This window comes from Paramormyrops kingsleyae, chromosome 1 (genome assembly GCF_048594095.1).
Source record: "Paramormyrops kingsleyae isolate MSU_618 chromosome 1, PKINGS_0.4, whole genome shotgun sequence".
Lineage (NCBI taxonomy): Eukaryota > Metazoa > Chordata > Actinopteri > Osteoglossiformes > Mormyridae > Paramormyrops > Paramormyrops kingsleyae.
The window spans coordinates 37,749,273-37,821,361 of NC_132797.1; the positions used below are offsets into that span (position 1 = coordinate 37,749,273).

Below are 72,089 nucleotides of genomic sequence, written 5' to 3' on the forward strand. Positions count from 1 at the left end.
CTTTAGCTTCAAGTTTGATCCATACAGCTTCTGAATTTTTATTTTTATCAGTGAGATCCCTTGCCTGCAAGTTTTCTTTTACGTATACTGCAACACCACCTCCCTTCTTGCCTATCCGGTCTCTACGGAACAACGTATAACCATCCATATTATATTCATCACCATCATTGTCACTCATCCATGTGTGGTGGGTGTGGCAACGCACTGTAATCAATGCATGCTCCTTACCTCTTGGTGAACATAATACATAGTTCATATTGTGTATCAGGTGACTTACATAACTTTTACCCTTTTCCCACATACACAAGTCGGTATATACTTGGGTTAAGTGAAAGAAACAACACAAGATAATTCATTTCAACCTACCAGCTAGAAAATTAAAATTGCGAACATCTTCTGTGGCCTCACGCCTCCATGGTTTGGGGTTTGAATCTTACCCCTGGCTCTATGTGTGCATTTTTGTCCAGCTACTTTAGTTTCTTCCAGCAGTCCAGTGACACATAGTTAGGTAGCTGCTGTTGAGTGTGTGCCCTATAATAGGCTGGCATCTCCTGTCTTATGCTTAAGGCCTTATGCCTTATGCCTACCCCTGTGCTAACTACGGGATGATGGGTTTCCTTTGGACATTGTGAAACTGCAAATCAAACCTGGACAATTCATAAAGAAATTAAGCTTTATTTTCTAGTAGCACAGGTGCAGGTACATTGGAATGCTTTTTTTGTGCATCCCATCTTGCTCTCTTTTGGGACATACACAGAACTATACAGCCGCAGAAAACATTAAGAGACCACAGCACGGCACTGTTCTTTTAATGGACAAAAAAATGTTCTTTTTTCATGAGCAAGGAAATTTGTACGTGACCCCAAACTTTTGAACGGTGGTGTATACAGTTGAGAGCAAAGCTTTGGGTCCAAGCACACAATCAACCATTTATCTGGTGCCCCTGGAGCATTTTAGGGGGTTAAGAGGCTTACTCTACAGACACATAACTATTCTGCTGATGACAGGATTTGAACCGGCAACCTTCCGATCACAGGCACAGAGGCCTGAAGATGTACAAAGTGGAAAACTGCAGCACTTAAAAATGTATGAATTTAAGAAATTAAATACATTCATTTTGGGAAACATTTTAATGGGCTACCACATTTATTTGATAAATGTTCCCTGTTTTGGAGTAAACAGATTCTCCAGCAAGTCAGAAGTTTTTTTACTGTCAGGATTACCTGCAGATGGCGCTGGAGGTGATGGAGGATTTCATTGTTTCCTCTAATACCGTATGAAAAGCCATACATCATGCAAATTATTGCGATGTCCTAATCAATTAAAATCTTTGTTAGCTGATATGAGATATAAAGAGTTTTTTGCCTGAAGCAATATTTTCTGCTAACTGGATAATTGTTTTTGCTGTACAAAATGCCAATATCAGTAATATGTACCTGAACATATATATAATCGATTTACAAGCAGTTCTTGAATCATTTATCATGTTAATAATAAAGAATTGTTAATAATTAATAATTGTCAATAAGTGCAATAAAGGCAAAAAAACATAACTTTCAACAATTTTACAACATAGGTGTCAGTCACAGACAATGAACATCTTTAATGAAATTATGCTCAGTTTATTGACCTAGTACAAGCAAACAGACCTATGAGACAGGCTTTGGGAGAGCCAATGTGAAGTTTTTTCTTCTAGCCATTGCCCTCCCCCCATTTAAAATAAAAGCTTTATGCTGCATCACAAGCCCAACTTTGGCCTTTTCCTTCGCCTCCCATTTACCTTTCACTGATGAAACCTTCGCTTGCATTCATGCAATACATTTTAATAAGGGTTGAAGCCCTGTTAGGTGCACAGTGACAGATTTTTAGAGGCTCACTGGCATGCATATTAAATGAAGATAACCCAGCAAGTTACAATTAATAAGCCAATGAATATAATTTTTCATGCTTTAAATCTTAGTGACACACATTCAAGTTTATACATGTATACAGACACACACATGCATAAAATGACAGATTCATTCTAACATGTATTAAAACCTTCATGGAGAGTAGCATTAAAGGGAAGCTCCCTCCAGTGTAGAAACCCTAAAAGTTCACTGGATCATAATGAAATTAATGCCTGTACAACTACTCACTTCCCATTAATGTACTGCTCCTAATCTAGTGAACGTTTAATTGACGAATGAACTATTTTACCAAACATGCCCCAGGGTTCCTCCATCATTGGTTTATACTGAAATTTAAATTTTCTCTCTGGCTTCATATATACTAATATCTTTGAACTGCTTATCCACTCCAGGGTTGTGATGATAAAAATACCAAGAACATGTAGTTAGATGAAGTAGTAACTTTTTTTCCATTTTTCCTTTCCTTTGATGGACTGGAATATTGTTGTTGGCGTCCCCAATCAGGGGCATCTGAAATAGGGGGGATAGGGGACATGCATTCCCCTTCTTTCCCAATAAACAAACAAACAAAGGAAAAACAAACAAACACATAAATAATTAAAGTACATATATCTATTATTTTCTTGATTTATGTAAATAATAAAATACTCCAACAATAACAACGCTATATTAGAGATTTTCTGGTTAATTATGCTTGATCAGATTAAGTGTCAAAGCATCATGCAATGTGCTTCCTTCTTGCAGAATCCTTGTATCACTCACGTCTCCCATCATTCCACACATTAACATGTTAAATCATGGACAGTCCTCCCATTAAGAATTCCATGCATTACTGAGGCCAAATCCCTTCACATTCAGAATGTTAGGATGAAACATACCTAATGACGGTTGTAGTCCTGTATTAGACAAAATCATTTTATCATACAGATCAGTTTTTTACGATGCAGTTTTAGGGCCACTATTAATAAAAATAAAAATATAAAACCTCGAGAATAAAGTTGGAACTTTCAAGACTAAAGTTGTAATTTGCCAGAATAAAGTCATAATAATTTGAGAATAAAGTGAAAATAAGGTCAAAGTTACGAGAAAAAAGTCATACCTTTCGAGAATAAAGTCGTAATTTGCTAAAATAAAGTCATAAAGTTGAGAAAAAAACATGCAATGTTTCAAGAATAAAGTCATTCAAAACTATGCGAGGGGGTCTTAAACCGCTGTTAAGTTAGCCTCATATTCGATATTCAGTTTTCTGGCTTTAATAACTTTTAACAGAAGTAAGGTGGGCGTTTTTAATGATAGAATTGTGATGTCCAGTGCAGAGACAATGATGCACACCGATTATTTTTGTGCTTCAAACCATTTAGTGACTTGTGCAAAATTGTGTTGGCATGTAATATGGATACAGTTTTTCTTTAGTTAAGTTATGTCTAGTTGTGAAACTGCACCCTGAACCATGTTAGTCGTATCTTTAATGATGAAATCTTTATTATTACTTTAAAACACATCACATCCTTTCGCAATGTGACTATTACCTGTGTGCCCATCACAAAGTCAGAAAATACAGCACCCACCCCCCACACTATCGCTGGGGCAAATTCAGCACCCTCCTTCTTTTTAAACAGAAGTGTCCAGTGTATTTTTGTGTTAATAGAGCAGTAACAGTTATGTACCTGTACAGAATTTTTGTGGGAAATTCTTACATTTAAAGTGATGTTTAGGGAAACGGAAGTTAAGACAGATACCAAAAATTCATGAATGGTTCACGACCCCACGAGAAATGCTGAGTTTGCATTAGTCTGCACTTTCAATTTTATGCATGATGTTGTAAACAAATTAAGTTCTTGAGGATAATTTGTTCTTACTCAAGTGTTTTAGAAGGCAATTGTTGCAAATTATGTTTAAATGTTTTTGGAGTTTCTATGGAATGATGAGTTTGATTAGTTTTTCAGGAAGAAGATTTACATCTTGATGTGAATCTTAAATTTACATCAGGCCATCGAACTCATTTCTATGGGAAATTTCTATCTTGTGACATTATAGTGAAATGCTGACAATGTTCAATGGATTTAGGAAGACAATACCACATAAGAGGAAAGAACTCGGCTAAATAAACACTTTTCAACAGAATAGCTAGTTTCTGCTTTTGGTAATATTATGTTCTTTCACAGGATATTGCACTAATTTGTAACACATGACTAAAATTCCTTACATTTTACTCACCATCTAGGCGTCTGTGGACATCTGTGAATGTGTAAATAATAGTATAATTCTCAAAATGTCTTATTTTTTCATTTCTCCCACAGTCCCTTTTCATCCACTCTGAAAATAGATTTGTCTACTGCATTTCTGGAATCTATTAAAATCTATTGTTTGTGACGTTATCCCTTGTCACACACTGAACAGGATTTACAAAGGTATTTTTTTCATTGACATGTTTTCTCAAACATTGTTTATACATTGCATGCATTGCTCAAGTTTCAGAGTACTGTCTGAATGATCAGTCTGGAAGAATGTGCTTCATTTCTTGGAAAACAATTTCTGTACTTATTGAAATGTTTTAGACCCAACTTGTAGGGGTGCAATAGTATACCGTGATACAAAAAAAAAACTGAAATAGTTATATAATTACTGTTGTTCTATATTGTGGTTTAAATGATGGTGTCATGACAGGTTCATATGCAGGACATACACAAATGCACTAGTAATGTAAATGTATTATTATTACACAGGGATCGCCAACCTGTACATTAGATCTTTGTGGCAAGAGATTTCTGTGTCCATGGCAAAATGTTTTGATTAAAGGAAAAAAACTATGTAGGCTACATTAGTAGTCTGTGATAAAAACTGCATTGTAACCAAATGCTCCACATCCTTTGGTTAACTGACTAGCTAACTAAACAGTCTAAAGGTATCAATGTGTTCTGAGGAAATGGAGGGTGCAAGAGTAAATTAATAGAGAAGTAACAATTGCCTGTGGTTGACACAACCACATCTATGTTGAACTGATTTACATACACACATTTTTGGATAAGAACAAGTTTAAGATATGAAAATGGGTCAACAATAAGGTAGAATTTACAGGAAAAAATATTATTTTCCCCAAGTTCTGAGAAAATAAGATATCGTTTGCTAAAATATTCTTCAAACTTTGATATTTTAGCAGATATGTCAGGAAGCACAATGAGGGAGAATAGGGCAGTGCATATGGGGATTTGCCAACAATTCTGTCTCTTTGTTAAAGGACATTCAAATATTCCACCACAGCACAGCAAACAGGACACCTTAAATGTAATTTTAGTGAAAGCAAAGGCCTAATATTGTCTCTGACATTTTCTGCCCTTCAAAGTCAGCTCTTGTAAGTTTTACGACTATTGTGGATGTGGTCGCCAGAGTATTTGGTATCTCTTACATTCTCTATGGTATTTCTAATGGTGCTTTAATATGTAGAGGGCCATTGCTTTAGATATCACTGGGGACTCTTCTGAATTCGTTATCCTGCACCGATTTCAGGATCATAGCATCTTCGTGAGAATTTAAATGCAGATTACTGTTGCACCGTGGATGTCCACCTTGTCCATTTTCTGTTTGAGGGGCTTCAAAGAATGTGACACTGAAGACTGTAATACAATCGAATCAAAAGAAACACAGAGATTTTCAAAAAATTAGTAGTTTAATTCCTTAGCATTCGCTAACTGACTGAATGTAAAGACTGAATGCATTAGTGTCAAACTTATCTATTACGTACTTTGTGACAAAGATTTTAGTATGTCATTGTGAATGTTAGCTTTTTCTGTTGTGTCAGGAGTAGAATACTTTCAGATACTTTTCAGAAACAATAGTGAATATAAGAATTAAACTTGCCTCTTAAGGAATTCTACAACAATTAATATTCCTTGGTCATTCTATGCAGTGGTCTAAAGTGAACTGAATAGGTCAAACATGACTTAATTTGAGGGTAACTGAAATAAAAATAGCAAACAAGTAGCTCCACCTTGCAATTTTGACAGAGCAAAAAGAACTTTTTCCCACGATTTGCTTATAATGCAATACATAGGCAGCCAGAAATTATTAATGTTATATTTTGCTTGACCCTTCATCACTAAATCACTCATATAGCATGTCCTTGACAATGACAGGGTTTTGTTGAGGCAGTGCTTTGTTGATTTTATGTAATCTCAAGCAAATATTTTATACAAAAAACGCTCACATTTGCATAAAAACATACTTTGTCCTTTTTGTGTGACCGCAAGTAAATGTTTTTGTCTAAAGGCATTGACTTCTAGGATTATTCATATATGCGGAAAGAACACACTGTAACCTCTGTGCTAAATTTTGTAAGATTGTTGTCTAGTTAAGCACAATCAAGAGAAATGACTTCCAAGCAGAAGATTCTGTTACAGTAAAGAATTCTTTTGTATATGATTTAATACATATATATGTCATGCCCTGCTTGTCCGATCCTCCTGTGTGCCACGCCCCTCGTTAACCTCCACATCAGAGTATGTTTCCCTAGGTCTGTCATTGAAGTCTGATTGTGAAGTCTGGTGAAGTATTGCGTGTTCTCTGCTTGTTCCATATCCCTGCTCCAATTCCCCATTAAATCCCGTGTTCCCCAATCCTACGTGTTCCTCTCCTGCTTCCCCGGTCCATGCTCACCACTGTGTCAGGAAAATATACACACACACATTAATTAAAAATTAAAAATTGAAACATTACATTGATATAAGTACTTAGACAATTTAGCTGAGGTCCATCCCATGTCTGTTGATCATCTTTAAGATGCTTCTGCTTTTTTAGAGCTCACGTATGGTTAAATCAATTGATTGGACATGATCGGAAAAGGCACACAATATTTTGTATATGTTAACTGTCACTTGAGAACTGCACCAAAGCAGGCGAGAAAACTTCTAAACAGCTCACTTTGAATATTTTACTAAATTTGGGGACATTGAAAAAAAAAAGTGGCTAACGTTGAAGTTGAAGGAACACTGGCAAGGTTTGCCATAAGGAGATGGGCTCTGTCTATGTGTGCGTGTGTGTGTGTGTGTGTGTGTGGATTATGTTCATGTCACGTTGTGGGGATCAAATGGCCCTCACGATGTTAGAAAAACCTGTTATTTTGACGTTGTGGGGACCATTTGTCATGTCCCCACAAAGATCTGTTAATGCAATCAAAACAGAAAAAAGTCAAAAGTCTCATATTTTGTTTGGATACTTATGGTTAAGGATGCTTATACATATATCAATCCAATCCACCACCTCACATTTTTATTTAAATTTCATATGCAAAGCACTGCCATGTGCCATAGACCTTTGTCTGGGACTAGTGGCTCTTTTCAGTCAAGCTCATTAAATTATGCCTTTCTTATGGTGGGATCAGCATTAAAATTCTGGGACACATTAGCATTTTGGCCTACAATGAGAGCATTCATCAATGCACACAAGCCCACTCTGGCCATCTTAGGATATAATGTCCCCACTGTGTCCAGCCCTGTACTGCTCATCTTCTGGTTGACTTATGTTTCTATTTCTCCATATTTAAATTTGATTTAAAATGATGATCTTAAAATTCATAGGCCTGAAGGGAACTACATTACATACCCAAATGTCAGAAGTATATTATTTGTCTTTTTGTGGAACATGTATTGAAATTAGCCTATTCATAAAGCACTGATACTCAATTTTAATATTTTTTAGATAGAGAAGACCTTATTTTCTTCCTGCAGTTTAACCAAAGAGACCTCAATAGATAGTTGACATGAGTGTTTATTTTTTGAAAAAATTTAAATGAGTATGTGAATTGTGATTTGGCGAAGCCCATCTCTTGGTCATAGGTTCCATAGACTCTGAAGCTGACCGATCTGGCTGGACAACCAGGTAGGAGGCGAAGGGGCCAACCCAGGACCAGGACGGGGAGCCGAAGGTGGTGGAGGGGAGGAGGTGGGAGAACCGAATAGCTTAACGGCAAAGAAGTGGGTTAGACTTACTCTTTATATAAAACCTGAACCGCTGTGATTGGACATGCTGGCGTTCATTAGGTTTCCTTGTTTGAACTTTCGTATTCACTTTCATTTTCACATCCTCCTTTACTACTTTTCACAAACTGAGACAGTGAAATTTTATGCTCATTCTACAATATCAATCAGTATACATAAGCATTGAGAGTTTAATGTTGTGGCACTGACCCTTGAGCTTTCATTTTTTGTACATATCCATATTCCATGTTCATGTATCTCACAGTTTCTGAATTTAAGAAACTAAACAGACAAAAAATGGAACAACTGGAACAAGAAAAAACTATGACTGTGTTGAGAAAAACATTCTAGGTAATGAAGAACCAGGACTAGAAAAGCATACTGTTTATCCACATGCTTGCTGCATCCCTAACTATACTGTATACTTTGTATTCTCAGTCTTATATAACCTTTCAAATAATCGTTTATTAGTCTGGACTCCTTTACCCTTGCATGTTAATTGTAGAGAGCGTAAGCAATGGAAGGCTAACTTTAGTGGTATGAGAATGAAACTAGAAACTGTAAAATGGATGTAATTAAATAACAAAATTGTTGAAGAGGCAAGGGAATTTCTTAAAAGTACATCATTGCAAGTGCAAGAGGACTTCATACCTGCTTCCAGCAAAACTAAATCTAGGACACTGTAACCAAGGTGGTTTACTACTGAAATTAAGGATAAAGTTACAAGGAATAGGGTTCTGTTCTACAAAAATAACTAATGATGTCAGAATAAAGCAAGGGTATCTAAGTCTTTGGGTTTGAGTGAGAATAATATTAGACTCGCTAACAGGAATGATGAAAGGAAGACGGCATTCGATTCTAACGATAACATTAAAAGTTTCTTCCAATATTTTAACTCCAAAAGAGCTCTAAAGCTGAAATCACTAATCTGCAGAATAAAATCGAAAATGAAATAGTTGAAATAGTGTGATATATAGTTAGTAATAATGATAGTTATATGATATAGTTAATGCGTGATATAGTTAATGAGTTTAATGATTGTTTTGCATGGCTATTCACTGTAGAGGAACACGAGTAACATACCGACTTTTATTCCTAATCCAGCTTTGTCTTTGACCAATATACGTATAACTAAAGCTGATGTGCTACAAAGCCTAGCTAAGCTCAAAATACATAATCCGCACAATGTCTCAGTGGGCCCACATTCATAGTGGGGTACCCCAGGGTTCAGTTTTAGGAGCACCGTTTTTCTCATTTTACATTAATGAAATGGACACCAATATACAGTATACTGTAAATTGGGTACATTTACATATAACCCCAAGGTGGGTGGTGTAGTATATACTGTATTAGCAGCACAGAGGTTACAGCAGGATCTTTATTTAATTAGTGACTGGGCTGATACTAGTCAGATGAAATTTAATGTAGACAAATATAAGGTACTCCATTCAGGGAACAGAAGTATAATATTTCAGATATTTCATGGGTTCCACTGAAATAAATAAAGCTCATTATGAGAACGACTTTGGTGTGTATGTTGATGCTTCCATGACCCACTCTCGCCAATTTGGGGAAGCAATAAAATAGGCCAGTAGGATGTTGGGTTATTTCCAGTGTGCGAAATAGGGGGGGTTCGGGGGGGGGGGGGTGTCTGACACCCACGATTAACCCATGAGACCCCCTGAAAGCCTCAAAAGCAAAATTTTAAGGGGGTCTCAAGATTGGTATTGCGCAACAATAGGGAGATGGGGTCCCCCCCCCAAATATTGATGGGTATTTTGCACACTGGTTATATCTCTAAGTGTGTGGAGTTTAGGTCAAGGGAGGTGATGCTACAATTATATAATTCCTTGGTAAGACCCCACCTAGAATATTGTGTTTACCACCCAAATCGCTCCACTGATGATGCCATAGCAACTGCACTCCATCTGATTTTGGCTCATCTGGAAAATACGAACAGTCATGTGAGGATGCTTTTTATTGACTTCAGCTCCGCCTTCAATACGGTCATCCCACAGCACCTGGTAAAAAAACTGGAGTCACTAGGCATCAGCACCTCTCTATGTAACTGGTTGTTAGACTTTCTCATGAACAGACCCCAGACAGTACGTCTTGGAAAAAACACCTCTGAGGCTATCATCATGAACACTGGAGTTCCCCAGGGCTGTGTTCTAAGCCCCCTACTGTTCACCCTGTTGACTCACGACTGCTGTGCCAATCACAACTTGAATCACATCATAAAATTCGCAGATGACACAACAGTAGTGGGCCTCATCAGAAATGACGATGACTCCGCATACAGACAGGAAGTTGATCAACTCATTTCCTGGTGTGGTAAAAACAACCTGGCGCTGAATGTCAACAAGACAAAGGAGATCGTTGTCGACTTCAGAAGAAAGCACATCCCACACCGGCCACTTACCATACATGGAAACAGTGTGGAGACAGTGAAAAGCACCAAGTTTCTGGGAGTGCATATCACAAATGACCTGTCATGGTCCACGAATACCTCTTCTGTGGTCAAGAAGGCACAACAGCGACTTCATTTTCTCCGAAGGTTGAAAAGAGCAAACCTCACCTCCCCTGTCCTCACAACTTTCTATAGAGGCACTATAGAAAGTATACTGACCAGCAGTACTGTATCTCAATTTGGTATGGTAGCTGCACTGCCACTGAACAGAAGATACTTCGTAGAGTGGTGCGGACGGCGGAGAACATCATCGGGTCGTCGCTCCCATCTGTTCAAGAACTATACCACTCACGTTGCCATAGCAAATCCATTAAGATCATAAAAGATCCTACACACCCAGCACATGGACTGTTTGAACTTCTGCCGTCTGGAAAACGCCACCGCAGCATACACTGCAGAACAGCCAGATTTAACAGGAGTTTCTACCCCCAGGCCATCAGAATACTAAACTCTGTTAAATAACCTTTTGACCTTTTATTCTCCTACCTATTGTGCACTTTATAATCACTGATAGGTCTCAAGTTTTCAATCTACTTATATAGTGCAATAACTAATTCACTGTGAAACGTAGTGCAATAATTTTTCATAGTATATATCACCCACAGAATATATTCGTGTATATATATTTATTGTTTGCACTTTGCTGCTTTTAGTTGCCATGCTGTCTTAACTACCTCTGTAAAGTGAAATGTCTGCATGTTGTATGTATGTTGTCTTGAGTGCACTTGTCCCTTATGTCCGCACATTGAGCCTTGGAGAAACGCAATTTCGTTCTGCCTGCATCTGTCTTTGTACTGTTGTATGGTGTGAATGACAATAAAGTTTCACTTCACTTCATATTGTGTGGATTAGTCACCTTACCTTAAGAAGAACATTGCTGCCTTAGAAAGGGTTCAACGTAGGGCTACAAGAATGGTTCCTGGTCTTAGAAGAATGTCTTATGAGGAGAGGTTAGCTGAGCTGAATCTGTTCAGGTTCAAGCAAAGGAGATTAAGGGGGTACATGTTCTAGGTAAAAAAAAAAGCTTCTAACAGGTCTGGATGCTGTTTAACCAAATAGTTACTTCATTATTTGTTCAAATGTAAGAACTCATGGCCATAGGTGGAAATTAGCAAGACAACATTTTAAACTGGATTTGAGAAAGCATTTCTTTCTCAAGAAGCATGTAGTTAGAGTATGGAATAGTCTTTCTGTTAGTGTAGTGTAAGCTAAAACCCTGGGTTCCTTTAAATCAGAGCTAGATAAGATTTTAACAACTTTAAGATACTAGTTAAATTTTCCCCAAGCAAGCTTGATGAGTCGAATGGCCTCCTCCCATTTGTTTCCTATGTTCTTATGTTTCTAACCATTGACCTGTTTCAGGTGTCAGATCAATAATAATTGCTTATTGTAATCATGTGTGTAAAGCAGAAAGACCTGTGTAATCTACATTGACTAAAAAAGCAAATGCCTGAGTAATCTCTTTTCATCTCTTTAGTTAGCTCAAAAAATGTTGAAGTTTCAAGTTGAATTGTATATAAATGAGTAATAATCCCACAGGACTGTACTCAAAGGTTAGTGGCACCATTGTGTCTGCAGGCTTAAATCTTTAGTGTACTAATGAGTTGAAGCTAAAGGGTAAATCAATTGAAAAGCAATTTAGATCATGGTGCAGCTCCATAATTGTGGATGCTACAGTATCTTGGTGTGACTTAAGAGTTGGTTTAAATAACAAATTCAGAGGCATAAACACAGGAGTTTATCCCCACTACAGCCTCACTCTGTTACCTTGGGAGACTGAGTATGATTCCCTATAGTAGAGAAACATAGTCTTGCCCCTTTTTTAAAAAGAGACAACCCTATTTACGTATCTAGTGGAGTTTAGCCTACCTTTGCTGCAAGATTTAAATGATACGTCAACCACATCACCCCAACAACATCCTGTGACTTCAACATTTCTGAATGGATTTAATATACCCGTGCAACCTTTCCACCAAAGAGGCATTTCAGCAACCAGATGCACTCTGAATGCTTTGCCAAATTGTATTTTGGCCCACCCAATGGGTTATTTCTATTATCTCTTTAAACATGAGGCATAAGGAAACTAAAATATATATATAATGAAACAATTTTTGTCTGTAAATGAGTTGGCCTGTTACATGTGGGCTAAGTTCAACTTACCTGCTGCCAGTCGTCCCGCGTGATCACATCCACCTCTAGATGGTTTCACTTAAGATTCATTTTTACCTGCAGTTTGGACTCATGGACTTCAAATCTGAGCAGGGTCACAGGGTGCTCTACATACGTTTTTAAATAAAATATATTTGCATTTTAAAGCCTGTGATGAACTGGCACCCCATCCACAGTACACGTCAGACTTATCCCATATTAGGATTAGATATCAGTGACTGAAAGCATTTTATCAAACGTTTACCTATACTGTATACTGTATACACAAGGTTCCAGGGATACTTTAATCATATTGGACGTTGTTAATTCAGAAAGCAAAATGAAGAAATGTTCACCTTAGCGAAATAAATTATGACCACATTTGTAGACAGTAGAAGTGACAGATTTAAAAAATGGACTATAAAGAAACATGAAATAAAACTGGCTGAGATTTCAGTATAACAAAATATTCCTGATTCACAGTTTTTTCACATCACCCTTACCTAAATAATTTATTTACATTTCTTTTCAATTATACATGGTGTGCCAAGGCTAAGGATCATTCTGGGATCACCCCGAGTTTAGCCTGTTAATAAATGCCGAAGAAAGACCTTCATGTTTTATTTCCAGGCTGTGCTAAGAACCAGGGCTCTGGAGGGAAGGAGCAGACTGTGGAATTATAATTGTCATTTTGTATTTAAATATCTCTGACTCCTTCAGCATAGTGATGTCTGCCCTTGCATTTGATGAATACAACTTCAAGTAAGGTAAAGGATGGCAGAAAGAGCAATTCAGACATTCCCTTCAGCATTGAGAAACTGGTGATGAATCAGATCTTGCATGTATCTATAAATTCACATAATACCTAGATTAGAGTATCATTACATAAAACATCTTAAGACATATTAAAGTTGCTTAGCTTCACATCTCCAGAGCTGTGGATTTGATTTCCGTGTACCTTGAGCATAGAGACTGCATGTTTTCTCTGGGTTTGTGAGGGTTTCCTGGATTTCCAGGTGGTCCTGAAATCCAAAATAAACTTTTCAAAAGTGGTTTTCCATTTTTTATTCCACTTATGGGGAAAATGAATTGGGCCAGATTTCCTTTGATTTTGAAAACTTTTAGCACTGTCACCTTATGACGCCTTATATATTATCTAACTCTCTTAAAAGAACTCATTTCCTATCCTGATTCAGAGATTGCCGAAGCCATCAGCAAAAAATGTATTTAATTGAAATCAAGTAATTTTTAATTTGAAAACACAAAAATACATGTAAAATAGTAACATTATGTATATCATTAAAGCCATAATAATGTGTAATGTTTACAAAATTTACAGCTTGCCCTAACTTTTAACAGAATAATAAATTTTGTGACTTACATGTCTTAGGCTATAGTGTTAAGTGTGAAATGAAAAATAACTTTTGTAACATTGGTAATGTAATGAGAGCGCAACAGGCTGCACCTAGCGGTACCACCAGATGACATGAAAGTTTTCTGAACGGTTTGTATTATGAACTTCTGTATCATGGTTTTGGTCTCAGTTTCAGAAGTGTTACACCCTTAATTTATACTCCAGTGTTTCCCACATAATTAATGAATGAATGAATGAATGCCTTTTATTGTCACTATACATGTATAGTGAGATTAAGAGCAACACCTTCAGTGCAAACATGTACACACGATAAAGAATACACAAGTGATAAACAAACAATAAACAAATAGTGCAAAGTTTTGTAGTGCTATATACATTAGAAATAAATAACTGAATAGAGTTTTTAAATATATGAATACCAATGTGATATGTATTGTATTACATTGTAATAATGATCATGTGGAAGATTATGTTGGAACATATTGCACAGTGTACGGTGCACAGTGTATAATTGGTGCCGGTGGCTGACAGAGGTACCAGTGTGTGCATGTTTGCATGCAAAGAGGCACACCATTGCTTTCTTAAATTGATTACCATAACGTATGAATTTCCTACTTTCCCATCTTACGGTAGGGTGCCAAACTTGCACAAACTCAAAGAAGAAACTTTTTTAGATATTTGCTGGAAAAAAAAATAGAACCTGCGACTGTGACTCGTATAATATGCATTGCAAAGTTTACCAGTCAGTTCTCCCTTTTACACAGCCTCAGTGGCTATAAAAACACCTACTTTCAGTTGATAGAAATTAATTTTGTCCATAAGGAACAAAAGTAGCTAGCCTGATTTATCGTGAATGAAGTCTTCCATATATGACAAACCACAAGACACTACTGACTGAGCATGCCTGTTGAAATTAACTAGAATGTCACTAGCAAGCTAGCAAGTTAATTTACAAGTTCTAGAGCACAGCACTGCTGTTTGCTAATTGCTCTATTTTTCTGTCCTATAATGACATTCAGTGAACAATATCTGATAGATGGATTGATGGTTTATTGTCAAGTACAATGAGATTGGAACGTGCTAGCAGACGCACAGTATATTTACAATTAAATAGATTCTGTGTCATACATAGAATCATATGTACAGGCACTATATTAAAGGAAAAAAAAAAAAAAAATATATATATATATATATACACACACACACACACAATGGGTTGGTGGGTGTGCAATTCACAGAGGGAGAGTTTATCAAGTGGTCTGAATGCACATAAATATGGATATTGCACATGTTGGGGTATTGCATCAGAATGTTCGAGATCACTGCTGTGAGTTCAGAAGTGTGATGGATGTGGGGTAAAAACTGTTCCTCAGCTGTGTTGTGCAAGCGTAGAGGGTCCTATAGCGTCTATCGGATGGCAGAGATATAAAACGTTTGTGTCCAGGGTGGGTTGGGTCCTTTATCTTTTCAGCTCTGTGGCCGCACCGGGTGCCATGGATTCCTTCCAGTGATGGAAGCTGGGTGCCAGTGATCCGCTGGGCTGTCTTATTGATGCGCTGCAGGGTCTTCCCGTTCTCCGAGGTGCATCCAGAGTACCACGCAGTGATGCAGTATGTGATCACTCACTCTATGGTGCACCTGTAGAAGTTCAACAGAAGCTGCTGTGGAAGTTGTGCTTTCTTCAGGCTCTGCAGGAAGTGAAGCCTCGGAAGTTCTTTTTTTTTTGTCTTGGCTCCAGTACTCCAGGTTCTTGACCTCTTCGCTGTAGGCTGACTCGTTGTTGTTCGAGATCAGACCTATCGCAGTTGTATCATCTGCAAACTTAATTATGATATTAGAATCATGGGTGGGTTTGCAGTCGTGTGTGAAGAGGGAATAGAGGAGGGGGCTGAGCACACAGCCCTGAGGTGCTCCTGTGTTGGGAGTGATGGAGGTGGAGGTGTGGTTACCCATGTGCACTGTCTGTGGTCTCTTGTTCAGAAAGTCCAAGACCCAGTTGCATAGGTCTGTGTCCAGTCAAAGGTTGTGCAGATGGATGGCCAGCATGGTGGGGGGGATAGTGTTAAAGACGGAGCTGTAGTCAAAAAATAGCATCCACACGTAGCTGTCCTGCTGCTCCAGGTGTGATATGACAGTGTGGAGGGCCAGTGTAATAGTGTCCACAGCTGACCTGTTTGACCAATAGGCAAACTGGTGTTGGTCCAGAGAGGGAGGTACAGTTGTGTTCAGAATAATAGCAGTGTGTCTAAAAAAGTGAATAAAGCTGAAAATCCTTATAATAGTTTTTATTTCCATACATGCAAATGCATGGGAGCACTAAAAAATCTGTTCCAAATCAAAACAAGGAGAGAAATTTATCACATTTGTGTTATTCTTTTACAGAAAGTGAAGGAAAGGGAATACTAGGCTGTTCAAAAAAGTAGCAGTGTCCACATTCTTCTTTACAAACTCAAAGATTCACTGTATGAACTGAAAAATGTTTTAAGATTTTGCTTTCCTTTGAGTCATTGAACTAATATTTAATTGTATAACCACTGTTTCTGAGAAATGCTGCATATCTGTGTTGTACGGAGTCGACCAACTTCTGGCACCTGTGAACAGGTATTCCAGCCTGATTGGACGACATTTCTTGGTTTTGCCTCAGAAACAGCATTTTTGATGTCACCCCACAAGTTTTCTATTGGATTAAGGTCCGGGGATTGGGCTGGCCACTCCATAACGCCAATCTTGTTGGTCTAGAACCAAGATGTTGCTTGTTTACTGGTGTGTTTGGGGTCATTATCTTGTTGAAACACCCATTTCAAGGGCATTTCCTCTTCGGCATAAGGCAACATGACCTCTTCAAGTATTTTGAGGTATTTAAACTCATCCATGATTGCTGGTATGTAATAAATAGGCCCGACGCCGTAGTATGAGAAACATCCCCATAACATGATGCTTGCACCACCATGCTTCACTGTCTTCACAGTGTACTGTGGCTTGAATTCAGTATTTGGGGGTCATTTGACAAACTGTCTGCGGCCACTAAACCCATACAGAACAATCTTGCTTCCATCAGTCCACAAAATGTTGCAACGTTTCTCTTTAGGCCAGTCAGTGTGTTCTGTTTTTGTATTGTAACTGTCACGCCCCGCTCCGTCCGCTCCTGATGTGTGTCACGCCCACCTCGTTACCTCCTGTTTCGCCCTGATTGTTCTCACCTGTGGCTTGTTACCTGTGGCTTGTCTTTTGTATTTAGTCCTCGTCTGAGTCCGTCTTCCCCAGACTCGTCATTGATGTTGCTTGTCGTGATTCCCCGGTCCCAGTCCATTGAATAAATCCCCGTTATACCCTGCTTCCTGGCTCCGATCGCCTGCTTTCCGGCTCGCTTGCCCCGCGATCGTGACAGTAACCTCTTCAGCACGTCTTTTTTTCAACAATGGGATTTTGCGAGGGCTTCTTGCAGATAGCTTGGGTTCACATTGGCGTCATCTGATTGTAACAGTACTCACAGGTAAATTTAGACCTTCTTTGATCTTCCTGGAGATGTTCATTGGCTGAGTCTTTGCCATTTTGGCTATTCTTCGATCCATTTGAATGGTAGTTTTTTGTTTTTTTCCACGTCTTTTAGGTTTTGGCTGCCATTTTGAAGCATTTGCAATCATTTTAGCTGAGCAGCCTATCATTTTCGGCACTTTTTTTTATATGTTTTCCCCTCTACAATCAACTTTTTAATCAAGGTACGCTGTTCTTTTGAACAATGTCTGGAATGACCCATTTTACTCAGAATTTCAGAGAGAAATGCACTATAACCAGCATGTACAACATTTGCTGCCTTCCTTCCTTAAATAAGGCCCATAATTGGCACCTACTTTTTCACAGAATGAATGACCTCACTAATTGAACTTCACACTGCTATTATTTTGAACAAGCCCCTTTCAAGTAATGATTCTATTACACATAATCAGCAGCATGCATGTCATGACTGTTGGGTCTGTTGGTTTTCCATTACTCTACTACACCTACTAGTAAATTATTTGCCATGTAGAAATACAATTTCTACCAAAAACGGTGATTGATCAGGTTAGTGATGTCGGACTGCTATTATTTTGAACACAACTGTGTGTTATTCTTGATGCATGCTAAGACCAGCCGCTCAAAGCACTTCATAACAACGGGGATCAGGGACACTGGATGGTAGTCATTCAGGGTCCTGACTGCTGCCTGTTTAGGGACAGGGATGATGGTGGCAGACTTGAGACAGGTGGCCCTGTTATTATATTTTACTACATAATTTACTGTAAGGCAATTTGCACCAAACACCAAAGCAGCTTCTTTCTTTGTATTACTGGAAAAGAAAGCTCACAACGAGCAAGTTGGGCCAACAGGAGTTGTCACGTGATTTACTTGCATCTAGCCAAAGATGGTGATATGATGGCTATAAGTGGCAGAAATGAATTTCCTCCGCTGGGTGTCTGGGCTTAGCTTTAGAGATAGGGTGAGGATTTCGGACATTAAGGAGGGGCTCAAAGTAGAGCCTCTGCTCCTCTGGATTGAATGAAACCAGATGATGTGGTTCAGGTATCTAAGTGAGATGCCTCTTGAATGCATCCGGGCAGGTGTTGCAGGCATGTCAAACTGGGAGGAGGCCCCAGGGCAGATACAGAACACGCTGGAGAGATTTTACCCGGCCTGGGAACACCCTGGTATTCCCTGGTGGAGCTGGAGTAGGTGGCTGATGAGAGGGAGGTCTAGGCATCCCTACTTAGACTGCTGCCCCTGTGACATGACCCTAGATCAGAGATAGAAAATGAATGGATGGATGGATGGATAGATGGAAGTTTTAATACTAGGTGCGATGAATTGTAATTAATCACAGAAAACTGTGCGATTAGTTGATTTTTTTTAAGAGCAATACCCATGTGTAGTAATAATAATAATAACCATCATCCATAATCACTTATCTTGTACAAGGTCATGGTGAACCTGAAGCATAATTATGTTAGGAAAAAAGCCAGAAACACGCTCACACACTATGTGCAATTTTCAGGTGCAAATTTATTGAAAGAACATGTCTTTGGACTGCAAGGACAAAACAGAATATTGGGGTCAAAAATGAAGGCACAATGGTACTTGCTGAGCTACCGTACTACCCACCTACCATAACATAACACTCAATATTGTACTGGACACCATCATCCAGAACTTCCTGATGTCAGATGTTAGGGCTGGAATTTTCTCAAAAATCATTTGCTCTGCATACATCCATTTCAGAAGTGTAACTCACTAGATTTTTGTGGAACCATTAATTAAACAGAAATGACTGTGAGCTCAAATTGTTTAGCTAAGTAAGCATGCTTGCAGCAGAAGAGCTGTGATGGTGATTCTATATGAGGCAGGAGGGGAATTTCATTGATATAAAATTATATGGGTTTTTAAAGGGCAATTCACCTGATTAAATGTATATTATTACCATTATCAAAGAATATGAAGCTTATCTTTATTGGTATTGAACAATAAACAAGGTTATTGAAAGTATATTTTACTTGTAATTCCTGAGCTACTGTAAGGCTGCTGGACACATAAATATGTGATGCTAGAATCCTTTGGTCCTGCACTATTTTTCACCTCAGGGTGAACTGTCAAGTTAGCTCCCCCAATGCTGAGCTCACATACACTCTGGCATACCAGTTACACCCATCGTAACCCCTACTGAGCAGGAAAAATTGCTAAATCTAGTGCATTTTTGGCAGTGGTGCATTTTTCGCAATTCCTATATTGCTAAATACTAGAAAGTTAGTTGTAAGAGCATTGTCACAATCTAATGACCCTATATGTTTGGTTAATCACTTGGATAGTTTAAACTGATAGTGAATAGCATTATTTCAGATACTGATAACCTGCCATAAGGCATTGAGTCTAAGGCAAGGCAAGTTCACTTACTGTATATAACACAATTACGAAGCAAGGCAATCCAATGTGCTTTACAAAGGCACAGGGGTGTATTAAAATGTATCTATCAGTTCAGTCTATTAGACATACTGCAATTAAATCCCTGAATAAAAATGTTTTGTCTATTTTCTTTCAAACTCTTACTAAATGAGAGGTATTGAGATCCTATCAATCGCTGACCTGAGTTGATCAAACATGCTGAGTAACCATGTAGCCTTGACTTGACTCAATTAGATATACTGAATTTAGGCAGTCCCTGAGCTAGATTGAATAAACAGGCTGATATTGTGCTAATTTGTAGCTTCCCTTTAGTCCCTGAACTGAGACCAAAACTGATTTCACGTTGTTTCTGTGGATATCAATGAATCAGCCAAAAGCAAATCCTGTGCAACATTACAGTCCAGAATGAAAGAGTTTATAAGTAGGCGAAATCAAAATGATCCTAGATTAACTTAATACTGAATCAAAGTGGAGATTTAATTCAGTATAAGTAACATTTTCAGAAATGCAGGAAAAAAATCTACTCACAATCTATGCCCTTGACTGTACATTTTAGATTCTGTTTTTTGATCAGTGGGTGGTTCCTTACTCTTTAATGCAGTAGATTAGTTGTCATAGCTACAATAATAAAGTCATATTGTCTCTTTATACCAATATATGTGAATCTTTTTCATTTTATGTGCAGTAATAACTGTGATGTTTACAGATGATGTGATTGTAGGTTTCCTAAAATCATGGATGTAATGGGCTTAATTCTTAGTCAAAATATGGTTATATAGTGTGCTAGATCATTTGTTTGTTTGTGCTGTCCATTATGCAGGTTTGTGTCACTAATTTTCTCTCAGAGAAGTGTATGTAGCCCTCCTAGCCTAAAACATGGTTTTATTGCGGAAATGTTTTTTTTATATGGCTGTCACCACTGCAAACTTTGGGGAAAGGAAAGCCATATAATAATATAATGTGAACTCTTCCTTTATTATTTTTTAGAATCACTTTACGAATACTATCACCAAACAGATCAAGGTGCATTCACTTTCCATATTACTTCTTTAAATAATTCCTCACAATGGAAATGTATCATATCTGATTAACCTTTTAAGCATTACAAAAAATATAGCTGAACCAAAAAAACATCTAAAAAGCATGTCACTGGTTAAATGAGCTTACACGGGGGCATTAAAACTGGCTTTGTAAGCAATAGAGCAATTTACTAAAGTAAAGACCTGACATATGAAACAGTATAGAAAGCCTAGCAAAAAATAATGGTGGAATAAAATGCAATGAAGAAGCAATTTAAAATATGATGTATATGTATATGTAAATATAAATGCACATACATACATACATACATGCATGCATACATACAAATACACATATAATACACATTTATATATTATACGCATGACACAGCAGCATCTTCATTATGGGAGCAGTTATGAGTTCCAATTGTTGTGGCCCTGCAGTCAAAGATTGAGGATTCTGTACCAGTGCAATTCAAATCATCCAGCCAGATTTTTCCAGACCCTAAAATTGCAATGGAACGTTACATGTCATGGTAGGAAAGCTATGACCTGAAATAAACCTCAGGCAAGTAGAATTATCAAAATTCAGACACTTAAGAGCAGTTTTGCCTAAACAGCTTCTGAATGTTTCTTAATATATCCAAAATGAATGTTTAAGCATTTAAAAGTATATTTTGAGAACATAGCTCAAACAATAGTGTCCCCATTAGAAAATGTACCATAAAGTGGATTACATCTAATGTAATCTTTAATCAAATGGTACAGACAGTTCCCAGGTTACAGACAAGTTCTGTTCCCTAAGTCTGTTTTTAAGTCGAATTTGTAGGTAAGTGGAACCGGTTCATGCGGTTCTTATTTAGGGCCAAATAGTCAGATGGTTGTCTTGGTATATAGAATATATTCTTGAGCTGATGCAATGCTTTCATGAACGTTACAAAGCAGTGCTTTTGTTATTCAAATTTTTAATATTAGGCCTCACGGCAGTCCGTTCTTAAGTACGAGTTGTCCGTAAATCGGACGTTCTTAACCTGGGGACTGCCTGTACTAGGGCATATTTTTTCAACCCAGCCACAACTAATTGCAATTTAACAGTGTTTAAAACCTTGCCTCACTGTTGACTCTATTGACAACAACAAATCTGATTTACTTAATATGACAATTAGTATAAAGCATAGTAGAAAGGTAAAATAGTAAGTATGACAATTCTCTTCTGATAATAGTTTTTTGTTACAAAAAAAACACATGGAACCAATTGATTATTATTGTAAGTGATAATCTTTTTGACCTACCTGCTGCCCCAGTGGACACAGAGACGGCTCTTTGGTAGCCTAACATTCGACAGATTACTCCTCCATCTGTGACGTCGAAGCTATCATCACAAATAGTACCCCACTGGCCTTGGTAAAACACCTCCACGCGTCCTTGGGAACCTCCTCCAGCAATTCTTACATTTGCTGCTCGTACTGATACAGAAAATTCAGACTCTTTGACTGTTGTCATACTTATACACATACCTGCTGCTTTATCAGGTACAGCTGTATGCCTGCTTGATCATGCAAATATCTAAATCAATCAATCATGTGGCAGCAGCGCAATGTATAAAGTCATGCAGACATAGAAAAAGTCAAAAAAAGGTACCAAATTGCTGTTGCTATAAGTCTACTTAGCTATCAAACTCAATAACATGGTTCAGACCTCCCCAGGACACTAATTTGCCCAGCATCTGATTTATTTATTTATATACACAGGTTCTGTATGATCAGGTCATTATTTATTTTATTCTGTAATGTCTTGTTTTTATTGCTCTTTTGCACAGCTTCAACCTCTTTCCTTATTATCGTATTTACTGGGTGATACTATTATCTACTGTATGCTTGTTCTTGTGACTGTACTGATACACTATGCCAAATTCCTTGTACTGTATGCACATATGTAACTATGCTAAATCTGATTATCATTCTGATACTTCTTTGAAGCCAAAATGGTATATTACTGTACTTCTTGTGCTATACTTCTTTTCAATATAACCATATAGCTGTATCCTGAAATTACTAAATGCAGCTATATTTAATCTTGTTTCTCTTCAACACAGACAACATCTGTTCTTATTTGTGACTGAGCCTAGAATTGAGGAGTAAATTTCCAAAACTCACTCAGTCCACTTTCTGTTTTTGACATGAGATGTTAACAGTCAACATTATGTAAACGTCTTCTCAAAGTTGGCAGAGAATGTTCTTACTGTAATGTTAATTAAATGTTATTTCCACATTTTATATTTTAACAAAGGTTCTATCAATGTTAGCACAATGACATTATTACCTGAACATAACATGTTTTATAATAAAAGTTTTATCGTGACATAAATTTACATTGCAAACACAAGTCTTGAACCTATGAACTTAGAGGTGTAAAGCATTACCCACTCTTCTACCAGGCCCTTGATCACACATTTATCTGCTTGCTAATAGTGGTAGTAGTGGTGGACTACATTCTGGGAACATCCAGAAAACTGGACACTTTGAATGCTATAATACCTTACCATAACATTCTGTAAATGTTCCTAAAATAAAAAATTGTTAGTGGGGAATGACCTAAAGTCAGGCTTCCTCACCATATGTCACAGTATTGGGAAACAAAAACACGCTTAATCCACATTTATTTCATTAAATTTCTAAAACTCTTAAAATTTCTTTGAAAACTTATTCTGTGGACTGTGTGATTTTGGAAATTTTCCACATTATACCTCTTGGCTAGTATAAAAAAATCCTGCCTCTTAAATAGCTTCATTCTTCATTGTGAAAAGCAGATCCTGCTTAGGCTTACCAGACTGTCCAATCTCTCCTTTGTCTCCTTTTATCCCTTTCTCTCCTTGGAAACCTCGGGGCCCACTGGTGCCACTAATTCCCTTCTCTCCTTTGGCCCCTGGAGAAAAAGAGATGCACTACATTGAACCCAACCTAGAGGTGGGGTTATGTTATACCCTCTGTGTGTCCCTTTGGAAAGTATCATATTGGTTTGTCCAAATCATTGCGTACGCCTCCTCCTGAGATTTTGTAATAATTTGCATTTTTCCCATCAGGTTTTGTTTCATAAATATGGGATTTTAAGTAAAAATTTGTGACACACATTTTGGACATCTTTATGTGCATTTGCAACTTCAGAATTTTACTCTATTTCCCCTTATACTCTTGCAGACTCACTAGCAAGACAATAACTACACTGTGATAAAAGAGAAAAAATTATAAAATAATTTTCTGTGGTTATCTCAGTGTTTGTTAAATATCCTTTCTAGATAAAATGTGCTCACCTGGTTCTCCACATGACCCTTTTAGACCTTGTTCCCCTTTTATGCCTGGAACAACATCAGTAAACACTAGAACATCAAAGAACCAACCCACATAGATATATACTGTAAGTCCTTACAGTATTAATGGCAATAACATTGTTTTGTATGTGGACATTAGCACATTAATAAACAATATCCATTTTACACATATACATAACGTTGATGGAGAATTTATAATATTTCAAATGGCTGGCAGGATTCCCAGGGTTGCCAATACTCACGGTGTGACATTCATGCTTTCAGACTCTCATGCTCGGGCAAGAAATCTTATGGCAAATCTATATTATTCCATTATAAACCTAAAATTAGCTACATCAAAAGCGCAAACCTTGCAGACTATTTACAAGGTAATAAAACTGTTACATTCATGTAAATGTGTGTGTACTGTATGTGTGTGCAGACTTGGCATTTCCAAGATGTAGCAGAGATCTAATTTCTTTCCAAGTGAGCCTTTTTCATTCCCTTTCAATTCAGTTCAACTTTTATTTTTAATAGTGCATTTTTACAAAATAAAAATCTTAAAACGCTTTACCTTATCCCTGCCCAATGCCCCCAAAGAGTAAGCTAGAGGTGAAAGTGGCAAGGAAACACCCCCCAATAGCAAGAAACCTTGGGAGGAACCAAACTCAAAGGGGGAGCATCCTCCCTAGGCCAGCAAAGGAAGTCAAATTAACATAGTCCTGATTTATATTTGTGAAATTTTCAAAGATTATTTGTCATGTGATTTTATTATAAAAACACAATAGAAATGCCAGAGGTATGATTACATTTCTCTTCCTTTGCTCATTCTGCACAGGGCAAACTCAGCCACACAATTAAAATCTACTTCAAAAGCATCCATCCAATGTATCCAGTACAGAATCACAGGGAACCTGGAGTCTATCCCAAGCAGCAAAACATCCTAGAGTTCATTGCATGCTCTCACCATGTGCAATTTAAATATGCCAGTTCACCTAGCTGTATGTCTTTGGATTGCAGCAACAAACCCACAAAACTTCACATACAAGTATGGAAAGGATTTCAGCCCATGGCCCTGGAAGGTAGGAGGCAACAATACTAACAATTGAGACACTACATCACCCCATATTCATCATTTTTTCAGATTAACAGTCTAATCTTTTTATGAAAATGACTAAGCATTGAAGGTCATCATCAGGTATGTAACTCTTAGCTCACCTTGGTTCCCCAGTTGTCCCTTATCCCCTTTGATTCCTGGAATCCCCTGACTTCCATCAGAACCTTTGACACCTTGATCGCCCTTTGGACCACGGACACCTAAAGCACGAAGACAATTTCAAAACAAAGGATCAAATACAGGTTGCAGCAAATCTTGCGTTGATGATTCATTACTAATCTGCAATTCACAAGGCAATTAACTTAAAATAACTTAATATCTCAGCAACAGTACCTGTTCTATGGATTAAAACTTGTTAAACAGTAATATTAGATTAAGATTTGATGCATACAGCAGCAAGAATATAGTACTCAGACAGATATACAGCCATCCCACCCCTCCCGGAAGTTCTGGTGGTCTTCTGCAAATTGACAGTACCTCCCCGACACCTGCAAATGATGCACAATGTCTCGGAAATCTGTTGTTCTGCTATTCAGCAGTGGTTAAATGAGCTGGCAAGAAGTTTTACCACTGCAACCTCGCCCCAAATTTTGCCACTACTCTCTAGCCCTGGTCAGCAGTTTTTCCCCCCACCCTCTACCACCCAAGTTGGCAATATAGACATGGTATGACCGTAACACTGGCCAGAACCCAACCCTCCCGGATACCCCTCACCTGTCTCCCTGAAATCAATATCCCTATGGTGTCTGCATACTTATATTACCAAACAGACAAGGTACAAAGACAGTACACAGAGTGCAATTAAAGTAAACATAGTGCAAGCAGATTTTAAAAAGTGCACAATAAACAAATGAAATATTTTTAAAAACAATTTCTTGGTTTCAACATTTGATATATTATCTTTGTTATTTTCAATTAAATATGGGTTTATATGATTTGTAAATCATTGCTTTCTGATTATATTTACATTTTACACAGCATCCCAACTTTTGTAGAAATGGGGTTGTAAAAAGAAATATTTAAAGAATAGTGATTATATGCAGTTAGGACATAGATCCATCCATTTTCTGTAACTGCTTGTCCTGTTCGGGCTTATGGGGGATCTGGAACCTATGGGCACAAGGCAGGGAACAACCCAGGATGGCACACCAACCCATTGCAAGCCACACTCACACACCATTCACTCATACATGCACATCTATTGGCAATCTCATAACTCCAATTATCCTCAGCATTTGTTTGGACTGTGGGGGGAAACTGGAACACCCAGAAAAACCCCATGATAACACAGTACATGCAAACTCGACGCACAGAACCCTGGCAGAGAATTGAACCCAGAGGTGTGAGGCAACAGCGCTAACCACAGCACCACTGTGTCACCCCCAGTTAGGACATGTGAACAATAAAAAAATGGTAAATATTCACCTGTAACTCCAGGATTTCCTTTGGGTCCCATGGGTCCAGGTGGACCTACAGTGTCACACATGGCTCTTAATGAGGTCACAACTTTATAATTATGTGCTTTTTAAAATCTCCTTAAAAGCAAATATCACCACACACAGAATAATTTGTAGTTTTAGGGAAATGATGAATAAACATTAAGTAAAGCAAGCTATGAGGCAGCAAGTTCTACTACGATTACAAGGCAGACCGAAAGGTAACACACTGAATTACCAGGAACTACTAATCTTAATACCTGTAATAATCAAAACAAAATCTTGCGTAAATGGAAAAATCTTTGCAGATCTTGTTGGCTAGCGTTTATACCAAATATATCAGTTATGCATGTCTCACCTGATTTGAGGCTCAAACTGTTAAGTTGGTTCTTCAGGAGTTGGGTGCTTATGTTCACATTACCTAACTCAAGTTTTAGCCAGTTAATCCCTCCTGATCCTTCACATAGGTTAGTGAAGCGAACCTGCAGCTCCTGCATGTCTCTACGCAGAGAAGATCCCTCTAGTCCACTATTGTTCAATAGTGTCAAGAGTTGCTTATCTAAGAAAAATACAATGGCAAAAGCATGGATCTCACTGTGATACTTTAAAAAAAAAATTGACAAAGTTTTTCTGTGTCTAAGTGTCAGAGGGTCTGTAAAAGTGCTAACCATGACACCTCGTCTGTTAGTCATTTAACCTTATTCTTTTAATTTTACTTTCATATCAATAATAACTGTACTTCATATGAAAATCAATAGGCAATTTATCGAAATGTAATATACACTGCTCAAAAAATTAAAGGAACACTTTGAAAACACATCAGATCTCAACGGGAAAAAAATCATGCTAGATTTGTATACTGATATGGACAGAGTAATATATTAGGAAGGACAGTATGCCAGATCATTTGATGGAAATGAAAATTATCAACCTACAGAAGGCTGAATTCAAAGACACTGTCACGACCGGCTCGTACGATCCTCCTGTGTGCCACACCCCTCTCGTTAACCTCATGTGAAATCCCGATGTTATCAGCTGTTTCTTGTTGCTATGCCGTGGGTCCACAAGGTCCTTAAAGGGGCAGCGCCGGCTACCAGGATGCAAACTCCAGCTCCGCCGCCCTTGGTTTCTGTGCCGCTGCCGCCACCCGAGGTCGCTGTGTTGCCCCCAGCTGTTCCTGTGCCGGCAGTCGCTGCGCCACCCTCTGCTGTTCCTGTGCCAGCAGATGATGATCCATTCCCCGATATTCCTGTGATTCATGATCCTGTTCCTGTGACTCATGACCCTGTAACTGTGACTCCTGCTCTGCTCCTTTAGGCTCCAGTCCCTGACTCCCTGGATTCTGCTCCCATGCCCCTGGCTCATGTCCCCGAGGAGGTCCCCGACTGTCGGACCACCGCTCCTCCTCCCTTATTGGAGATGGAGAAGGAGCTCGAATGGGACCCCTCGGAGATTGCCCTGACTTCCCTGATGAGAACCTCTGGGGGGTTACCCCGACCATCACCCCAGCATGGTCGATTCCGACCGGGTCCCTGCCTCTCGGTCTCGCACACCGGACGGGGACACCTGCGCTGGGGACGTGTCCCGCCCGCCCTGCCCCTTGGCTCGCCCTCGGTCCCTGTGGCTAGGGCTCGGCAGTCACCTGCAGGTCTTCCAGCTCCGGCCTCCAGGTCGCCTGCTGCCCCTACAGCTGCCACCTCTCACCCGCTGGGGTTCCCTTGGGCTCCCCGTTTTCCCCCATCTTCTGTCTTCCAGCCTGCTGGTTTGTGTCCCCTGTGTCTGCTCCTCGTCCTTCTGTTTCACCGTCGTTCACTCCTGGCCCCTTCATTCTTCCTGATTGGTATTCCCCCTGTGTCTCCATTTTTGGTGCCCCTGTACCTGTTTGCTTTCCCCGTCATTTGTCAGTTGTTGTCTTGGTTACTGCCTTTGTGTCTGTTCTGCGCGTCTGTCCTGTTCCCAGTGCCCCGTTGATGTTTTGCTTTTGTTTTCAAGGTCCCGTGTCCCCGGTCTCGTCTCTTTGCTCCCCTTAGGCACGCCTGGTGTGCGTGTCTTTGGGGGGGGGGGGTTTCTGTCACGCTCGGCTTGTACGATCCTCCTGTGTGCCACGGCCCCCTTGTTAACCTCACGTGAAATCCCGATGTTATCAGCTGTTTCTTTTTGTTTCATTAAGTCCTATGTATTTAAGTCCACGTTAGAGTACGTATCCCCATTTCCGTCATTGGCGTCGTTTGCCGTGTTTTGCCTTGTCTGCTCGTTTAACCTAATAAACCCCATATTCTTCATTGCCTGATCCTGATTCCCTGCTCCCTGCTCACCCTGAAAATCAAAGTGAAAAGATTGCTGAAATTTCATTGGAGCAACTCAAAATTGTACTCAGTAGTTTGTATGGCCCCCCACGTGCTTGTATGCATGCCTGACAACGTCGGGGCATGCTCTTAATGAGACAACGGATGGTGTTTTGGGGGATCTCCTCCAAGATCTGGACCAGGGCATCACTGAGCTCCTGGACAGCCTGAGGTGCAACCTGGTGGTATTGGATGGACCGAAACATAATGTTCCAGAGGTGTTCTATTGGATTTAAATCAGGCGAGCGTGGGGGGCAGTCAATGGTATCAATTCCTTCATCCTCCAGGAACTGCCTGCATTCTCTTGCCACATGAGGCCAGGCATTGTTGTGCACCAGGAGGAGCCTAGGACCCACCGCACCAGCGTAGAGCCTGACAATGGGTCCAAGGATTTCATCCCGATACCTAATGACAGTCAAGGTGCCGTTGTCTAGCCTGTAGAGGTCTGTGCGTCCCTCCATAGATATGCCTCCCCAGACCATCACTGACCCACCACCAAATCAGTCATGCTGAACAATTTTACAGGCAGCATAACATTCTCCACGGCTTCTCAAGACTGTACTTATCAAGTAAGTTTTCTATCCTACCTGGCTTCTGATGAGCCACACCTGCTCCTGGTATTTACCTAAGAACTAGTGTGGCTCACCAGAAGCCAGGTAGAATAGAAAACCTACTGGTTAGCAGCTCTCCAGGACTGGAGTTGGAGACCCCTGGTTTAATGTGTATCACATGTGCTCAGAGTGAACCTGCTTTCATCTGTGAAAAGCACAGGGCACCAGTGGCAGACCTGCCAGTTCTGGTATTTATGGTAAATGTCAATCAAGCTCCACGGTGCCAGTCAGTGAGCACAGGGCCCACTAGAGGACATCGGGCCCTCAGGCCACCCTCATAAAGTCTGTTTCTGATTGTTTGTTCAGAGACAGTCACACCTGTGGCCTGCTGGAAGTCATTTTGTAGGGCTCTGGCAGTGCTCATCCTGTTCCTCCTTGCACAGAGGAGCAGATACCAGTCCTGCTGATGGGTTAAGGACCTTATATGGCCCTGCCCAGCTCTCCTAGAGTAACTGCTCCTGGAATCTCCTCCATACCCTTGAGATTATGCTGGGAGACACAGGAAACCTTCTGGCAATGGCACAAATTGATGCACTATCCTGGAGTAGTTGGACTACCTGTGTAACCTCTGTAGGGTTCAGGTATCGCCTCATGGTACCAGTAGTGACATTGACTGTAGCTAAAAGCAAAACTAGTGAAAAAACAATCAGGAAAGATGACGAGGGAAAAATGTCAGTGGCCTCCACCTGTTAAATCATTCCTGTTTTGGGGGTCGTCTCATTGTTGCCCCTCTAGTGCACCTGTTATTAATTTCCTTAACACCAAAGCCGCTGTAAATTATTAACAACCCCCTCAGAAATTGCAGAAATTGCTCTATGCACCTACCAATGTACATTTGGCAGAGAGGAAAACAACCAGAAAATGGCATCCTGTACTGTGAAGTTCTCTTGTACCACTTTTGATTAAACATACTGCTCTTCCTAAGTTGATGTTTTAAACTAATTCACATTTATCTATTTCAATTTGCAATTCCAATTAATGCATATCCTTATTCTAGAACTTGCATATGATATCTTCAGATTATCTTCACAACATCATAATCCATATTTTTGCTCATAAAATGTGTGAATTGAGATTGATGGTATTAAATATTGAGAATATTTGAGAACTGAGAATGTTAGTATTAAATCTAATCAAGCAAGATGGAGTGATTTGTCAAGTAATTGTCAAGGCAAGCTAAATGTTAATTGTTACAATTGTAAAATATCGTTGTAAATGTTTATCTGAATACGTAATTACGCATTTTAGAGTGAAGAAAGGAGAAAAAATATGAGTTGGTGCTCCTTTGTATCATCATCTAATATATGTCACATAACAATAACTCACCTAGGATCTCCTGTTCTCCTTTTTGCCCCTTCTCTCCCTTTATACCCGGAATCCCCAGAAGGCCTGCATTTCCTTTGATACCTTGCTCCCCCTTTGAACCACGTGCACCTCGAGCAAAAAGACATAACTTAGTATCAAAGGTGAAATACAGGCTTTACTACCAAGATCAAACTCAACAGGGTATATACAGAAATCCAGAGGTTAAATTTAACACTTTTTAATACCTTTTTTAATACTTTCTCAATATTTTTTAAAACCCGCACGGCATTGAGTTGCAACCGTTTTTAAACAAGTTTCAAGCTGATTTAAAGATTTATAATGTTACACAATTTTGGCCTGTACGACAGAATTTAAATAGGGAACATGGGTCAACAGAATAAATTTAGTGACTGTGATTTTGAAAACATCTTGCATTTAACTTCTTCAGTCACAAGTCCATATCTTTATCCACTAGGCTATTCATGGCAAGTTTGTCGATTTGCACCAGTTGACTAACTGCTCTCATCCATGTGTTCCTGATTTATGAGTAGTGCATCGCATATGCGAAAAGAGAGCGCTGACTGTCATAATAAATTTATCACGCTGATTTAAACTCTTGGTGTGTAAACCTTGTAGTTGCCTGCAGGCATCTTATGTTAGCAAGATAAGTTTGGTGATAATTAATGCAGCTAGCTAATTACTTACATAAAAACCTACTAGTTGGGGTTGCAATAAGTTATCGTATTGACCAGTAAACGACAAGAAACATAAATAACACAATCAACAAAAATCTGCTGCCAAGTCAATCAGTACTTGTACTGATCGCTTGCTCCATTTTGATCGCGGTTCCCGAAGAGAACTCTATCGGCAATCTATGGCTCATCCTGCTAGTCCCGGATGTAGAGGGTTGAATTTCGGATCGTATTTTAAACCACTGAAATTGTGGCTGCATATTTGAAACAGCGAAAATAACGGGACTGAATATTGTAAAGCAGAAATAAGAGGACTGAATGTTACCGCTTGAATAATAAAGATGCGAATAAAACATATGGAATATTTTCAACTGAATTTGTTCTTTTGAAATTTATTTTGAGGCGAAATTAAATTAACTGAATTCATGTGGTTGAATTATAAACATGCACTTTAAAATACATATCTTTTGGAACTGAATTTTGGAAGCCGAATATTTTTGTACTGAATATTTAAGCAATGAAATTACGATTGAAATGTTTTCAGTTGAAATGTTCAATGTTTAAATGTATGCATATATTAAACTAGTCCCCAAAAATGCAAAGCGTCATTAATGCAATGCGTTTTTATGCGATAAGTGTAATTCAACGTGTTTTTTTCCATCAACGACTTTTGTCATTAATTTACTTCCATAGTCCTTTTTTTTTTTTTTTAAATTTTATTATTATTATTTTTTTACTTCCATAGTCCTTAAACGCTGGGTCCTCTAACCACTTACGTGCAAATTTGCACTTACCCATGATGACTATGAGGCCCAATCCCAAACTATACCCTCGACACTCCGCCTTCATTTCGAGTCACACTCCCGCCGAGTCACCCTCACAACACGCCCTATACACTTAAACTGAAGGAAATTGTCACAAGAAAGATTTGAGACAGACTTGCCCTCGCAGCGCCTTTTTACAGTCTTCATTACCGGAAAGAGGAAATGCATTACGTAGTGATTTGACGAAATGGATCCATCAAGAAGCTGTATTGTATTTTCTTTAATGACATATCAGTTATTTTAAAAAAGCACAGTTTATCTAATGCGAGAAGACGACGGCTACGTCGTCTTATTGCACTGAGCAATTTTAAGTATGTACATGTGTCATATTGACGATTGTACAATTTCTACCATAGCTAACTTAGTTTACACGCATAAAACATTACGCATTACTTCTGTACCAAATACCAGATCCAGATATGTAGAGGAAAAAACAGGCAAATATGAAACATAAATTGTTATTGCTGGTGTGATGTTGATCGAGTTTGCGTACGAATGTTTCTTCGCGTGGTTTCTAGTTTGAAAAGTACACAAAATCTCTCGTAATCGGATCACGATAAAATCTACCTGTACTGACCAGCTATAAATAACTGCTTTCCTAATTTTTTTTCTGCAGCGATGAATTATAACATGTAACATAGACTTTCTATGTGTATTTCACTGTGCTGTTAGAATCCAATTATTAAATTATCGCGCTGTTCTGTTTCCTGTGCGCTAGGAATTATGGGATATGGAAGTGGTAGTGAAATCGCGCGAGCCACCATCGTTGCCGACTCGCTAAAGGAGGGCATAATCGACCACTCCCCCTTAGCCCTTGCTGCTTTGAGACACACTTCAACATGGCGACGGGTCTCGGGAACGCGCAAACGAAGGCGGAGTGGTGAGGCGGAGTGTGTAGGGACCGGTTTGGGATTGGGCCTGACTTAGCTTTTCTGAGTGTAAGCAGCCAACATGTACTTCAGCACGCAAACTGTTTAAGACGTCGCTCGACCACCGAATATGACGTCAGCATCACAGAGATCATCTATGAATGAAGGAATGAGCTAATCCACATTTAAAATAATTTGCGAGAAATTTAGCAGATAAACTTTAAAACACAAATGGACAATTTGTAGTTAAAAAAAATCTAAAATTAAATACCTCGTAAATTTGCGTGTAATACCTTTTAATACTTTTTAATGGCTTTAATTTTTGCTTATGTGATTTACTACCTTTTAATACTTTTTAAAACCCCGCGGACACCCTGCAAGATCATGGTCAAAGTCATTTTACATTTCAAGCACACTGCAGTCCATGAGACAAATCATTTAATTGATTTTTCCACAACACATCAACTTGTTCATTTGTTCATAGTATAAGCCCCTAAAATGTATGGAGTTCGATGTGAACAAAAATAAAAGAGGTAAAGATGCACCTGCTTCTCCAGTATCTCCTTTTGGTCCTCTAGGTCCAGGTAAACCTGCAATGATCACAGCTGATCAACAATGCATATTTTATGAGTGACAGGGTGTGTGATCTTTATCAGATCCATGGCTATTTCAGTGGGCATGACTATTATTCAAAGGCATGTCATTCCATCAGGATTTTGGCTGACTGGGCAGTCCATCATCTTTTAGTAAGACAATGACCCAAATACAGCTTAATAAGTAAGTATCTGTAAAAGAATGACCTGGCCAGCCCAGTCTACAGATCCTACCGAATGTGTGTGGGACAACCTAGAAAGAACAGTCAAAGCAAACCACAAGCACCCAACATCTTCGGGCAACTCCTGCAGAAAAGTTTGGAAGATATCTCAGGTGATTATCAGCAGAAACGTTAACTAAATACCTTATGTTTGTGAAGCTGTTATCACAGAAAACTGGTGGCTATTTTGAGGAATCGAAGACTTAGATACTATTCTTAGGTTTAACCATCATGGTCATGGTCACGGGGATGGCCAGAAAGTCTTTCCCAGGCGACCTCAGGGTCAAAGCTGGGATGCATTTAATTTATAATAATTTAAAATTAGTTATCTGCTAATATTATTGAAAAAAAGTATAAAAAAGGACCATGTTAGCTGAACATTAGCCAATACAGAGATCCTTGGAGATCACTATTTTGGCCAAAAGCACGCCTTACCTGGTCTGAGACTCAGATTGTCCAGTTGGCTCTGCAGGAGCCTGGTGCTGATATTGACAAGATTCAGCTGCTCTTGCAGCAATCTTATCCCTCCCTGTCCTTTGACCAAAGTATTCAGCTCCTCCATGTCTCTACTTAGTGCAGATACCTCCAGTGTGGTATTCTTCAGCACAGACAGAACTTCCTGATGGCCTTCCTGACGTAGACTAACAAATTCTGAAGTACTGTTTTGCTGGTGTACACAGGAATGGATTTCACCTTGCAGGGCAAACACTGGTGAAAGAGAAAAATTAGGGCTGAAGCAAATAACTAAAGTAGATGCATAGTTCACATATGCTACATGCAGTATTTGGACAGAAGCATTAGGACACCTGGCCATTACACCTACAGGAACTTTTATGACATCCCATTCTAAATCCATAGGCATCAATATGGAGTTGGTCCCCCCTTTGTAGCTGTAACAGCTGCCACTTTTCTGGGCAGGCTTTCTATTAGATTTTGGAGTGTGTGTGTGGAAATTATTGCCCATTCATCCAGAAGAGCATTTGTGAGGTCAGGCACTGATGTTGGATGTGAAGGCCTGGCTTGCAATATCTGTTCTAGTTCATCCCAAAGATGTTAGATGGGGTTGAGGTCAGGGCTCCATTTGGGCCAGTCAAGTTGTTCCACACCAACTCATCCAATCATGTCTTTATGGACCTTGCTTTATGCACTGGGGCACAGTCATGCTGGAACAGAAAAGGGCCTTCCTCAAACTATTCCTACAAAGTTGGAAGCATGCAATTGTCCAAAATGTCTTGGTATGCTGAAGCATTAAGAGTTCCCTTCACTGGAACTAACGGCCCTTGCCTAACCCCTGAAAAACCACCCTATACCATTATCCCTCCTCCACCACACTTTACAGTTGGCAAATGCGGTCAGGCAGGTAATGTTCTCCTGGCATCTGCCAAACCCAGACTCATCCGTCAGACTGCCAGACTAATTAATTGATTAAACACTTCACAGAACACATTTCCACTGCTCCAGAGTCCAGTGGCAGCATGCTTTACACCAGTCAACGGTTGGCATTGTGAGGCTTGCATGCAGCTGCTCGACCATGGAAGCCCATGCCATGAAGCTCCCGACACAGTTTTTGTGCTGGGGTTAATGCCAGAGGAAATTCAGAACTCTGCAGTTACTGAGTCAACAGAGCATTGGTGACTTTTACACACTATGTGCCTCAGCACTCAGTGACCCCACTCTATTACTTTACATGGTCTGCCACTTTGTGGCTCAGTTTCAGTTATTCCCAAACATTTCTATTTTGCAATAATACCACTTATAGTTGACCGTGAAGCATCTAGCAGGAAATAAATTTCACAAACTGGTTTATTACAAAGGTGGCATCCTTTGTAATAAGGTAATACAAGACAGTACCACACTTCAGTGAGCTCTTCAGAACAACCCGTTCTTTCACAAATGTTCGTAAACTTGACTACATGGGTAAGTGCTTGATTTTGTACATTTGTGGCAATGGGTCTGAATGAAGCACCTGAATTCAATGATTAAGAGGTGTGTCCGAATACGTTTCCCCATATAGTGTGTACACACACACACATGCACACACACACACACACACAGTGTAATCATATCTTTTTGGGGACCACTCATTCATTTCTATGGGAAAAATGCTAATGCTAACTATGACAACCTTAACCCCTAACCAGCCCAAACCATAACCATAAGTAACCAAACAAAATACGAGCGTTTTTGCATTTTTAGCTTTTTTCATTGCAGTCACAGATTTTTATAAAATAGAGTTTTCCCATATAGGGATCAGGAAACTGTGGGGACATTTGGTGCCCACAAGATAAGGTATATCTTGACTGCACACGCACTCACACACACACACAGAATAACCATTTCATACTTGCCACAGTTAGAGCAGAAGATCCCCACAAATGTGAAAATTTACAGATAATACTTGGGCATCCCTAACCTCGACCTACAGCAATTTGCAAGCCTGATTGGTAGCATAAAAGTGTATTTATTACCAATTTCTAAGCAACACCACTGTACACTTTGCATGTCTAACCACTTTGTCATTTCCTATCTAGACCTTTTTATATAATATACAAACCATCAAAATGCACTGACAACACTGCATTATTAAAAAGGCAAAATTAATGGTAGTCAGAAGTATAAAAGTTATTTTGACAAACGCAATGTTGCACAATCACAAAGACAGCCTATGACATGTGAGTGAGGCTGGTTGCGTGGCGTACTCAAGCCAAGTTTTTTAATTTTAGATATAGTGTGCACACATATTTACAAATATTATGAACTACCAAATGTATTACACGGAAAAGAAAAGAAATGTACCTTTGTAGGTAAGGTATGCACTGAGACCTGTCAGAAGAATGAGATATGCCGTGGCCACATACTTGCATTTCTTACTGCCTCTTTCTTTTTCCATTTGAAAATCTGGGGGGGAAAAATTTAGCCAAGGTATAGTTTGTATCACTATCTTACACTTGCCTCATTATCTGAAATTTGAAATTTATTTACCTTCGACTTCTGTTCTGATTTGGTCAACTTCTTGTTCAAAGTTAAAGTTAAAACACAGATATTGAAACTCCCTGTATAACAATGATTACATTTCAAATACTTCTTCCCAGTGCCTGACCATGATTTATTATTTATAAGCTCTAGAATTAATCAAAGTTTGTCATATCTAAATTTCAGCAAAAAAAGCCACTTACTGCTGTTTTGAAACTCATAGTGGTCAAATTTGTTCATTTTCATTTCCAGTTCAAACAGAGGGTTGATCTGATTTATCATGATTTTCTTCCCGTTCAGTCTGTCACTTCCATAAGATCATACTGTATTTTTGACTCCGGTCCTTCTTATATACGAGGTCCCCAAGCTGTATTCATATTGCTGAACTGAACAAAAAATCCCCTTCCTCTGCATTTTTTGCTTAGGGTATCTGTTATCAGTAAATGAAAATGCAGAAGTAAGACCAAACATGTGCACATTAAACATTCATATAAATAGACTCAGATTACTTTGTTTTTAAGTACAGAGGCATTATATACATCTATACACAACATGCAAAATCAAACAAGAATTGCCCATTTCAGCATACACAGTGTATATTGCCAAACATATTGCCTTTACACATGAACTTTAATGACATCCTATCTTAATACATAGGCTTTAATATGGAGTTGGCCCACCCTTTAGAGCTTCAACTCTTCTGGGAAGGGTGTCCACAAGGTTTAGGAGCGTGTTTATGGGGAATTTTTGACCATGGTTCGCAGTATCTGCTCTAATTCATCCCGAACGTGTTATGTCAGGTTGAGGTCAGGGCTCTGTGCAGGCCAGTCATGTTCCTCCATACTAGACTTGCTCTTCCGTGTCCTTATAGACCCTGCTTTGTGCACTGGTGTGCAGTCATGTTGGAACAAGAAGGGGCCATCCCCAAGTTGTTCCCACAAATTTGGGAGCATGAAATTGTCCAAAATGGCTTTGAATGCTGCAGCATTAAGAGTTCCTTTCACTGGAGCTAAGGGGCCAAGCCCAACCCCTGAAAAACATAATTTCATGGAAGCTGCTTTTGACAGCATATACATTAATTTTCCTTTTAAAACCAGTATAAATACAGCAGATAGATGCCCACTGATGCCATGCTTCAATGGAAGTTTATGTAAGATTCTTGTACGCTTTGTCTAAATGGAGAATAGACAAAAGCTTATTATGTGTTATGTGTTTTTGGTGCCTGCCAGGATACCGTGCTTCATAGTTTTTGCTTAAGCAGCGATTAATGGATGGATAGACTTGTAGTCACATATTTCAGACTCGGCTGGAAGCCAGACACAAAACAGGATTAACTACCAAAAACATTAATGTTCATGACTTTCACTTGGTATCGGCTGTGTTGTTTCACACATTTTAATAATCACTATTGGTAGGGGTAGCATACGTCCGGTTGTAATGGTGCAACCCACATGACCAAAGTTACAGTGGAGTACCAAGTGGAGGAAAAGGTACCAATTATCAATATACAGCCACTCAGTATCATCACACAGCATTTGCAAGGCTCGTTTACTTTAAAAATTAAATTAAAAGGGCAAAATCCGCTTTGAATTGTCTGATATTGAAAATCATCTCCTTCTTCCAGGAGCATTGAAGGGTCAGATTTCTTATCTGTATGGCTCCCTTTTATCAGAAACCTCTTCACCTTTGAATCCTTTAAGAAAGGTTTGGGAAAAGGATATGGGCCGATCATTTACTGATGATGAATGGCTCTCTATATGGTAGGAGGTTTTTCATAAATCAACCTCAGTTTCTGTACATGAGCAAAACTTGAAATTCATATATAGAACATATCTCACCCCTGTACACCTCCACAATCTGTACCCAAATGTATCTCAGTTGTGTTTTAAATGTAATTCAAAAACGGGAACATTGATGCATCTATTCTGGGAGTGTAAGAAAATAAACATTTTTTGGTATGAAGTGCATGATCTGGTTGAGAAAATACTGGCTAGAAAATTTATTATGTCTCCAATTATATACCTGTTAAATTGTAAAATATCACTAGATCTTTCTTCTGATTTAAATTGTTTACTAAATTTCATTACTGGCAAAGAAATGTATACTTATCTTATGGTCATCATCTTGTGTACCAACTTTAAAGATGTGTTTGTCACAAGTGGGTAACCTTCTCCCATTTGAAAAACTTACATACCACTTACAGAATAAATCTGAACGATTCTGGCGGATATGGGCCCCTTTGTGGGATCTACTTGATCATGACTCTTTCTTTCTTTTATGCTTTCTTTTAATGAACTGTTTTGCCCTTGGGTCTTTCCATGTTCACTCTTATATTAATAGATTACTGTTTGTTTTTAAATGATTTCTGTAGGTGTCGACTGTATATTGATTTGGCTCTGTTTTTTTTTTTCCCTGTTGTTAAATATAAAAAAAAAAAAAAAAATTATTAAATTATTTTTAATTCAGACTATGTTTAGTTGCCTAGAATTCATTTAAAAAAATCTTTAAAAAAACGCTCTGTAATAAAAAAAAATAAAAAATAAAAAAATTCTTGCAGGCTAGCTGCCACAGCCCAGGGTCATCACGGACCTCGGGCTGAGACAGCCAGTAAAGCACCTCGTCCAGCAGCTTGAGGCGGCTGTCCTCAAGCTGCGGAGGTGCGCTCGGGAGATCAGTCATTCTGTCACGTTGCGCGGTAGGCGGACAAGCAGGAAGTCGAGTGGAGCCGGGGATACGGACAAAGGGAGTTTATTCCGGGGCAGACTGGCAACAAACATCGAACATGACACCACAATGACTGATCTGGGGAAGACTGACTGAGACTCGGACTAAATACACAGGACAGGTTGGAATTAACTAGACATAGGTGGGAACAATCAGGAAATAACATGAGGTAATGAGCATATCCCTACGTGTCACATTGCCCACAAGTGTTAACCCATTGAACCCTATCCATTTTTGAGCATTTTTCTATCCCTTTGATTTTAGGCTTATTACATTATATGTACATGGGTTAGCCAAGTGCTTTATGGTTTTGTTTTCAGGACATTCTGGGCTACTCAGATATGTCATAATTTCATGTGTAAATGCTGACATAGTCGACATTATTCTTCTTATGAGGAAAAACTACTTGCACGTACTGAAATTTTTAACATTTTTCTCATAAAAATTTGTAAACTATACAAATATAATCTTATAAATGTTGAGATTAGAGTGTCTATGGTGTTGGGATACAGGGGTTTCATTGATGACCTTCCTATGGGTTAGTATTGTGAAGGAATACATGGTTAGTGCCAGGCATAAATGAATTTCTTCAATTTTGCATCCATATGTGTAAATTGTTGAAGTTATCTGATAGACAGCAATGCATGCTTATATATATGATATATATATATATGATATATATATATATATATCATATATATAAGATGCAAAAGCCGCTAAACACCACCTCCATCAAAAATGAGATGTGTTGAGTAAATGCTCTCCACACGTAGTATACGTAAATCAAATAATTTTGCTTCAAAAACCACTAAATACCACTCTCCGCCTCGTCTGAAATATGGATTTGTTGGCAAAATCCTCTAAAAACCACTACCCTTTCGCGCCAAAATCCTGTACATTCCGAGAGCCAATCAAAACGCATGATCGAATCATGTGACTTCAAGTATTTTCACCGCGCTGAGGAGTCGGGTTTACGACAGCATAGATGAGCCTGTCCTAATGACAGTAAATGGACAAAGAAAACGTCATCGCCCTCAAAACTCTGCCCGTTATAAGGCGAAAGGAAACCGATACAGTGGAAATGACTTGGTCACAAGTAAAGCATGCACTCATAAGAATTCATCGTGCGCTGCTGTTACTCTCACGGAAACAGACTTATCATACATCAAACAAAAGCTGTATTACACCTGCGATAAAGTCAAACAAGATGCTATTATTCTGTCTCATATGGTTGTTATGCCGTGCAAACGGAGGCGGCAACAACATTATAAAAAACGATTCAAATTTCAAGCTTTTTGCACATTTTATGATGGTAGTGGGCATTTTTTATTCAGATTTATTTTAATGTTTACAAACTTAAAGAAATACTTTGTTCTACTTGAATCTGATCCACAAACATCAGACAGGAAACAGCTTGTTGAAGTTTTATTAATGTCAGTTTAATGTTACTGAATGTTTGCCTTCATTCATACTGGGCAAAAGAGTGACTGCAGAGAAATTGAGTAGGATGAGCTCATGATCAGAGGTCCCATCCAAAAATGGGTATGGAACATGGGTATGAGTATGAACCTACCCCCCCCCCCCAATTGCTTGTGTGTGCTGTCATTATTTTGTCTTTCCTACAGTATGTCTTTCTAGACAAGGTGGATTTAGAGATTTTTGCGAGAAAAGGACCTGTGGATTTAGTTGCTTTTGACGCAAAAGAAAAAATTTTGAAAAACTTTTTCTGGGATTGCTGTACTGTTCAAGCCGGACGGGTTGTGTTGTGTGCCTGTTGAAGCGGTTGATTTGATTTGAATTATCTGTAAAGTATATTTGAGCGTTTGTGTGCCAGCACGGTTACGTGGGTGGTTGTTGTTGTTTTCATTTTTTACTCTTATTTTTACGTGTGTGCTTGTCTGTCCTTGTGAGTGTTACCGACAGCTGGCGGGCGCGAGTGGCGTTTCTGTTTGCGTCCTTCGCATCAAACACCCGCGGGTAATATTATCGAACATCGGTAACATTAACTCTAAAAGGTCAGTTGCTCCGGAGCTTTGCTCGGTCGCCGGTCGGGGCCGGGAGGACATTTTCCACTTTTTTTCCCGCTCCGGCAGTAGCCTGCTTTGAGAGGGTTTTTGTGGTTTTTTGGCCTCCCTAGAGCAACTTCGCTTTAGTTTAAGCTAAACGTGGTTCAGCAGGAAGTTAATCTCGGGTAAGTAATTGTAAATTTGGTTATTTTAAAAGTTAAATTTAAAGGTTGTTATCGCTGACGCTGCCGGATAATTTATAATAAAGTACCGATTTAACGCAAGTGTTAATTTAGTGTTTTAGTGTACTCGGCACTTTGTTTTAACTATACGTTAATTAGATCAACTAAAAGTTTATATATTCTCTATTAATATACTGGGCTGGGAGTAAAGGACGGGAACATAGTGAGTTAGGTAATTATGGGGCCAGCTCAGTGTTGTGTTTGCAAGATGTTTGCCCTTCTGGATGCTTGCGTCCAGTCGGACTTCGTCTGCGAGCGATGTGGGTTAGTTGACTCACTCATGGTCCAGGTTCGTGACCTAGAGGAGCGGCTGGCTCTCATCCAGCATAGCAATGAGTTAAAGGAGAGAGTTAATACGCCTTCTAGGGAGACTATGTGTACGTCACAAGCGGGGAGGGGGGAGAATGATGAACAGGTAGGTCGAGAGAGCTGGGTGAACGTAGGTCGTAGAGGTAGAAAAGGACGTACACAGTTCACAGAGGCGGCATCACCTGAAGTAACGGTTTCTAACCGCTTTCAGGTGCTTCCAGCTTTAGAGCCGGAAGAGACTGGGGAGGCAGGTGGGCCCTTGGGCACCAAGGAGCCACCTAACCCTAGTAGGAGGGAGGTTGTGGTAGTTGGGGATTCAATTATAAGAGGTGTAGATAGTTATGTGTGCACCCGTGATAGAGGGTCCCGTACGGTGTCTTGCCTGCCTGGTGCCCAGGTAGGGGACCTTCCAGATCGAGTGGACAGGCTTTTGGCCCCAGCCGGGGTGGATCCAGTGGTCGTGGTGCATGTTGGCACCAATGACATAGGAAAGGGCAGAAGGGCTGTTCTGCAAGATAAATTTATAGAAGTCGCGGATAAGCTTAGAAGCAGAACATCCACGGTGGTATTCTCTGGAATACTTCCCGTGCCACGTGCAAGTCAGGCAAAATTAGCTGAGATAAGGGGATTAAATGCGTGGCTAAAATGGTGGTGTAGGAAAGAGGGGTTCAGGTTTATGGGGCACTGGAAGACCTTCTGGAACAGGTGGGACCTGTTCAAGCCGGACGGGTTGCATCTGAACCATAGGGGAACCAGTGTATTGGGGAGGCGTATGTGCAGAATAGTTGAGGAATGTTTAAACTAGGGACTGGGGGGGCAGGGAGGTCAGTTAAGAATTTATGTGGGGAGAGACGGAAAGCCCAAATAAAAATTAAAAGTAGACACTGTAAAAGGCCTACCATTAGTGGTCTGTATTTGAATGCTAGGAGTATTAGAAACAAAATTAATGACTTAGAGGCTTTAATTTCTTCAGACAATTACGACATTATAGGAATAACTGAAACATGGATGAGTGACAATGATGGTGATGAATATAATATGGATGGTTATACGTTGTTCCGTAGAGACCGGATAGGCAAGAAGGGAGGTGGTGTTGCAGTATACGTAAAAGAAAACTTGCAGGCAAGGGATCTCACTGATAAAAATAAAAATTCAGAAGCTGTATGGATCAAACTTGATGCTAAAGATTCAAATGGCCTAATTGTCGGGGTTTGTTATAGGGCACCTAATGTAGCTGTAGAGGAAAGCAGAATATTATATGATGATATCAGGATTATGAGTAATAAAAATGATGTGGTGGTTATGGGTGATTTTAATTTACCTGGGATACAGTGGGACACAGTCTCTGGCTCTTCTGTAAATGAACTTGAGATGGTGGAATTAGTACAGGATTGTTTTTTTACTCAGTTTGTTAATACTCCTACCAGGGGAGAAGCCCTTCTTGATCTCGTTTTTTGTAATAACCAGGATAGGATTGGAAAATTAGAGGTTTTAGACCCATTGTACGGTAGTGATCATAACATGGTTAAATTCGAGGTTAATTTTAGTGTCCAAAGAGCAAAGTCTAAATTAAAAGTATACAATGTTAGGAAGGCTAACTTTAATGGTATGAGACGGAAATTAGAAACTGTAAACTGGACAGAGTTAAATAGCAAAACAGTAGAAGAGGCATGGGAATTTTTCAAAAGCACATTGTTGCAAGTGCAAGAGGACTTCATACCTGTTTCCAGCAAAACTAAATCTAGGAAACGACAACCAAGGTGGTTTACTAAGGAAATTAAGAATAAAGTCAGGAGGAAAAGGGCTCTGTTCCACAACTGGAAAATAACTAATGATTTCAAAATCAAGCAGGAGTATCTAAGTCTACAGGCAGAGTTAAAAAATGACATTAGGCTATCAAAGAGGGATGTAGAAAGAAAAATTGCATTGGAGGCTAAGCATGACAGTAAAGGTTTCTTCCAATATTTTAACTCCAAGAGAGCACTAAAAGCTGAAATCACTAATTTGCAGGATAGTAAGGGCCTTATAATTGATAACAAAATTGATATGGTAAATGAGTTTAATGATTATTTTTCAAGGGTGTTCACAATAGAGAACACAAGTAACTTACCACCAATTAATACGAATACAGCATCGTCTATGACCAATATATGTATAACTGAGGTTGATGTGATACTAAGCCTAGCTAAACTCAAAATAAATAAATCGCAGGGGCCTGATGGCATCTTACCTTTAGTCTTGAAAGAGATGAGGGATATTATTAGCCAACCTTTGACTTTAATATTCCAGAAATCGTTATCTGCGGGTGTGGTACCATCAGATTGGAAGCATGCTAATATAACACCCATATTCAAAAAAGGGGATAGAAGTAATCCGGCAAACTATAGGCCAATCAGTTTAACTAGCATTACTGGAAAAATAATGGAAGCTATAATTCAAGTGAAAATGGTAGATTACCTAGATGCAAATAACATTATAAAGGATAGCCAACATGGATTTAGGAGAGGTAGATCCTGCTTAACGAATCTGCTTGAGTTCTTTGAGGAAGCTACAAGTGAAATTGATCACAAAAAGGCCTATGATGTGATTTACTTAGATTTCCAGAAAGCCTTTGATGTTGTCCCCCACAAACGGCTCTTGTTAAAGCTTAAAGCTGCAGGAATTTTAGGAACTGTGGCAGCTTGGATCAAAAACTGGCTAACTGATAGGAAGCAGCGAGTAGTTATTAGAGGCACTATGTCACAGTGGGCCTCCGTTTATAGTGGGGTACCGCAGGGTTCAATTTTAGGACCACTATTGTTCCTAATTTACATTAATGATATTGACACGAATACATACAGTAAACTGGTTAAATTTGCAGACGACACTAAGGTGGGCGGGGTAGCAGATACTAATCTAGCAGCAGAGAGGCTCCAACGGGATCTGGATTTAATTAGCGAATGGGCTGATACTTGGCAGATGAAATTTAACACAGATAAATGTAAGGTAATCCATGCAGGGAGCAGAAATATACAGTACAGATATTTTATGGGTTCCACTGAAATAAAGGTAGCTGATTACGAGAAAGATCTCGGTATGTATGTTGATGCTTCCATGTCCCACTCTCGCCAATGTGGGGAAGCAATAAAAAAGGCGAACAGAATGTTGGGTTATATCTCTAGATGTGTGGAGTTTAAGTCAAGGGAGGTGATGTTACACTTATATAATTCCTTGGTAAGACCCCACCTAGAATACTGTGTGCAGGTTTGGTCACCATACCTCAAGAAGGACATTGCTGCCTTAGAAAAGGTGCAACGAAGAGCTACGAGAATGATTCCTGGTCTTAGAGGAATGTCTTACGAGGAGAGGTTAGCGGAACTGAATCTGTTCAGCCTTGAGCAAAGGAGACTAAGGGGGGATATGATTCAGGTCTATAAGATTCTAACGGGTCTGGATGCCGTTCAGCCAAATGACTATTTCAATATTAGTCTAAATACTAGAACTCGTGGCCATAAGTGGAAATTAGCGGGAGAACATTTTAAAACAAATTTGAGGAAGCACTTCTTTACACAGCGTGTAGTCAGAGTATGGAATAGTCTTCCTGCTATTGTAGTGGAAGCTAAAACCATGGGTTCCTTTAAATCAGAGCTAGATAAGATTTTAACAACTCTGAGCTATTAGCTAAGTTCTCCCCAAACGAGCTTGATGGGCCGAATGGCCTCCTCTCGTTTGTAAATTTCTTATGTTCTTATGTTCTTAATTATTTGTTAAAAAAGCACTGAATTGGCTGAAGTTACAATTCTGAAAAAAATAATTCACTAACTAATATCCTTATCATTGCCTTTACAGTTAAGTGATTGAACTTGAACATAGGTGCCTGATAAAAAGTGCTCTTTTAACAGAAAAGTGGTCAGGTTGATTTAACACAGACATGTATAATAGACAGTTTTAGAGTATAATGCTGAATGTTTGTCGCTATCTTTTTTCGACCTATATACACTCACCTAAAGGATTATTAGGAACACCATACTAATACAGTGTTTGACCCCCTTTCGCCTTCAGAACTGCCTTAATTCTACGTGGCATTGATTCAACAAGGTGCTGAAAGCATTCTTTAGAAATGTTGGCCCATATTGATAGGATAGCATCTTGCAGTTGATGGAGATTTGTGGGATGCACATCCAGGGCATGAAGCTCCCGTTCCACCACATCCCAAAGATGCTCTATTGGGTTGAGATCTGGTGACTGTGGGGGCCATTTTAGTACAGTGAACTCATTGTCATGTTCAAGAAACCAATTTGAAATGATTCGAGCTTTGTGACATGGTGCATTATCCTGCTGGAAGTAGCCATCAGAGGATGGGTACATGGTGGTCATAAAGGGAAGGACATGGTCAGAAACAATGCTCAGATAGGCCGTGGAATTTAAACGATGCCCAATTGGCATTAAGGTGTCAGGGTCAGCCCCTGCTGTGGTCCTACCGTGTCCCTTCCCCGTTTGGCCAGCAGGCATCGCTGGTCATCCCGTTCTTTATGTTAGTCTTTGTTCTCCCCGGTTACCTGTCTGATCATGTGGCTCAATGTCTTGAGCGTCCGGTTGTCTTTGTACCTTCTGTCCTGTGTTTGAATCCCACCTCCTGTTTTATTTTGCTCCCTAGTGTTTCAGTTGAGTTTGTCTAGTTATTTGTATTTGTCTAGTTATGTGATTTTGTATATGGTTTTTGGTTTTGTTCCTTGTGCCCCTGCTTGTGTCTTTACCTGTTTAAAGTCCCTAGTATTGGTTTCTGTTTCCCTGTTTCCTTGGTTAGTTCTTAGTTTCCCTGTTTTGTTCCTTTGAGTTTATTGAGTTTCACCTGTGCCCTGTTGTCCTGGTCTGTTAATTAGTCTCACCTGTCCTGTGTTAGTCTTATTACCCAGTTTGGTTTCTGTATTTGAGTCCCTGCTTCTGTTCTGTTCTCTAGTGGTTCGTTGATTGTGATTGTGTGCGATGTTTGATGATTTTGATGGTTTCAGTGTTCGATGTTTGTTATTTAGTCTTGTTTAATCCCCTTTAGTTTTGACCCCTCGTGGTCCTTTGTTTTTGCTAGCCCTCCCTTGTGGTTTTTTTTAGTTCAGTTAAATAAACCCCGTTTTTGTTTTTGAGCCGCAAGTGGGTCGTCCATCCTTTCTGTACCTGCAACATGCCTCGTTCCCGTGCCCGAGCCGCCTGCATACATGACACTAAGGGGCCTAAAGTGTGCCAAGAAAACATCCCCCACACCATTACACCACCACCACCAGCCTGCACAGTGGTAACAAGGCATGATGGATCCATGTTCTCATTCTGTTTACGCCAAATTCTGACTCTACCATTTGAATGTCTCAACAGAAATCGAGACTCATCAGACCAGGCAACATTTTTCCAGTCTTCAACTGTCCAATTTTGGTGAGCTCGTGCAAATTGTAGCCTCTTTTTCCTATTTGTAGTGGAGATGAGTGGTACCCGGTGGGGTCTTCTGCTGTTGTAGCCCATCCGCCTCAAGGTTGTGCGTGTTGTGGCTTCACAAATGCTTTGCTGCATACCTCGGTTGTAACGAGTGGTTATTTCAGTCAAAGTTGCTCTTCTATCAGCTTGAATCAGTCGGCCCATTCTCCTCTGACCTCTAGCATCAACAAGGCATTTTCGCCCACAGGACTGCCGCATACTGGATGTTTTTCCCTTTGCACACCATTCTTTGTAAACCCTAGAAATGGTTGTGCGTGAAAATCCCAGTAACTGAGCAGATTGTGAAATACTCAGACCGGCCCGTCTGGCACCAACAACCATGCCACGCTCAAAATTGCTTAAATCACCTTTCTTTCCACACCCCTAAATGCATTGAAGTAACTGCCATGTGATTGGTTGATTAGATAATTACATTAATGAGAAATTGAACAGGTGTTCCTAATAATCCTTTAGGTGAGTGTCAGGGTCGGCCTCCCGCTGTGGTCCTTCCGTGCCCCTTCCTCGTTTGACCAGCAGGTGGTGCTGGTCATCCCGTTCATACGTCAGTCCTTGTTCTCCCCTGTTACCTGTCTGGTCTTGTGGCTCAATGTGTAGAGCATGTGGTTGTCTGTGTACCCTTCCGTCCTATGTTTGAATCCCACCTCCTGTTTTTGTATTTTGCTCCCTAGTGTTTCATTTGAGTTTCTTTAGTTCTTGTGTCTGATTTTGTAGTTGGTTTTGTTCCTTGTGCCCCTGTTTGTGTCTTTACCTGTTTAATTCCCTAGTGTTGGCTTCTGCTTCCTTGATTAATTCTTAGTTTCCCTGTTTTTGTTCCTTTGAGTTTATTAGTTTCACCTGTGCCTTGTTTTCCTGGTCTGTGTTAATTAGTCTCACCTGTCCTGTGTTAGTCTTATTACCCAGTTTTGGTTTCTGTATTTAAGTCCCTGCTTCTGTTCTGTTCTCTAGTGGTTCATTGTCTATGTCTAGGTTGTTTGTGATTGCGTGTTAGTTGATTTGTATTTTTTGTGTTTCATGGTTTGTTTCAGAGATTCCCAGTATTAGTTGTGTATTTAGATTTTGTTATTTAGTTTTGTTACTTAATCCCTTTTTAGTTTTCGACCCCTCGTGGTCCTTTTGTTTTGTTAGCCCTTCCTTGTGTTTTTCTTTATTCAGTTAAATAAACCCTGTTTTGTTCTCTGAGCCGCAAGTGGGTCGTCCGCCATCCTTTCCGTGCCTGCACCATGCCTCGTTCCCGTGCCCGAGATGCCCACAACCGTGACAGAATGAACCACTCACAAGGACGATCCCCAGGCTCCAAGACACCTGCCCCACCTGAGGGTCAAGTCACCGCCCAGACCCGGGAGGAGGAGGTCAGCACCCTTCGGGAGGTCTGGATGCGACTGTCCCAGACCCCGACGCTCCTCCAGTCGCCCTGGTTATGCCGTGCCCTGACCGAGGCCGGCAACCAGCTGCTCCAGCTCTCTCCAGCATCTCCGGAGGAGGAGGTGCGAAGGCTGGAGAGGGCCTTCTGGCACCTGGTGGACCTGGCCGGGTCACCTAAGGAACCCGAACCAGGTTGCCCAGGGGAAGCCCCGGCCGCTCTGCCCGAGCCCTGCCCAGGGGAAGCCACGGCCGCTCTGCCCGAGCCCTGCCCAGGGGAAGCCACGGCCGCTCTGCCCGAGCCCTGCCCAGGGGAAGCCGCGGCCGCTTTCGCCGCTCTGCCCGAGCCCTGCCCAGGGGAAGCCGCGGCCGCCTCCGCCGCTCTGCCCGAGCCCTGCCCAGGGGAAGCCGCGGCCGCCTCCGCCGCTCTGCCCGAGCCCTGCCCAGGGGAAGCCGAGCCGCCCGTGCCTGGCCCACAAGGGGCCGCCGCCTCTGCTCTGCCCGCGCCCGGCCCACAAGGGGCCGCCTCCTCTGCTCTGCCTGCGCCCGGCCCACAGGGGGCCAGGCCTTTTGACTTTGCCCCTGCTTCTCCACCCAAGACCGTCCTGGCCCCAAGCCCCAAGATCCGGATGCCTACCTCCACCCAAGCGGACCTTTCCTGGCACTGGTGGAGGTCCAGCAGAGGGCCAGGCCGGTTCTCTGTCTCCCGAAAGGGGAGACGGGGACACACTAGGCGGTCCAACCACCTAGACCCAGTCTCTTCCTCGTCACCCTCAAGTCCCAGGTCCTGTCCCAGTCCTGCAGTCATCCCATCACCCTCCAGTCCTTCACTCCCTCCTTTGTCACCTTCCGGTTCCCATCCTACAGACCCCTCTTCATTAACTCCCAGTCCTGCAGTCCCTTCCTTGTCACCCTCTGGTCCTAGTTCCCGTCCACATCCTGCTGTCCCTTCGTCGCCGTCACCTTCCAGTTCCCGTCCTGCAGTCCCTTCCTTATCACCCTCTGATCCCAGATCCCGTCCTCATCTTGCAGTCCCTTCCTCATCGCCCTCCAGTTCCCGTCCCCGTCCTGCAGTCCCTTCCTCATCGCCCTCCAGTTCCCGTCCTCCTCCTGCAGTCCCTTCCTCGCCGTCACCCTCCAGTTCCCATTCCGGTCCCGTGCCCTTCTCATCATCGCCCTCCAGTCCCAGTTCCTGTCCCAATCCTGCAGTCCCTTCCTCGTTGTTCCCCTCTGGTCCCCATCCTTCCTTATCGTCCTCCAGTCCCCATCCCGGTCTTGTGCCCTCCTCGTCGTTCCCCTGTCTTGTAGTCCCCTCCTCGTTGTTGCCCTCCGTTCCCAGTTCCCGTCCTTGTCCTAGGGTCCCTTCCTCATCATCCTCCGGTCCTTCGCTCCCTTCCTTGTCACCCTCCGTTCCCAGTTCCCGTCCTCACTCTGCAGTTCCTTCCTTGTCGCCCTCCTACCAACCACCTACCCCACATCCTGCCCAACAGTTCCCCTCTCCGTTTCCTGGTCAGCTGCCCCAACAAGTTCCATTACTGCCCTTTCCTTCCGGTCCCTCTGCCCCGCTTTGGTCCCAGTCCCATGTCCCTGGTCCTTTCCCTCGCCCTGCTCCTTTTGTTCCTTTCCCTTCCGGTTCCCCTACATTTTGTTTTCCGCCTCATGCCCCAGGTTTTGTTCCTCCGTCCCCGCGTCCGTTCCCGAGTCAGTTGGTTTTTGGTCCCCATGTTCTGTCTCCTGCTGTGTTTTCCCGTCTGGTCTTTTTGTCCCAGCTCCTGGTGTCTGCTCTGTCTATTTTCATGCCCTTCTTGTCTGAGTTTTTGGTTTTGTCTGTCCAGTTTCTCGGTTGTCGTTAGTCTGTTCCCTGTCTTGCTCCGCGTCTGCGTCCTGTCTGCCTGTTCTCTGTGGCCCTGGCAGTGCCCCGGCGCGCGTCCGGTGTCCGCGCCTTAGGTGGGGGGTACTGTCAGGGTCGGCCTCCCGCTGTGGTCCTTCCGTGCCCCTTCCCCGTTTGACCAGCAGGTGGTGCTGGTCATCCTGTTCATACGTCAGTCCTTGTTCTCCCCTGTTACCTGTCTGGTCTTGTGGCTCAATGTGTAGAGCATGTGGTTGTCTGTGTACCCTTCCGTCCTATGTTTGAATCCCACCTCCTGTTTTTGTATTTTGCTCCCTAGTGTTTCATTTGAGTTTCTTTAGTTCTTGTGTCTGATTTTGTAGTTGGTTTTGTTCCTTGTGCCCCTGCTTGTGTCTTTACCTGTTTAATTCCCTAGTGTTGGCTTCTGCTTCCTTGATTAATTCTTAGTTTCCCTGTTTTTGTTCCTTTGAGTTTATTAGTTTCACCTGTGCCTTGTTTTCCTGGTCTGTGTTAATTAGTCTCACCTGTCCTGTGTTAGTCTTATTACCCAGTTTTGGTTTCTGTATTTAAGTCCCTGCTTCTGTTCTGTTCTCTAGTGGTTCATTGTCTATGTCTAGGTTGTTTGTGATTGCGTGTTAGTTGATTTGTATTTTTTGTGTTTCATGGTTTGTTTCAGAGATTCCCAGTATTAGTTGTGTATTTAGATTTTTGTTATTTAGTTTTGTTACTTAATCCCTTTTTAGTTTTCGACCCCTCGTGGTCCTTTTGTTTTGTTAGCCCTTCCTTGTGTTTTTCTTTATTCAGTTAACTAAACCGTGTTTTGTTCTCTGAGCCGCAAGTGGGTCGTCCGCCATCCTTTCCGTGCCTGCACCATGCCTCGTTCCCGTGCCCGAGATGCCCACAACCGTGACAGTGAGTGTACGTGTAGCCTGTAGGAGCTGTTACTGCTACTGTACTATCTATGTTATTACCTCACTTCCTGAATTTTTTCATGCAGTGTGCTTGTGTGGTGGGGCCCTTTGACCCAGCAGGAATGTGGTGAGGTCCTATCCCTGGTATCCCCAGTTCCAGTTCCTGTATCCACAGCTGCAGTTCCTGTATCCCCGGCTCCAGTCCTCGTGGTTCCGGTCCTGGCTTCAGTCCCCACGGCCCGAAGTCCCGTTCCAGCTCCCCTTGAGTTGTCGGAGGAGCTGGAGTGGGATCCGTTGGAGCTCACCCTGAGACCTTCCCCGGCTTCTGGAGTGAAGCCCCAACCGCCCTCCCATCATGGCAAATCTTGGCTAGGACCCCATCTCTCGGTGTCCCGCAGAGGGAGAGGAAACCTGCGCTTGGGTTGGGTCCCCTTGGTGTCCCCTCTGACTTCTGCCTCACGTTCGCCAAGGGTCCCTCCGGCTCCAACCTCAGTCACCTGTGACCCCTGCTGCTCCTGCCTTCCGCCCACCGGGATTCCCTTTGGTTCCCTGGTTCCCCCTGCCCTTTGCCTCCTGGTGTGGTTCCCCCTGTGGGTGGTTTCCCTGTGTTCCCTCCCCGTCCATTTGGTTCACCCTTGCTCCCTCCTGGTCCCTTTCCTCCTTCGGTCGGTGTTGCCCCTGTTGGTTTTGTGCCCCGTGGTGGTTCTGTCCCTTTGGTAGGTTTGTCCCCTGGGGATGTCCCTCATGTTGGTGTTCCCCCTGTGTCATTTCCTTTGGTTTCCCCAGGTCCTATGTTCCCGACAGGGTTCCCCCAATTCCGGCAGAATAAATTTCCATGACTTTTCCAAATCTTTTCCAGTACCATAAGAAAAATTTCTAAAACCCACAAGTTTGTAGATAGAACAGTATTTCTATAAGGTAGTTAACTATTGACTTCCACTCGTACATTTCCATTAGTGTGTTGCGGAACGAAGCGGATAACAAAATTAAACATGGTTAGTTTCCAAAACTTTTCCTCTCTATCCAAAAATTCCAAAACTTATCCAGGGCCTGGAAAAATTATTTCAAAATTCCAAAACTTTTCCAGGTTTTCCATGACTGCGGGTACCCTGTTCCGACTCTGGTGCCCCTGTGTCTGTCTGCGTTCCCTGTGGTTTGTCAGTTGTTGTCGTGGCTGTTATCTTTGTGCCTGTTCTGCATGTTGGTGCTGTTCCCATTGGCCCGTTGATGTCTTTGCTTTTGTCTCCCTCCAGGTGGTGTTGTCCGGTCTGTCCCTGGGACCTGCATCGTGTCTTGTCTAGCCCCCCCCGGTTCGGTTGACCGCGCTCGGTGTGCGCGCCTTTGGGAGGGGGTTCTGTTACGTGTAGGATCACACATGCACATATGACAGACCTTAAATTCCAGGTGGCCTGAGACATTCCCTTGGGCAACCCTGGTACTCCCTGGCCTAGGCACAAAAGGGGGGTTAGTGACCCCCCCCCACACACACACATACACAGATAACAAGGGAGGCCAGCATTTCAATTTTTATGGCCCAAAGTTTTAGGGACTTACAGACAGCGGAGTGGACCTCAAGGATAGGGGTCCCTCGACTTGGCACGCAACCCTCTCCCCATACATCCTGCCTTGCATACCACTCACCCAACACCCTAAAAGAGAGTTTCTTTTAATTTTAGCTTTGTATATTGATTTCCTCATGACTACTAGCCTCAATATACAGATACAGATAGAGGTTATGTTTGTATGTGTCCTTAGAAAACCTTAGTGTTTTGTGTGCGACCCTTATAATCATGTTCACGGAGTGTCACCTGTTTTACCCCTCACAATTAAACACATATAAATTTGAATAAACAAATATGAATAGCTACCTCTGCATATATGTTCTCATGGTTATAACAGAAGAATCTTGAAAATTGAATAGCGTAACCAGGTATTCTGATGTGTCCTAACTTTCAGAGGTTCTTCTTTCTTTGTTTAACAACCCCCCCTTTTTTCACATTCCTCTGTGGCCCTTATCTGATCTTTGTGGCCTGTTAGCAAGCTCTTTGTGCTCTACCATGCTGCATTAAAAGAACTGAATTAAGGTGTACATTATCCATTCTGGAGAGCTGGTGAATTGAGATAAGCCACACCAACCAAAATATGTTGTTCCCAGATGTGCAATTTAAATTGGTATTACCACAAACTAACGGCCATGTTTATCGAAGGATAAGATGTGCTGTTTGAATGTGAATATGTCATGTAATGTCTGTACAATTTACCCAAACTGTAACATCTGTTGAGGTGCAACCCAAAACACCTATACCGTATACTGATGTGAGTCAGTATCATACATAATATAAGTAATTGTTAATTAATTAATACAGATGGTATGAGGTGTGAACCGCCAGGCTGGTATGTCATATTTGGTGTCAAACTGATGGACAATCACTCCTGATTCCAAATCTGGTTAGTGGTTACCATGAACGTGTATGTATCAAAAGTAACACCAGCTTAATGAAAATCATCAGTAAAGGGGGAATCAGTCTGGTCATAAATCCCAAAAGGATTGATACAGATCCCCTCCGAAAGCCCGCCAAATGGATGGTCAGCCATTGGTTCAGGAGTCGAATTCCTGGTCATCCATATTAATGAACTTTAGACCATAAAACCTGGCACCTCAGAACAAAGCAGGGGGAACAAGAAAACACATCGGCCTGAAAAAAAAGAGGAGGAGAACCTCAGCCCAGGAGAAGAGAAGCCCACAAGAAGCCCTCCTGAAGCCTGCAGGTGAAGGCCTGATACCCGACAGGGAACTGCAACCAAGACAAAGCTTCACAAGGAGAGAGAATCCAAGGGGCTCCACTCCAACAACCGCTCCAAATGCCGCGCCTTCCTGAGTGCCATCATCCCGTCAGCTCATCAGTTCATCCATCCATCCATTATCTATACCGCTTTATCCATCTTGGTCGTGGGGAAGCTGGAGCCAATCCCAGTATCTTCAGGCGAGAGGCGGGGTATACCGCTGTGTCCTGCATAGCCTGTCTTTATTAAACCTGCTGTCACGTTTACAGGGGTGGGACGTAACAGCAGCAGGTGATCACCTGTGATTGCCTCTGCTTCTTAAGCGGAAAACACGCAACTCATGTTGCGAAGTATTATTGCCATTTTTATGCTCCCGCTTCCCCTGCCTGCCAGCCTTATCCTCTAATCTTGACCTGTCTCCATTGCTTGTCCTTTCCCCTTGTCATTTTGTCCCGTGCCTGCCCGTGGGATTGACCTTACCAGCTTTTGACTTCCTGTACCTGACCCGACTACGATTTTGGCTTTTGAATTTGCCATTGGTTGTACCCAGCTTCAGAATTAAACTCCCAGTCTCTTGCACTACGGGGTCTGCTTCTTGTTTGCTTTCCTGGCGTCACACCTGCGGGAGGGGGGATTGGTTGTGAAGTATAGTATTCGGGTTCTCCCACCCTTATAACCGGGAGTGGCGTTGTCACGTATGTGGAGGCCACATACGGTATGACTGGTAAAGTGAAATTTGAGAATTAAACTTTAAGTGCATTTTAGCCTCAGACAAGAAACCAATGATGGGCATGTTCTATTTCAATTGATTTGAGAGAGCGACATCAAACATACATATACAAATTTTTGTGAATAAATTTTGCAAAAATATCAAATACTCATGTTATGGATCGTGTACGCGCCCGGAGCGCAGACACACAAGGCAAGAATCCAGGGATCAGGAACACGGGGTTTAATGGCAGCACAAAGCACGCAACGTTACAACATTAATGACCGGACTGAGGAAACAAACGGAAACGCGGACTAAATACAATGAACTAATGACAACAATCAGAAACAGCTGTAAAACACTGGGATTCCACATGAGGTTAACGAGGGGGCGTGGCACATGAGAGGAGCGGACGATCGGGTCATGACAGAACCCCCCCCCAAAGGCGCGCACACCGGGCGCGCCCCAGGGGAGGCGACGGACGCGACGAGACCGGGGACACGGGACCTGGAGAGACAAAAACAAGAGGAAAACACATAAACGAAGCACAGGAAACAGGACAGACACGCAGAACAGACACAGGGACAGCAACTCAGACAACCACCGACAAACCACGGGAAAAGCAAACAGACACAGGGGCAACAACGGAGACCCAGAGGAAACACCAACGGGAGGAACGAAGGGGCCAGGAGCAAACGAAGGAGAAACAGGAGGACGAGGAGCAGACACAGGGGGCACAAAGGCAAAGGGCGGGGGGAAACAGGGAGCCGGAGGGAACCCCAGCAGGCGAGGGGCGGAAGCCGCAGGGGCCACAGGCGACCGCGAGGAGGGAGCAGGAGGAGGAAGGCGAAGGGAGCAACGGAGGAGTCAAGGAGGAAGACGAAGGGGACACAGGCGGAGGGAAGGAGGGAGCAGCAGCCGCGGCAGGCAAAGACGCAGCCACCGCCGGCCAAGGCGTAGGCGACCAACGAGTCGGAGGCAGGGGACTCGCAGCCGGCCGACGAGGCGCCGGAAGCAGGACCGGAGGCGACCACCGAGCCGCAGCCAAGGGGACCGCAGGCGAGCCGGTGGGTAGGGTGGGCGGGCACCGGCGCAGGTGTCCGCTCCCCTTCCGGGAGACCGAGAGGCAGGGACCCGGCCGGGGCCTGTCACACCGGGGTGATGGTGGCGGAGTCACAGGGGAAGTCACGGGGGCAGTCACAGGGGAAGCCACGGGGGAAACCAAGGCAATCCCCGAGGAGTCCCACTCAAGCTCCCCCTCCGACTCCACTATGGAGGGAGGAGCATCAGGGCAGCAGTCAGGGACCTCCTCGGGGACAGGGGCCTCGGGAGCTCAGGAGCCTGCACAGGGGGGACAGGAGTCAGGGCCTCAGGCGAGGCAGCAGGCGCAGCTGCAGGCGCAGCTGCAGGCGGAGCGGCGGCACCAGGCGGGACCGCGGGGAGAGCGGCGGCATCAGGCGGGGCCGCGAGCAGAGCGGCGGCACAAGGCGGGACCGCGGGCAGAGCGGGGGCATCAGGCGGGACCGCGGGCAGAGCGGCGGCATCAGGCGGGACCGCGGGCAGAGCGGCGGCATCAGGCTGGGCCACGTGCAGAGCAGGCGGCATCAGGCGGCGCCTCAGCAGGCGTGCGGCCAGCTGCAGGCACGGGAGTCACTGGGGGCGCAGCTGCGGGCACGGGAGTCACTGGGGGCACAGCTGCAGGGGACCGAGCTGGTAGCTCAGGCATTGGAATCACAGGGAGTCACGGGGAGCACGGGAGTCACAGGGAGCACCGCAGGAGCAGGAGATGACACGGGCGCCTCTGGGGGCGCCACAGGAGCCTCTGGAGAAGCCAGCTCTGAACGCAATCGGAGCAGCTCTCTCAGGGTCTCCTCTGCCTGAATCAGCTGCTGGAGCAGGGACTCAGGGGTCACTGCTGCGAACTCCCTCCGCAGCTGCTCCAGGAGCGCAATTGCCTCCAGGGAGCCCCTTAGGGCGGGTTCACCCACCACCTGCCAGTACAGACCCTGGAGGGTGAAAAATCTAGCCAGCTCCAGACAGGGCCGTGGCTCAGGAACCACGGGGGGAGCTGCAGCCTCAGGAACCAGGGGGGGCGCTGCAGCCTCAGGAACGACGGGGGGCGCTGCAGCCTCAGGAACCTTTAAGGGCCAGGCGCGTCCCGATGAAGGGGCAGGCTGCTGGCTGAGGCAGCAAAGCAGTGGGCGGACGGTCTTTGGGCGTTCGCTGAGTTGAAGTGGCGGTGACGTCATCCGCGAACACCGCCGGGTGGAGAATCGGGCAGGGATTCTCCCTACGCGCAGCAGGGAAAGCGGCGGAAAGGTAGACGGCCCCCAGACAGGCCACCTGCGTGTCCTCCCGTCTCCTGCCTCTCCGCTTTTTTCCTCCGTGTTGGGGGAAGCGGAGTTGGCGGCGCTTCGTGCTGGAAGCCGTCTGGTAGTCCGCCGTCATAGGCAACCCTCCAGATCATGGACTTGGCGGCTCCCTCCCGAAGCCGCTGCACGTTGTCTCGCACCTCCCCCGCAAGGTGCGCGTCTCCGGGCAGGGACATCCCCTCTAAGACGTCCCTGCTCCGGCTGGCTATAGCCCGAAGCAGGGGATCCTTCTGGACTTCGGGCTGGGTGAGCCAATATAAAACCTCGTCGGTGAGGTCGAGGTATTCAGCCTCACCGATCGGAGGCGTTTTCTTGCGGAGTCCGGTCATTCTGTTATGGATTGTACGCGCAGACAAACAAGGCAGGAATCCAGGGATCTACAACACGGGGTTTAATGGCAGCACAAAGCACGCAACGAAACAAGTTCAATGACCGGACTCGGGAAACAAACGGAAACGCGGACTAAATACAATGAACTAATGACAACAATCAGAAACAGCTGTAAAACACTGGGATTCCACATGAGGTTAACGAGGGGGCGTGGCACATGAGAGGAGCAGACGATCGGGGCATGACAACTCATCTTCCTAATAAATAGGATGCTGCATTTTATTGTCATTTCTAGTAGAAAACTTAGCCCATTTATTTATAGGCTTATAATAAGTAAATTACAAAATATTTTTTCCCCAGGAGAGTGGTGTGTGGATCATTGCGGAAGCGAATATGTGCTTTGTTTTCTGTCTAATGTGAATAATATTGATTTTTTATGGATTATTAGGGGTGTTTTTTGTGGAAAATGTTTAAAATATATGCCTCATTGTGCACAGGATTATTCTGGAATATTTTGGACGACCGGATCGGGTACGTTCTTTCGATTGCAAAGATATGCGATTCATGTCTGTGCGTTATACCTATCCAAAGCTATGAACCTGAGATTAATAGGTGCGAAAATCAACACATTTTGCATTTTTCTAAGGGTTAACAAACAGTTGGATATTAAATATTAAGCCACTGTGATAAATATTGAGGCATTTTGATGAGTAGCTTTGATTGGTTTTGAAATAAAACCAAGACAAGACAGAGTCAAAAATAGAGTCGATTCCGAGATGATACCAAGACCGCAAGAAAGTGGTCTTGAGACCAAGATTGGTCTTGCATACTACAACACTACTACGGTGAACATGAAAACTCATTAATATTCAGGTTCCAGACACAGCTCACTCAATATGGTAACCCTAACCATTGGCCAAGGGTGTTCCTCTGTGGCACTTTCTGCAAGCTCAAAGAAATAAGTCGACATATGTTGTGAAATTCCACCCACACTGTAAAAAGCTCTTCAAGGGTGTTGTCTATAAGAATTTATTTTTAAAAGTATATTTCTTCCAATAAATTGATTCCCTTTTCTTTTTGAATTCATTTAAGTTTTACATAAGTAAAAAGTGTGATTGTTTTTGTAACTTATTATTACCTATCAAAAAATAGTTTTTTACTGACCTTCACAATAAGTTGCTTCTACAAAACTCTATTTAAGTGTTTATATCCAAAGTAAAACATCACGACCCGCTCACGTGCTGCAGCAGAACAACGACGTCGTTGCTCATTGTCAGCTGTACCGGACCAGTTTCGGATTTCTTTGGAGTTTTTGAGGGCTTTATATAACGTGCAACACATGTAAGTAACTATTTACATCGCATAAAGTTAGGTTTTAGCTGAATGAGAACGTATTTATTGCACTATAAAATGTAAAAGGGTCGCCAGGTTTCAGACAGTAACGTTAAGTTTGTCAGTTTTGCAGGCGCCATGCGGCCGTACCGAAGGTCTTGAAATTAACATTAATCTCAAAACAACTATCGTTAACGTTAATGTAGGATAGGTATATGTGAGATATATTGCCAGATTATGTTTCTGCTTAGTCTGGGTACTTAAAAAAAAACATCGCCATTTTGTTTGTTTAAGGAGTCTAATAACGTTAGCCTCGGTTAATGTGAATTATTTTGTCTCAAATCACTCGTCTTAAATGTTCTGCCTCTTTCCGAAATAGCTAGCAAAACACTAGTAGCATGGTCTCTCATCCTCGTACATGTGTCAGTTAAAGCAGTGGTCCCCAACCACCGGGCCGTGGACCGGTACCAGTATTTCATTTTGAAAAACCTTGTATTTTGAAAGATGACCAGATTATTCTCTTGGATACGTCTCGCGCGCCATTACGAGAGCAACCGCCCCCCCGGTCTGCGAATTTTTTTTTGACCGCGGTGATAAAACGGTTGGGGAACACTGAGTTAAAGGTTACGTTAACTGATAGATTTGTAGTCACAGTTGTTGCCCTTACATGATTGAAAAGATGAGGACATAATATTTTTGACGCTTCTTTCTGCAACGTATCATAAAAATTCGTAAACGCTTTAACTTAATCTTTTGATATATTTGGTTGAAATATTTTATATTGTCTTAAACCATTTGTTCAACTAAAAAGAAATATTTATTTTGCATTTCAATAACATCAATGATCCTGAGGTTTTCATAAACTCTTCTTTCATTTGTGTTGCTTCTTTAGAAGACCATCAGATCTACTGGGAGGAGCAGTTCTTGGAGTAGGTAAGCTCTTGAGTAGGTGGAATTGAGGTAAATGTTTCAGAGGTTTGTTATCTGTTATTTAGAGGAATTAAGGTAACCAAAAGTCAGTTATTGAGAGTTGGAAATAAGGGAAAAAACTAAATTTAATGACAGATGGGATGGCCTTGTAAATTATGCAGTGCTGTTGTACCAGCAAACACTGATATTCTAAAACATTATAGATTGCATCATGGGACCTTTGGACACAGCCATGCCTTGCCTTGTATACATATAGATTGCCCATGCTCTTTTAAAAACTGGAGTAGCCTCCGCTGTCACTTGTCACGACAACATCCAGCAGTTGACTCACTTAACTCACCTCAAGTAACTCTTTTCTTTACCTGTCTATTATGTCAAAAATCTGGATTCCCTAGCGAAAAAGAGTTTTTTGAACACATTGGTCATCATCTGAAGAATAACGAGACTGTAAAGTGTGTTTTTGCAGAGTGCGATCACCAAACAAATTTGTATGGGACTTTCGCGACACACAAACACAGGAAGCATACGCCACATACTTCACAAGATTTCAAACCAGGCATTATTTGTGAAAGGCAGTTAACTGAACAGGAGGAGTTACTTGTTTTTGAAGCCTCTGAAGAGGATGATGATCACACTGATGCCAATTATCAAGTCTCTGGCTCAGATGCTCACTATGAAGAGGATGATGGAAGCAATGTGGTTGTAGAGTACATAGCATCCCTCCTTTTGAAATTAGAAAGTGTTCATAATGTTTCAATTCGGTGCATTGATGAACTGGTAGATGATCTTCACTTCATAGTAAGTTCTGCATCCATTACTGCAATAAGAGATATTGTTATTTCACACTTAAAGAAAAATAACTGTACGATTGCTGACACGTTTGTAACATCTCTAGTGGAAGAATTGTGCAAATCAAATCCACTAAGCACAGCACTTAGTGCTGGTGGTCCTCTTTCATCATCATTTAGAAGACAACAGTATTATAAAAAAAAATTTGAAGTTGTTGAGCCCGTTGAATACATCCTCGAACCAAATGAAAAGAGAAGTTTCCAGTATATCCCAATTCTCCAGTCCTTAGTTCAGATTTTGGGTAAAGAAAATCTTAGAGAAAAAGTTCTGAGTAAAGAACAGGACCAGTTGTCATCTATTCAATATGGATCATATAAAGGGAATTCCTTTTATTCTGAAGAGCTAAGAATTGCACTTGTGTTGTATGTAGATGACTTTGAAATTTGTAACCCCTTGGGTACATCAAGGAAAAAGCATAAAATCACAGCTGTATACTGGGTCTTTGGCAACATCCCTCATTCATCACGATCCACTTTTAACTCAGTATACTTGGCCCTTTTATGCAAAGCAGTTGACATCAAAAGATTTGGCTACGCTGAAGTGCTTGCTCCTTTGTTAAAAGACATTGCTATTTTGGAGCGTGACGGTGTCTACATTTCCAGTGTTGGACAACATGTTAAAGGCTCTGTGTGTTGTGTAGTCGCTGATAATCTTGGGGCACATTCAATTTGTGGACTTGTGGAAAATTTTTGTGGACCATTCATTTGTAGATTTTGTCTTGGAGAGCAATCAGAATTTCAAAGAAAGGAGGTGAGGTCAGGTGCATTTCCTGCTCGGACGAAAGAGAATCATGCCACTCATTTATTGACCGTTAAAGGAAATCCAGCTTTGACACACTGTTACGGTGTAAAAAAAGCCTGCCCACTTACTGAAAATCTGAGCTATTTCCACTGTGTGACTGGCTATCCACCCGATATATTGCACGACATTTTTGAAGGCATCGTTCCCTTGGAATTGGGTCTGTGCTTCAGTGTTTTTATCTCAAAGAAATATTTCACTTTCAGTGAACTTAACAGTGCCATCACACAATTTCCGTATAAATGGGCTGACAAAACTGATTGTCCTCAGCCATTGCCTACAACTTTTTCCTCAAAAAAGAAGATTGGAGGAAACGCGCATGAAAATTGGGCCCTCATACGACTGCTGCCATTCATTATTGGACACAGAATACCTTTGAATGATCCAGCCTGGCTTCTACTCATGTAAAAGACATCATTGAACTTGTTGTTGCCCCAGTCCACAACAAAGAAAGTGTTGCATACCTTGACTCAAATTTCCGAACACCGACATAGATTCCAAGAAGTATTTCCTAATGAAGGGTTAATCCCAAAGCACCACTTCTTAGAACACTATCCTGCATTAATAAATGCTTTTGGACCTGTGATTGCTTTCTGGACAATGAGATTTGAAGCAAAACACAGCCAATTTAAGCAGATCGTGAGACATACTGGCAACTTTAAGAACATTCTCCTTTCTCTGGCCAAAAAGCATCAGCTTATGATAAGTCATCACCTGCATTCCACAACAGTTGTGCCTGCTCTAAGTGTTGTAAGAGTCACATCAGTGTGTTACGACCCTGTCTAGGGGTTAGGGTGTAACAGAGGAAGGGAATGGGGAAAGGGGAACGAGGGGAACACAGGGTGTGGTGTACAAGGGAACACACGTGGACAAAGGGGATATTTTTATAGTTTTTTATATTTTATTCACGCAAGACAGACACAGAACAAATGGTTTAGTGCAGAAAGACTCAGGAGTGATTATCGCCAAAATAAGAAACAAAAACCCACTTGTCCAACACAACCCAATTCTAGCTTAACTAAGTGTAAAACCAAACAACAAGTGATACTCCTAACTCCCTATCCAAAAACAGTCACAAAAACTTCCAAACGAAACCGGCAATCACTCCCTAAGCACCAAACAATCACACAAAACATACACACAGTAAAGCGTCAAAGTGAGAGGGGCGCGCGAAGACGTAAACCAAAAGCAAGCAAAAGATCGATAACCAAAAAAATCAAGCAGACCGGGCGAAAGTACAGAAAGGGGTTAGGCAAAGAATCGGTAGTCAAGGAAATCAAAAGTCATACACAAATAATCAAACCAAATAAAGCAATCCAACAAATAATCAAACAATGAGCTAAGCTCTCGAAGAGTGTCCTGGACCGGCTCTTATCCTTCTCCGGACGGAAATGACGGGGTCGAGCAGGAATCGAAGGCGGGGCCCGGAGGTGGGGGTGGAGCCAGGACAGGTCTAGCGGGCACAGTTGTGGGCGGAGTTCGCACGTGGAGGCGGGGTAAAAACAACGGCACGTAACACCCCCCCCCATAAGTGTGAACCTCGTAGGGTTCACAATTTCTAACCCATTTAACATCGTATACAAAAACACATTTCACAATCATCACTAAAATCCACAATATACAATTACACAACCAAATTACAAATCCATCAGGAACGTGAGAGGGCATCCGCCACAAGGTTACTGGCTCATCGATAGCTGGGACAGGACGCAAGGGCGCAGGGGGAATCACCTGATTTGGCTTCCCTACCAGCTGACAAATGTGACAAGATCGACAGTATTTCTTAACCTCCATATCTATACCAGGCCAATAGAAGTACTTTAGTACACGAGCGAGCGTCTTTCTAATACCTAAGTGTCCAGAGCATGGGTGATCATGAGCTAAAGCTAATACCTGGTTTCTGTGGGAACACGGAACAACCACCTGAAACACCGTAGCCCACTCCATTGGAGACTGAGGAGGTGTCCACTTCCGCATCAACAGACCACGATCAATAAAGTAAGCCCCTGAATGGTCTGCTAAGGTCGCTTTCTCTACGGCCGAACCAAAACACTCCGTAAGAGTCGGGTCAGCTCCCTGAGCGGCGATCAAATCCTTTCGCGTACACACATCATCTATAGCTTGAGGTAATTCTGGGTCTTTTACAAGTGGGGGACTAGCACATGGGGACGGAATAGATACCTTTCGTTCAGCCATGAGCGAAAGAGAAGCCAGCAAGAAAAGGGACGTCAAAAGCATAAATGATATGATGGCCAGGACATATAGCTTCAGAAGAATGGAAGTGGTTGCCCAGTCCCCAGATGTGGCAAAATTAAAAGAAAGATGGCCTTCCCTCTTTGAACCATTCCAGGTAAATGATTTATCACTGACATGCTGCTCACTCAGTTTTTGTTTAAAGGCAAATAATAGTGTACAAGGTTGTTTATGTGACATACTTTTTTGTGAACACATACTGAAGATCCACCCCACATGTTTTTTGGAGTATTAGATTGCATAAGAATGAAAGGTTGCCAATTCTTTACACATCTTGAGTGTTGTGTCAAACAATTGATGCATTACAGATAAATAAAGAATTCCGAAGGTGTGCTGCAGTTCCACTAGAATCAGGGTTTATGTCCCAGCTGGACAAGTACACTCCAAAACTTCTTGACCTGTTTAGTGCAAAGGGTGGAGCGGCTGGTCAACGCATCAATAACTTGTTATTGGAACTGATACAGGTGAGGCAAAAGTAGTAACAATCTTGCAGATGCATATTAATACAATAAGTACTTTATTTACTTGTCTTGCCTAATTGGGTGAATATTGCAAAAAAAAAAAAACATTTAATTAATATATAATATAAAGCTTTGTTGAATAGGTAGTACAGAACCAGACTGATAATGACATTGTATGTTTGTTATTATATTGCCTGCAAGATTCATTTTTTTCATTATTCACTTACCAACTATAGGATCCAAGTACCTCTGTGGTGAAGAAGAGAGACGTAACTCTGAGATGCCTCATTGAATACATGGGAGAGAGTGGGCAAGAGCTCATCTCTGACTACTCTGTAAGTATTGTTTAAAAAGCATAGTTTGACTTATTTATGGGAAAAGCACTTATTCCTCAGATACTATATCAATCTTATGTCTGTCTGAGTTATAGTATGGAGCTAGACTTGGGGATTGGTTAGTTTGTCTTAGAACAAATACTGTAATTGGGTGGCAATAGCTAGTCTGGCTCTGTCAAAAGTTCAAAAACACACCTACAAACATCCAAATGTATGTGCAGGAACCAGGGTCCAAAATTAACCTTTTGGTATTCCAGTTGCTTGTAGACTTGATTTAAAAAATACTGTCATATTTTTCAACTGCAGTTTCACAAAAGTAAAATCCTTGTTTTACATTAATGCAGGAGTCATAATCATCTGATGATATAACTGTAAGAGTGGCATTTTCAGTACTTTTACTTAACCACACCTGGCTTTCGAAGATTGTTCTCTGTTGCCACTTATTGTTCTGTTTATTCTCATACAGGGAAAAACGGAGAGCAGTGTCCATGAGGACTTGAAAATGTGCAATATGCAGATATATGTCTGCCGTGAACCAGATGCAGTGGGCATAATAATTTTTTTTTTTTTTTTTTTTTTATATTCCCTCCTCCACCCCCCCTCTGCGGGGGACTGTATCTATTTTTTTTTTTTTTTTTTTTTTTTAATTATTATTTATTTATTTATTTTTTATTTTATTTTATATTTTTATTTACTTCCTCAAAAGAAGGAGAGGGGGGGGGGGACAAAGGAGAAGGAGGGAAGAGAGAGAGAGGGAGAGAGAGGAATGGAAAGAAAACAGAAAAAAAAAAAAACAAAAGAAAAACAAAAAAAAACAAAAAAACCAAGAAAAAAACAAAACAGATAATCTGCTTCCATGTCTGTTGAAAAGAGAAAGACAACATACAACATCTGTACTAATCACAACGACCATCAAACGTTAAATGTTGTTGAACAGCACACACAACCAGCCTTACAACCCATGCCCAGAAACAACAGCCGATCAAGACAGTGTGTGTCCGTGAGCACGTGTCCGTGAGCACCTGTGTGCACACCTGTGTGTCAGCGCGCTGGTGTTCCTAAGGTTTCTCCAAGTAATTGTCTAGTAGTGTGTGTGGGGAGCCACAGCCCCGCCCACCCAGGACATGAAGTCGACACGGGGGAGACCCGGGCCCCAGATATCCAGAGGCCCCCCAGGGCACGGGAACCCCAGGAGGACCAACGCAGGGACAATTGCAGCCCCCACCGAGAAAAGGGCAGAGGAGCGCTCCGGAGGGGGGCCATCCGGCAGTCACATCACAGGAGCCCCAGGGGGCCGTGGCGACGAGCACGCAGGCCCCGCCGGCGGCCGGCCACACCAGGGCAGACCGGACCCCGGGCCCAGAGATCCAAGGGACCCCCCACCCCCCAGCCAGGGCCCCGACAGAGCCGGAAGGGCCAGGCCCCGGCAGGCAACCGCCGAGAGTGAGCCAGCACACACCAGAGCATCCAGCCCCAGACATCGAGAACCACCAACGCATCGGCGGCCGGGGGCCTCATCCACCAGCAGGGAGTGTGGCGGGGGGTAATAGAGCCTGAGATGTTATTTCAGGTGGAGTCTAAGACCCAACCTGACACATACGTATAGACAGACAGGCACACACATACACAAGCATACGTTCCCACCCTCATGCACACATAAACAAATATTCACCCATTCGCCCAACATGAAGACACAGAAATGAACGCCGTACACACACTCACACTCCCCATATATACTCTATACTCCGAGATCTAGGCACCACCGCCCCCAGAGGGGCAATCCGCCACCAGACCTCGGAGATGGATCCCTTTTTTCCTCTGGCATGGGGACAAGAAGACCACCCCGGACCCCACAGCAGCCGAGAAGCCCACCAGCCCAGACCCCGACCGGACGGCCAGCTCCTCCCAGCCCCCGGCCCCAGATGGTGAACAGAGAACGGGGGTGTGAAAAGACCCCATGCTTCCCTCCGCCCGCTCATATGTGGTGTTGGTGCGTGTTGTTCTAAAGTGCTTTAAAACAGGGGAAGGGCATGGTGCTAACCACCCTCTGCCAATCAGCAGCTGGTGTCAGCTCGGCCCCTCCCCAGAACCCTCAATGTCTATATGCAACTTAAAATTGAGAAGTGGGCACTGGCACCAGAGGTAAGGCTGAATGAACAGACCGCCCTCTGGACGCCATTCCTTGTGCCCACCCCCAAGGCCCTAAATGTATGTGTCATGAGAGAGTAAGTAATGAGAGTGTCTAAGTTGTGATGTGTGATTGAGACACAGGTGGCCACGGGAGGACAGAGGAGGAAGCCCCTGCATCCCAGCGACGCACCTGCACCTATATGTGTGTTGGGGTGACGGAGCGGGAGGAGGGAAGCATTTAGGGATGGGGAGGAAAGGATCGGGGGGGGCAAAGTACCCCCCCTCTGGAGCCAGCCCCCCCGCTGACCCCCATAAGCACCCCCGTTCCCCGAAATCCACCCAGGGCGGGAGAGCCGAGGCCCATCCAGTCCGGGGGCCCAGAGCAGCGGCACCACCGGGCACCACAGAGCCCGGGGCAGCCAACCAGACCCCACCACAGAGGGAAAAACTACACCCACCCCACCATTCAGTCAACTCCCAGACTACATAAGACAACAGACACCCAGGTTTGGTCCATTCTCCTACTCTATTGGATTCCCCCCCACCCCCGCAGAGTGGATACCCCTAAGGCAGGGACTACCTGCGGGAAGATGGTAACAACCTCCCCACCAGCTAAAGAGGCCCCCAGCCCCTCCAATGCGCCGAAGGTCCCCGCGCCGGGGCCGGGCCCCAGTGCACGCGCCAGCCCACACCCCGGCGACCCACCCACCAGGACCCAAGCCCCCCCAGCCCAGCCGGAACCCCAGCCCGGAGGCAGAGCGCCCCCAGAACCCCAAGCCCGCCCCGGACCCACCCAGGAGCAGCACGGCCGCCAGGCTGGTACCCTACGTCCGCCGGCACAGGCTACCCCAGCAGCGCTGCATGCAGCCACCAGAAAGACGCCACCCAAGAGCCACCAAAGCCCCATCCAGGCCAGGACCGCAGTCCCAGCGCCGAACCCCCCCAGAAACCCCCCCCCCCCCAGGGAACCCCCAGACACCCCAAGCCCATAGGCCCCCCCCCACACCAACAACAAAGACCGAAGCGGGACAAACCTGCGACCCCCCACCGCCACTAGGTGATGGAGCTGATCAAAGGAGCCCAGAGAGATTGGTCTAATGTGGCGGCAGAAGCTGTATCAAGACTAATATGGTCCAGCAAACTCTCTCTATATTGGTTGATATTAAGGTTATTTTTATTTTTCCAGTTCATGAGGACAGTCTTCTTAGCAATGCATAAAGCGGTGAAAGCCATGTGGGTTGTGTTAATCTCGGTAGTGACACCATCTAAGTCACCCAACAAGCAGACTGAAGGAGAGGCTGGAATGGTACATTTCAGACACTTTGATAAGTCCTCACAAATCCTGCGCCAAAACATCTGAACAGGTGGACAGAACCAAAGAGCATGGATGTAATTGTCAGGTGTATCCCCTTGACAGTGTGAGCAGTTGTTAGAAGATGTAAAACCCATCCTGAACATCCGATGCCCTGTATAGTGCACTCTATGCAGGATTTTGTATTGTATTAATTGTTAATTGGGACTTCTAATCAGTTCAAAGGTTTTTAAGCATGTCTTAGACCAGAAATTGTGGTTCCAGCTGATTGATAAATCTGCCTCCCATTTTGCAATAGGAAGGGATATTGAATCATCCATTTTAGAAAGTGTCCTGTATATTTTAGACAGTAATTTGGGGGTTTTGAGATTAAGGAATTCTGCCACCCTTGGTGGTATTTGTAATTTGATTTGAGTAGACTTGAATTTCCTTTTTACTATAGATTTAACTTGTTGATATTCTAAAAATCTATTCTTGTTAATCCCATGTCTTTTAACTAATAAGTCAAAGGGGATAAAGTCTATTTCTTCAAATATATGTTCCAAGTATTTAATACCTTTACAACTCCAATCCGGGAAATTTATGATATTATTGTTTAGTAGTATGTCAGGGTTGTTCCAGATGGGAGTACGTTTGCATGGGATTAATGAAGACTCAGTCATTTTAAGAAACTCCCACCATGCTGTCAGAGAAGAGCTGATACTGATGCTTTTGAAGCATTCATGTCGTTTAATGTTTGAGCTAATGAATGGTAGATCCGAAATGTCTATGTTATTGCATAGAGCCTGTTCTACGTCTAGCCAAGGTTCATCTAAGAAGGTATGTTTTAGCCATCCTGAGATGTTTTGAAGCCTGTTGGCTAAGAAGTAGTGGTGAAAGTTAGGCAGATCTAGTCCTCCTTTGTCCTTGGTCCTTTGCAGCGTTTTTAGGCTAATACGCGGTGGTTTATCTTTCCAAAGGAATTTAGAGATGGCGGAGTCCAGAGATCTAAACCAGTCAGGTGATGGTTTACTTGGAATCATTGCAAATAAATAATTAATTCTTGGTAACACCATCATTTTTATTGATGCAACCCTTCCCATGAGTGATATGGGCAGGGACTTCCATCTAACCAGCTCATCCTCTACCTTCTTTAAAAGTGGGATGTGGTTTAATTTAGTTAAGTCTGCCAGCCTAGGTGAAACATTAATACCTAAATATTTAATATCCCCAGATTGCAGTGGAGTGGAGGAAGAGTTCTGAAAGGAGCAGTTAATTGGAAGAACTGTAGATTTTAACCAGTTTATTGAATAATCTGAGACTCTTGAGAAAGAGTTTATTAATGTAATTACCTCAGAGAGAGTGGTTTGTGAATGCTGGAGAAAAAGTAACACATCATCCGCATAAAGACTGACCTTATGTTCCACATTCTTGCATTTGATGCCTTTAATCACTATAGCCTGTCTAATTGCTGCTGCTAGTGGTTCAATAAAAATTGCAAACAGTGAGGGGGAGAGAGGGCATCCCTGCCTGGTGCCCCTCTTGAGACAGAAGCTAGAGGATGTTTGGTCATTTGTCCTAACACATGCTGTTGGGGAACTATATAATATTTTTAACCAGTTTATGAAAGAGGTTCCAAAAACAAATTTGTGTAATGTTGCAAATAAAAAACTCCAACTAACTCTATCGAATGCTTTTTCTGCATCTAGAGACAATATTATGATTTGAAGGTTTTTATTGCACGAATAGTCTATCAGATTGAGTAATCTACGTGTGTTTGTTGATGAGTGCCTCCCTTTTATGAAACCAGTTTGGTCAGGATGAATTATGTGAGGGGTTATCTTCTCTATTCTTTTTGAGAGAGCTTTGCAGATTATTTTAAGGTCAACATTAATAAGTGATATTGGACGATAGCTGGTAGGCAATATAGGGTCTTTGCCTGGTTTTAGCAAGAGACTAATGTTGGCAGAATTCATATTTGGTGGTAGTCTACCATTTTCCTTGGTTTCCTGCAACATTCTGTAGAATGTTGGTGACAGAATTGTCCAGAATTCTTTATAGAATTCTACTGGAAATCCATCTGGGCCTGGAGCCTTATTATTGGGCATACTGTTCAAAGCTTCCTGGAGTTCACCTGGTGTCAGCAGAGAATCCAGTTCTATCGTTTGATTATCTGATAATTTCGTGGCATAATAATAGTGGGCATAATAATTGAGGGAATCCCAGTGCTTTCTGATCTTGGAAATCTGGCCAGGGCATGTTGCCTGCTTCTGGGGATGACATATGCTCTGAACCTGCAGTATCCACCACAACTCTGCAAAACATTTGAGGTGTTCCAAAGACTTTTTGTGGGACTTGATACACTGCGCCCAAAGCCTTCCTCCCGATTCATGACACTCAAAAACAAACTTCTGAGTTAGTTGGTCAAATGCCAGCCTCACACTAAATGGCAATCGTGTTGTGTTTTTGTTGAGTTTTTCAGAAGATTGTTGTGAATGTTTAATTGTGAATTGGCTGCAGTTCAGAGGTTCTGTTATATAAACCATTTTATGGTAAAATACATACTAAGATATACTGTACTGTGCACCTACAGATGGAAGCTGAAGTCAATTCTTTTCTTTCTTGCTGTGATCCTGCTTCCCTGTGTTTTATTTTAAATTCAAATGTGTGTTCTTGTAAGGATTTATGTAAGATCATGCTTTTTTTTAATGTTTCTTTGCTTCATCACTCTTGCTCGGTGGGAAGTTTAACTTAACAGTGTGGTAGTCAAGCACAGACTTCTCCAGCTTCTGGGCACTTGATGTGCTGAAGTTAGTTTTGTTATAACAAATGCTGAGGTCAGAGGCCCTTTATTTTATTTTATTTCAATGTCAAATGTTTTATTGGAATATAGCACAGATTGTGCTTCAAACATATTCTTGTATTAGTTTATTATGTTTTAATACATATGAAAATGTACTGTACTGTGCACTAAAGTTAGGCCTTTAGTCTTCTATGCTGCACTTAAAAGATGAGGTTAGAAGTTTCTGTAATTTTTAATGTTAAAATGTTTACAACATTAACATTAAAATTGATTACAGAAACTTAGTGCACCCAATTGTTTGTATATGGCAGCTGTTATAGAGTAATAAACGTTGGAAACGAATACCTCTCTTTCCTTATTAATTTAAAGTTATGGCAATGCTAACTAATTATTTCAAGTGGATTGAAGAAATTGTCTAAATTAATAGAGTAATAGAGTAAATTAATTAATTAAAATCAAAAAGTTTAATTTTTTATTTTAAATGTTACTTATTTTAACTAAGTATGATTTGGTCAATATGCTGCTCTTTGTCACAATGGTTAAACTCAAATGTTTTGCTTTATATTGTAGACTCTACTTAATTTTTTAGCATACAGTAAAATAAATAATACTGATTTTTACCAAATCAAAATAACAAGAAGTTCACTAAACTTACAAAAAGTAGTTGGAAAATGTTGCCTTAATTTTTTTGAGTTGAATCTAAGTAACAGTTTTTACAGTGCAGCTGGCTG

The 72,089-nt window shown here is 42.1% G+C and overlaps 2 protein-coding genes across 2 annotated transcripts; one reads left to right on the forward strand and one right to left on the reverse strand.

Annotated features, from left to right (window-relative positions):
* Window positions 1–20,762: 20,762 nt before the first annotated feature.
* marco (macrophage receptor with collagenous structure) lies at window positions 20,763–37,530 on the reverse strand. The gene is made up of 12 exons (XM_023826674.2): window positions 37,322–37,530; window positions 36,942–37,043; window positions 34,581–34,853; window positions 33,877–33,921; window positions 30,968–31,075; window positions 27,044–27,244; window positions 26,675–26,719; window positions 25,351–25,449; window positions 24,136–24,180; window positions 23,652–23,750; window positions 22,118–22,291; window positions 20,763–21,330 (listed from the first exon to the last, which is right to left on the reverse strand). The coding sequence occupies exons 1-12, from the start codon at window positions 37,398–37,400 to the stop codon at window positions 21,200–21,202; spliced, it is 1,401 nt and encodes a 466-aa protein (XP_023682442.2). The 5' UTR covers window positions 37,401–37,530; the 3' UTR covers window positions 20,763–21,199.
* Window positions 37,531–49,082: 11,552 nt separating this feature from the next.
* LOC140589101 (uncharacterized) lies at window positions 49,083–51,212 on the forward strand. The gene is made up of 2 exons (XM_072712620.1): window positions 49,083–49,416; window positions 49,669–51,212. Exons 1-2 carry the CDS (start codon window positions 49,083–49,085, stop codon window positions 51,072–51,074), a joined length of 1,740 nt encoding a protein of 579 aa, XP_072568721.1. The 3' UTR covers window positions 51,075–51,212.
* Window positions 51,213–72,089: the final 20,877 nt, after the last annotated feature.

Coding starts and splice junctions, on each gene's coding strand:
- marco (XM_023826674.2), bottom strand. CDS start 37,400: ATGATAAATCAGATCAACCCTCTGTTTGAACTGGAAATGAAAATGAAC. Junction 26,720..27,043: donor CAGTTTGAGCCTCAAATCAG/GTGAGACATGCA, acceptor GTGACACTGTAG/GTCCACCTGGACCCATGGGA. Junction 21,331..22,117: donor TGTGTCCACTGGGGCAGCAG/GTAGGTCAAAAA, acceptor TTGCAATTTTAG/GGTCTGGAAAAATCTGGCTG.
- LOC140589101 (XM_072712620.1), top strand. CDS start 49,083: ATGCCTCGTTCCCGTGCCCGAGATGCCCACAACCGTGACAGAATGAAC. Junction 49,417..49,668: donor ACCTAAGGAACCCGAACCAG/GTTGCCCAGGGG, acceptor AGCCCTGCCCAG/GGGAAGCCGAGCCGCCCGTG.